Source organism: Durio zibethinus, chromosome 1 (assembly GCF_047325235.1).
Source record: "Durio zibethinus cultivar Kanyao isolate XHJ-2024 chromosome 1, ASM4732523v1, whole genome shotgun sequence".
Taxonomy (NCBI): domain Eukaryota; kingdom Viridiplantae; phylum Streptophyta; class Magnoliopsida; order Malvales; family Malvaceae; genus Durio; species Durio zibethinus.
Window position 1 is genome coordinate 997,881 of NC_143162.1, and position 60,948 is coordinate 1,058,828.

At 30.6% G+C, this 60,948-nt stretch overlaps 5 protein-coding genes and 1 long non-coding RNA gene across 15 annotated transcripts; 2 read left to right on the top strand and 4 right to left on the bottom strand.

Moving 5' to 3' along the window:
* Positions 1-9,853: 9,853 nt before the first annotated feature.
* Positions 9,854-26,022, bottom strand: LOC149520236 (disease resistance protein At4g27190-like). Of its 5 annotated transcripts, XM_089755122.1 has the most exons (9): positions 25,954-26,022; positions 16,735-16,781; positions 16,349-16,445; positions 14,292-16,239; positions 12,797-14,120; positions 11,864-12,637; positions 10,914-11,669; positions 10,589-10,786; positions 9,854-10,476 (listed from the first exon to the last, which is right to left on the bottom strand). In XM_089755122.1, exons 4-8 carry the CDS (start codon positions 16,220-16,222, stop codon positions 10,625-10,627), a joined length of 4,947 nt encoding a protein of 1,648 aa, XP_089611248.1. In that variant the 5' UTR covers positions 16,223-16,239; positions 16,349-16,445; positions 16,735-16,781; positions 25,954-26,022; the 3' UTR covers positions 9,854-10,476; positions 10,589-10,624. The 5 variants fall into 5 exon arrangements, with proteins under 5 accessions (XP_089611248.1, XP_089611277.1, XP_089611222.1 ...); XM_089755151.1 differs by lacking the exon at positions 25,954-26,022 and having other exon boundaries at positions 16,349-16,371; positions 16,735-16,895; XM_089755096.1 differs by lacking the exon at positions 25,954-26,022 and having other exon boundaries at positions 16,735-16,895.
* LOC149520237 (polyubiquitin 11-like) lies at positions 20,042-20,535 on the top strand. The gene has a single exon (XM_089755055.1). It carries the CDS (start codon positions 20,042-20,044, stop codon positions 20,528-20,530), a length of 489 nt encoding a protein of 162 aa, XP_089611181.1. The 3' UTR covers positions 20,531-20,535.
* LOC149520238 (polyubiquitin 11-like) lies at positions 20,650-21,613 on the top strand. The gene has a single exon (XM_089755021.1). The coding sequence runs from the start codon at positions 20,725-20,727 to the stop codon at positions 21,415-21,417; it is 693 nt and encodes a 230-aa protein (XP_089611147.1). The 5' UTR covers positions 20,650-20,724; the 3' UTR covers positions 21,418-21,613.
* LOC149520239 (NAC transcription factor 47-like) lies at positions 22,020-23,031 on the bottom strand. Its single transcript, XM_089761915.1, has 4 exons — positions 22,842-23,031; positions 22,612-22,669; positions 22,372-22,501; positions 22,020-22,226 (listed from the first exon to the last, which is right to left on the bottom strand). The coding sequence occupies exons 1-4, from the start codon at positions 23,029-23,031 to the stop codon at positions 22,020-22,022; spliced, it is 585 nt and encodes a 194-aa protein (XP_089618041.1).
* Positions 26,023-28,092: 2,070 nt separating the features above from the next.
* On the bottom strand, positions 28,093-31,028 carry LOC149520240 (uncharacterized). Its single transcript, XR_016345350.1, has 3 exons — positions 31,012-31,028; positions 29,764-29,902; positions 28,093-29,102 (listed from the first exon to the last, which is right to left on the bottom strand). It is a non-coding gene; the product is annotated as an uncharacterized LOC149520240 (long non-coding RNA).
* Positions 31,029-31,741: 713 nt separating this feature from the next.
* On the bottom strand, positions 31,742-59,874 carry LOC111311512 (insulin-degrading enzyme-like 1, peroxisomal). Of its 6 annotated transcripts, none has more exons than XM_022910944.2 (26): positions 59,641-59,874; positions 59,463-59,538; positions 57,172-57,239; positions 56,456-56,547; positions 56,272-56,345; positions 56,118-56,161; positions 49,723-49,774; positions 48,749-48,871; positions 47,893-48,005; positions 47,011-47,173; positions 44,329-44,421; positions 41,431-41,516; positions 40,380-40,466; positions 40,002-40,105; positions 39,181-39,283; positions 38,919-39,014; positions 38,607-38,796; positions 38,394-38,455; positions 37,788-37,892; positions 35,735-35,936; positions 34,593-34,801; positions 34,303-34,427; positions 33,356-33,407; positions 33,064-33,150; positions 32,287-32,409; positions 31,742-32,175 (listed from the first exon to the last, which is right to left on the bottom strand). In XM_022910944.2, exons 1-26 carry the CDS (start codon positions 59,767-59,769, stop codon positions 31,915-31,917), a joined length of 2,919 nt encoding a protein of 972 aa, XP_022766679.2. In that variant the 5' UTR covers positions 59,770-59,874; the 3' UTR covers positions 31,742-31,914. The 6 variants fall into 6 exon arrangements, with proteins under 6 accessions (XP_022766679.2, XP_022766678.2, XP_089611498.1 ...); XM_022910943.2 differs by having other exon boundaries at positions 39,181-39,286; XM_089755372.1 differs by having other exon boundaries at positions 34,303-34,379; positions 57,154-57,239.
* Between the last annotated feature and the right edge of the window lie 1,074 nt (positions 59,875-60,948).

A 60,948-nucleotide genomic window follows, 5' to 3' on the forward strand; every position in this document is an offset into this window, starting at 1 on the left:
AGGTTGAATTTCAATTGTACAAACAATGTGGCCGAATACAAGGCTTGTGTTATAGGTTTACAAGCAGCAATTGAAAAGAAGATCAAAGTGTTGGATGTGTTTGGAGATTCAACCTTAGTCATCTATCAATTACGAGGAGAATGGGAGATAAAAGATTTTAAATTGATACGGTACCATAAGTACATCTTTGAGTTAGTTAAACAATTCGAAAAAGTTCAATTTAAGTATTTACCTAGAAAGAAAAACTAAATTGCTGATGCACCAGCACTCTAGCCACAATGATTAAAATATATGCAAATACTGAAATCTAACCCATCAAGATGAATGTAAAGGATGAACCAGCACATTGTTCAGGTGTTAAAGAAGAAGTTGATGGGAAACCATGGTATCATGACATTATGCAATATATTAAAAGCCAGCAATACCTAGAACATGTAACAAAAAATGATAAAAGGACTATTAGAAAGTTGGCTATGAGTTTCTTTCTTGATGGAGACGTCCTCTATAAAAAAGGTCCAGATCAAGTACTCTTAAGGTGTGTGAATGCAGTTGAAGCGAAGAGGATTATTGAAGAAGTGCATGATGGAGTTTTTGGGGCACATGTAAATGGTCATATGATGGCTAAACAAATTATGAGGGCTGGATACTATTGGTTGACAATGGAGAGTGACTGTATTGATTATGTCAAAAAATATCGTAAGTGTCAGATCTATGTTGACAAGATCCATACTCTTCCAATAGCATTGCATGTTTTGGCTCCTCCATGACCATTCTCTATGTGGGGCATGGATGTCATTGGTCATATTACTCCAAAGGCTTCGAATAAGCATAGATTAATTTTTGTAATGATCGATTACTTTACCAAGTGGGTAAAAGCCACACATATGCTAGTATGACCCGATCTGCGATTTGTAAATTCATAAAAAGAGAGATAATATGTAGATATGGGCTTTCAAAAACAATTATTTCTGATAATGTAAAAATTTTGAATAGCAAAATGATGAATAAAGTTTACACTCAGTTCAAGATTCATCATTGTAATTCGACACCATATCATCCAAAGATGAATGGGGCAGTGGAGGCTGCAAACAAGAATAGTAAAAGAATCTTGGAGAAAATGACTGATACTTACAAAGATTGGCATGAGAAGTTACATTTTGCTTTGCATACTTATAGAACATCAGTCTGAACATCTACTGGGGTCACCCCATTCTCTTTGGTATATGGAATGGAAACTGTGCTACCGATCGAAATAAAAATTCCCTCGTTGAGAGTCTTGATAGAGGTAGAATTAGAGGAAGCAGAATGGGTTTAAAGCCGCTACAAACAATTGAACCTCATTGAAGAATGATGAGAGCACATGACAAAAAAATTCATCCCCGTCGCTTTAAAGAATGAGACTTAGTACTGAAAAGGATCTTTCCAAATCAACATGACAATCGAGGAAAATGGACACCAAATTGAGAGGGTTCGTACGTGGTGAAAAAAACCTTTTTTGGTGGGGCATTGATTTTGGCAAAAATGGATATAAGTGATTTACTTACTCCGATAAACTCAGATACTGTGAAGAAATATTTTGCTTGAAAGAAAAAAATAAAAAAAGTAAAAAATAAAAAATAATGACTCATCTAAGCTGAAAACTTGAAAAAGGTAGTTGGGATGCGAAGAACAAGCATTATTCCATAATACAGGGGCAAGTATAGTCTGATGAACTTTGAAGGATCAAAGAAGTCATCTAATTTAGTTTTAAAAGAAGAATCTGGGAATATTTTGTTCATGATTATCTTATGATCATTATTTGGGCACCTTTGTTTCAACTCAAATACTTTACCATGCACTTGTTACCAATCTAATAAAATATGCTATCTTTCATTTGGAAATAACACCTATCCATTCCTTTATTCTCATTTTTTGTTCGCTATACGAATAGAAAAAATGTGTGATTGCATTTTATTGGTCTTGGATTTAAAATAATGAAAAGAAAAACAAACATGAAAGATCTTAGCATTACCTTTTAAAAGTTGACAAAGGCAAATGAAAAAGGAAGAGAAAAGCATGACAAGACATTGGTGTTGTAGACTTTTGAAGAAAAGTATTGGTAGGGAAGAATTCAATGGTCAGATGTTAAGAATAAATTGATCATATGGCAATTGTTAAGAATTCTAATAAAGGAAGCAAAAAGCGAGAGATTCTAAGAACCTTTTTACCACAATGAATAATTCTGACTGTATTACATGCATTGCATTAAGAGTACTCAGTACATGCATCCAAGAATAATGAGGACAGAGACTTTCCATTTCCTAACCAAACAAAAGATTTCAAAAGAGAGAAATTTACTTGTTCAAAGATAAAAACTTGATTTGAAGAACATGTGAGATTTTAAAGTTATTGAGCCTCTATTGAAAGGAGCTTTTTCAAGATAAAATTTTAAAGTTGTTGAGCCTCTGCTGAGAGGAGCTTTTTCAAAATGAATTTTTAAAGTTGTTGAGCCTCTGTTGAAAGGAGCTTTTTCAAAAGAAGATTTTAAAGTTGTTGAGCATCTATTGAAAAGAGCTTTTTTAAGAAAATTTTTAAAGTTGTTGAGCCTTTGCTGAGAGGAGCTTTTTCAATATGAGATTTTAAAGTTGTTGAGCCTCTATTGAGATGAGCTTTTTTAAGATGGATTTTAAAGTTGTTGAACCTCTGCTGAGAAGAGCTTTGTCAAGAGAATTTTTAAAGTTGTTGAGCCTCTGCTGAGAGGAGCCTTTTTCAGATTTTAAATTTTCAAAAATTGTCGAGCCTTAAGTGAAATGAGCATTTTCGATTTGACAAAAAGACTTTTTGAATAGTTTATGCTCAAAAAAAAGAGAAAAAAAAAGAAAAAAAATCCATTTGGATCCTGGTTAAAATTATTGTCTTTGTCTTTGCCCTATTACTGACTATCAGCAATGTGCAAAGAGGAGCAGCTGTGGACATCAAATTTGTCCAGTCACAAAAAATAAATAAATAAAATAATAATAATATTATTAAATACAATAATAAAAATTAAACAAAAATACAAAATACAATAAAAAATAAAAACAAAACAAAATAGAAAAAACAAAAAAAAAAAACAAAGAAAGACCGGTGGCAGTGGTGCCTGGCGCGGCACCGCTGTCCACCTTACCCCACCCCTTTGATCACCCATATCACTGCCCCCTTACTTTACTACCCATACCCTATTTACTACCCTCACTGTCAAATCAAATAAAAATAATAAAAAGGGCATGGGGCTCGTGCTTGCACCCCATGCCAAGCCCTGTGCCATGCACGGTCAAAGCTCTATAGATAGAGCTCCTAGCCAAACCCTAGAATGGGGGGAAACAAAAAAGAGGGGAGGGGACCCTGCTAAAAAAAAAACTTTTTTGTAAAAAAAAAAAACAACAACAACAAAAGCCATAATCCCCTGGAACAGGGAACCTAGTGCCAAGAGTCAGTTTAAAAAAAAAAAAAGTTAGAATACCAAAAAAAAAAGTTTTACCGAAGCTTTGAGAGCAATCTAAGGAATTTGGGACACTTTCAGGTGAACCCAAGCTCAGATTTATACTCAGGAGGCAAAGGGAAACATTTTGGTGTTTTTGGGCAGTTTTCGACGATCGATCGACAACTACCGACGATGGGCGGAGTGATGGTGACAGCAGCTTGACCGGTAGCAAATTGGCTAGAGAGTGGAGCTCTGAAGAGTGTAAAGAGAGAATGGATGAGAAAATGAGAGAAAATTTTTTATTTTTATTTTTATAAGAAGTTGAAAGCTAAAACGACGTCGTTTCATTAAACGTCCAAAACGACATCGTTTCATTAAACGCCCAAAACGACATCGTTTTAACCCCTGAGGATACGCGCATCAACCCTGACCCGACCCGGGGTTCGCGCACCCGACCCCCGACCCGTGTCTTCTTCAGCCCTTGACCGGTCCGTCTGAACCACTGAAACCGAATCGGACCTCCCCGAACCACTAACGCCAGACCAAATCGCTAGACCAAACCCGCGTTGATCGGACAATTGCCCAGTCTGATTCAGGTAAAAGAAAGTTTTTTTTTTATTTTTTTTATTTTTTATATATTATTTTATTGATATTTATGCATATTAAAATATTTATATTTGTTAGATTAGATGATAAAATTTTTAATTTTGTTAATTTTTTAAAATAAACTTTAAAAATAAATTAAATAATAATACAAAACTAATAAAAAATGTAGGAAAAAAAAATTCTTATCCGACGATGAGATTTAAAGGTATTCCGAGTAGTGATACCTACGAAATCTCTAGGTGAAAAGATTTTTTTAAAAAATACTACCAGTGTATTGGAGTATTTATAAAAAAACTTTCAATAAAATAAAAAATTTTCCTTTTTATTTTGGTTATAAAATGATAATAATAAAATTAACTAATAATTAAGAATAAGTAATAAAAAATGATAGAAAAGAAAATTTTATCCAATGATAGGATTCTAAAAGTATTCCGGGTAGTGATGCTTTACGAAATCCCTAAGTGAAAAGATTTTTTTAAATATTACTAGTATATTGAAATATTTATAGAAAATCTTTAATATAATAAAATTTCTTTTTCTTCAAAATTTCAATTGAAAATAAAAAAAAATCAAATAAAACAATTAATAAAATTACCAAAAAAAAGAATAAAATATGTGTATTAACATGGTAATATTCTGCATTGCATACACGGTATAATTTTTTACGAAAAGTAAATTTGAGCTTTCAAGGATGGAATTCTAAGGTATTTCAAGAAGTGATACCTAAGAAATCTCTAGGTGAAAAAAAGTTCTTTTGATGTTACCAACGTACTGGAACGTTTTAAGAATTATTTCGATAAAAAAAGTTCTAATTTATTTTTCTCAAATAAAATTTGAACAATAAAAATAAAAATAAATAAATAAATCAAGAAAATTATTTTTCAAATACCGAAAATGATACTTTTTTTATCAAAATCAAACGATAATACATAGTTAATTGGTACCGTTTTAATAGGCGTTGTGGGGGTGCTAATCCTTCCCCACACGTAATCGACTCCCGAACCTAGACTATTACGTAGACCCTAAAATTATCTTTTTAATAAATTTTAATTAATTTTAAGATTTCATTAAAAGGATATGTTTTAATAGGTGGTCAATCACACCTAGCTAAAAAAGATTAGTGGTAACTCCATTTTTTATTTTTTTATTTTCGTTTTCAAATTCGTCAGGCGGACACAAAATCGCTACGACAATTTTTAAAAGACTCAACATAGAATTATAACCAAAGAATTTGATAATGTTAGAAAAAAATATTGTTTGCATTGATTGCTTAATTGATTGGTTATAACAATAATGTTAGGTTAGCTCTTTTAAAATTTTGTTTATGGTTAGACAGAGATGAATGCATCATAAAAATGAATATTTATGTTTAACTGGGCCCAAAAAGATGCAACCCCGGTGTTATTGAAAAATAATTATATTTTTATCATAATATAATAGTTTGACCACTATTTATGATATTTAAATATTTATTATTAATTTTAAATTTAAAGATAAATTATTTTGAATTTGAATTATATTAAATTTAAATTAATTCAAATGGGAATCAAGTCAAATTTAAATTGTTGATGATTTAATCAAATCAAGTCATTGAATTTGAATTCAGATAGAAGGATTTAATTCATACCGAACCAGATTTTGACACTTTTAAAGCTGCCTAATTAATATTTTGCTAGTAATCTCTTTGCTACTTAATTTTCAACTTTTTGAAAGCGCCTTTGGACTTTGTAGCTTTTTATCTTTATGAATTCCTTACCCTTATACTATTTGTGGCATGTTTTGCACATTATCGATAAAGTTTTTAAAACTTCATTGCTTAGCTATATATATATATATATATATATATATATATTACTCGATCCCTCCGCCCCAAAATAATTATTTTTTATTTTTATTTTTTCAAATCAATTCAACTTTAACCTTCATTTATTCATATATTATATTAAATTAAAATTTTTAAAAATATATTTTAAAAAATTTAAAACTTATAAATTTTATTTTAAAATTTTTAATTTTTTAATTTAATTAAAAATAACTATCAAAATTGAGTTAATTTGATAAAAAAAATCAATAAAAGAATAATTTTGAAACAGAATAAATATTATATATATATATATATTTGCTTTTTATGGACCTTTTTGGTTTTCCTTTCAAGGTCGTGTATATCTCTCTATATCTCACACCACTTATTAGAAATTATTTTCATTTTAATGAACGAACATAATATTTTCCAAATATCCCTGATTTACGTGGATAAAGAAATTTGGCCAATAATAATGGGTTTTTCAATGATGAAAAATGTCATTATTTTGGACCCCAATATGAGAATCGATGAGCAATAATTTGATTTCATTTTTCGCGCATAGCAATAATTTGATTTTGCATGTGTCTCGTTCATATTATCTTTGATACTTTTCAACTTTTTAAAAGCACGTTTGTCCTTTGTTTACTAGGCTTTTTATCTTTAAAAAAGATTCTCATATCTTTTTTCCATGTCATGATTGGTATATTTTGAATATTATTGATGCAGTTTTTCTAACTTTATTGCCTTGCTATATTAGAAATTATTTTCATTTTAATGAACGAACATAATATTTTCCAAATATCCCTGATTTATGTGAATAAAGAAATTTGACCAATAATAATGGGTTTTTCAATAATGAAAATTATCATTATTTTGGACCCCAACATGAGAATCGACAAGCAATAATATGATTTCATTTTTGGCGCATAGCAATAATTTGATTTGTATTTTCAAACAGAAAAAGATTCAAAACAAACGAAACAAAAGCTTTGTAGTTAAAAATAAGCTTTTTACTCTCTGTGTTCCTGGATATTTTTTTGCTGCTGTGTTTGTTGCAAAGCTGCGATTCTGGTGGCCTCTCTTGTCTTCTAGCAACAAGAACTCAAGGACTCTTAACGTGAATTTGGCACTGAAACCCTCAACTTGTGCACCAAGTCCTGCATCTCAAATGTGCCCAATCTTTCTTAGCTTGATTTCCACAATCTTGGCAATTCATGCTTCCTTGTCACATAAACGTAAAACCTGCTCAAAAGGAAGACGATATATCGAGAGGTTAAGCCATCAAGTTCTTCGACTAGGACCCGCTTCAAACGACTAGTTGTTTACGTTTTGCTGTTGTTGGTCATAATACTGTGGCCATATCTCAAACCCGTTGTTGTAGATCTCCTCGTTTCTGTAAAAATACATGTTCCTGAAGATGAAAACACTCAGTTTTTTATTGACAAAGAAAATGATGATGCGATAATGGTGTACAGAAAAGTCAAAAAAAAAAAAAAAAAAGAAGAGAGGAAAGAAATAAAATGATGAATTTTCATGTTCTAATCTTCAAACTTTTGGCTCACAATTAAATCAAACAATTTTGCCAGAAAATTTAGGAAGTGCTTTTTTTCCAAGTTCTACATTGAACTGATTTGATGATTTTCTTTGAAATTTAGTGTAGCCAATAAATTCTTATTGGTTTAATCAATCTCAAACAATGTTGGTAAGGGGTGAGGTTTTCGCTTGAGAATATAAACAGCAGTTCTTTAATTCAAATATTTTGGTTTTCTTGTGTTAAAACAAAGCGAGGTATAAAAGATGAATGAAGTGTTGATGCGGTATTTGTTGGTTTAACCCAGCCGTTAAGGGAATTAAGTTTAGAATTATATTTATTAAGAAATAAAAATTTTAAATTACTCTTGTTTGAGAAAAAAAAAAAACCATGAAAAATGGACCCAACAAGCTCGCTCCATTAATAGCCTATTCAATAACGGATAGATACCCCCACCATCCACCAGCTTCAATTATTTTTCTCGATCGGTCGTTGAAAAATGAACCCAACATGCTTGCTCCATTAATAGCCTATTTAATTAATGATAGATACCACCACCCACCAGCTTCAATTATTTTTCTGGATCAGTTGTTGAAAAACGGACCCAACGTGCTTGCTCCATTAATAGCCTATTTAATTAATGATAAATACCACTATCCACCAGCTTCAATTATTTTTCTGGATCAGTAGTTGAAAAACGGACCCAATAATAAAATCTTATAATTTAAATATTGAAAACTTTCTTTGTTTTTTAGAAAACTTTTCTTCTTTTGAGTATTAAAGAAAACCTACTTAGTTTCCTAAAAGAGATTTATCGTCAAATTTATTGTTTTTTTAATAAAAAAAAATCCTAAAATTGTTTATTGTCTAATTATTCAATTTCTAATTTTTATTTTCTTTTCCTAATTTTTCAAATTTTATTTCTTTTCTGTTTTTTACTTGAAAATAAATCTAGTCATTGATATTCAAATCTAATTTTGAAATGTTCATCGTTAAGGTTAAAGTTAAAAAGGTCTTTTCATGTAAAAATTTCTGAGAAAATTTCATCACTGGAAAGATTATCATTTAATTAATATTTATTAAATGCATATGATTCCAATAAATGTACAAAGAGAATTAAATTTACAAACAGATTGATAACGTTCTATAGCTAGAGGAGCTAATCTTTGCGCAATTTCTTGGCTTGTTGGGCATTCAGTGGCAACTTTCATATCTCCAAGCTTCTTGTTCCACCGGATAGTTAGTTTAGGCTCATTCAAGAAAATCTGGATAGTTTAGCAAGATCCCATGCATGAAAAAAAAACGTTGCTTACCCTTCAATTGCTTTGCTCAAGAAATCACCATAAATTGTTGATTTGTAATGATTGAAAGTATGAAAAGAAAACCCGGATATGTTAAGATTCATTTGCATAATTATAAGAAAAATTAATGAATTAATATGGGAACAGATTTTTTTATTTTTTTATTTTTGAACTAAATGATTAGATACGAAGAAAAAAAATTTGATGGTACAATTTATATACAGACAATGAAGCTATCATGCAATGATTTTTCATAATATCAAATGTAAAACATCCGTTTTTTACCTATAGTAAAAAGTAAAAAAAAAAAAAAAAAGAAAGAAGCATAGATCAGCCCAGAAATAGTTTTCTTGAAATTTTAGAATTATTTTTCATTTTTAAAGTCCTAAAATTTCAGATTGAAAAAAAAAAAAAAAACAAGTTGAAGAATTATTTTAGAGTTCGAAAACAAGTTAACAACTGCTACGTACAGAATAATATCGATTTTACACAATAATTCCTAGTATTTGGTTACTTTTATTTTTCTCAAGGCCTCTTATAACCGTTACTTTCTAGGAAAACGTTCAATCAGTTTTCTTCTTATTATGGTTCAAAAATTGATATTGTTGAACCTTCATAGATACGGAGTTGGTAGAGTAAATTGCATAGTTAATCTGTTATATATCTTTTCAATATCATATCTAGCATATTTTTATTTATGGCTTAAAAAATAAATTGTAAATTTTATCTTTAAATTTATTTCAAATCCATCAATCTATTAATATAACATTAGAATTTAAATAAAATTTATTAGTTATTAACATAACATTAGAATTTAAATAAAATTTATTAGTTATTAACATAACATTAGAATTTAAATAAAATATATTAAGTGTGTATGTGTATGTTCGTCAAAGCATCACATACGATAAATTTCTTTCAAACTAATGATATATTGACTTATGATTAGTTTAGTGCCAATTTTTCGTAGCTGAAAAAGCAAAGATAAGGAGTAATAATGAAATTTATTTATAAATTGTGGAACAGAAATCATTTAATCATAAATAACAAATTAAAACAAGAAAAAATATTTGACACCGCAAATCATTGATGAACAAACTCATCAATACAAAACCAATTTTGTTTTTGTTTTAAGACGGTGACAAATGGGGTAAAACAAAAATACCATATCGAAAAAGCACAATTTTCTCATTCAAATAGTCAAGGACACCGTATATAGGAAACCTGCCATGTGAGCAAAATAAAAAAATAAAAACTAATTACTGGCTGTCTTCGACCTTTCTTTTTTTTGGATAAAATCTAACGTTATTCATCCAAAGAAATCAGGAGTCTTGATACAAAACATGCTTGCCACCACGAAGGAGCAGCGAAACCAAAGTTCCGGAACAACAGAAAATAATTGAAAAGTGCAGAACATTAGTCCTTTCTTTCCATATATATAAAATTATTTATAGAGACGAACTGATCAGGCAAGCTTTAGGACAACGGCAGCCATAGAATTCGCCTTGAGATTAGCAGTTGCCTATTCAAATTCAGCATTTCGTTACCAACTGCTCTGTTTGTCTGAGACAATCCCAAAATAAAAGACTTCACCTTATGAGAAAAAGGACAGGAGAACATTTATGATCTCTCTGCATACTGGAGCAAAACTACATAATTAACAATTTTGTAGCAGAGGTTGAAGAATTGTTCCAGGAGCTAGTTCTCGGTAGAGTAGCTAATCAGCCAAAAATTGCCATCCAAGCAATGACTGAGTACTGTTTGTGCCTAATCTCCTCCCAAGCACTAGCAACTGTAAAAGTGCCAAAAGAAGTAGTGGACTTCAACCTAACTATCCAAAAAAATCCAACTTAACAATTCAAAAATCTGATCAACAAATAAAAGAAGAAATAAATAAGACCTACCTTATGATACGAAGGCAAGATTTTTGTACTTTGTTGTCAGATATTTTCTCCTGGTTCTTCCATGTGTGGAGGTAGCACGTTTGGCAGATACCAACGATACCAATATGTGTCTTTGCCGGTAGACCTGTTTGCTCGATCCTCTATTCCTTGAATTGTAGTTGCAGTTTTGACCGTATCTTTCTCAACAACTTGGGATGTCTTTCCAACCAATTAATTAAAAAGTCACAATATATGAGATATGCTACTAATCTCTATGAAAAATTGCCTAAAGACGTGAAAATAATTTAATTTTTTTGAACATAGGGGAAATAGTGTTGAGTGATACCTGTGTTTCGGCGTGAATAAAAAGATTTGAATCAACTGTAAAAGCAGTAGTTATCTTGGGACATTCTTCTATCGTCAAAGACCGCAAAGATTGGAATATAAAATGATAACCCTCGGGGATGCAGCTCAAGAGGCTTGGCAATTTCCCAAGGAATAAAGCTTCTAATTGAGGGATGAACACCCTTTTCCCATCTCTGGTGCTCGCTCTATCTTCATGTTCAAACAAATGCTCCAATTCCAAGGCCTCTTCAACTATGAGATATCTGATTTTTGAAAGATAACCAACAGAACTAGCAGGGAATAGGCGTTTCAAGTTTTTGCACTTTCCAATTTGCAACCTGGTCAAATTGGGGAAACATACTTGGACATGAACTTGTGACGATGAAATTTGATCCGCGGCAACGATTTGTTCCAATGCTTCGCATCCCCATATCTTTAGATATTTCAAGTGCAACAAACTCTCAGCAATCGTTGGTGAAAAAACATGTCTCAGGCTCTTGCAATGAATCACTTTCAATGTAATAAGATTCTGAAGGGTTACATTTTGGACAGGATCCTTCCATATAATGCATAATTCAGGTAGAGTTTCCAATCGCAATACCCTTAAACTTGAAAGATTATATCCACCTTCAGTCTGAAATACCCTCTCATGATATTTAGCAGCCAAAATATCCAAATTTGGTGACTTTTGTCTCAATTCATGGACAATGGTGTCATGCTGCTGGTTCTTATGTCTCACATTAAAGAGGCAAAACTCCTGTGAACACAGAAATAACCCAATCTTATAAACCTTTAATAGGGCTAATACTGCAGAATTTTGTTTTGAAACCTGTCTGATAATTCTAAATCTATGATAAAAATGATAAAACTTCTGATGTGTGTGACTATGCTTTGGCTATATATTATTATCAGCAATAAAGAAAAACAAAAAAAAGGGCGCTCATTGGATACCTTTTGGGCATGCATAGAACATGCTGAATCTGAATGAACAAGAAAACTTGTAGTTGTCTTGGAACATTCTTTTACTTCCAAATATTCCAATGTTGGGAACACAAAATGATAATACTCTGGGATGAACCTTGTGAGGCCAGGTAGACTTTTAAGGAATAATCGTTTCAGTTGAGGAAGAACCAACTCTTTCTCATCTTTGAGGTCTGTTTCATCTTCATGTCCGAATATTTGCTCTAATTTGGAAGCTCCTTCTACTTTGAACTCTTCGAGATTAAGAAGACAATGAGCAACACTGATTGGGAACAGACATTTCAATTTGTTGCAACCTATGATCCATATTTTTCTTAAACTAGGGAAGCTTATTGTAGGTTGAAGTTGAGCATCAGATGAGGATGTTGAACTTTGGTCCCGATCAATTATCTGCTCTAATGCCTCACACCCCTTTACACATAGGAAGCTCAAATGTGACAAATGTTGGGCAAGCATTGGTGGGAAGACGTATCTCAAGCTCTTGCAGTCAATCAACATCAGTTGTGTGAGATTTTGAAGAGTTTCTACTTGAGTTGGACCTTTCCATATAACCTGTAACTCGGGTAAGTCCTCCAAGTGTAGTGTTTCTAGACTGAGAAGGAGGTAACCACCTTGAAGCTGAAATATCTCTTGACAATTCCCAATTGTCAAATATTCTGAATCTGATGATGACCTCTGTCTCAACTGGGGTCCTACTCTGGTGTACAATTGGCTATTATTCCCAACCTTAAAGAGGCGTAGCTCCTGTCAAAACATGCTCTTATTTGATTATATTGTGAATGTTTAACATAAATACATAATCCTACTTTTTTTTTTCTAAGAGTAAAGTACTATACTAGAATTCTAGATCTCTTCCTAATAATTAAGATGCATAAAATCATCGGCGAAGAGAGAGGGAAGTACCTTTATTTGAGCCAAAGTCCTAGCTGGCAGTTGAGCAGTAAAATGAGTCAGTTGGGGACATCTGTACATTTTCAACTCTACCAAAGATGGCAATTTGACAAAACAATTTTCCGGACAGAAACTCTTCAAATTCATTAAATTTTGAAGCACTAATGATTGCAACTGTAAGAGCAAAATATCCTTTTCATCCTTCTCTTTTGCGGTGCTGAAAATTTGTTCTAATTGAGAGGAATCAATTATGCAAAGGCTTTTCAACTGTGGAAGACCTTCAGCCATTGACATCGGGAAGACATGTTCCAATCTAGAACAATCAATTATCCTAATAGTTGTCAAATTTGGCAAGCACAAAGGACGCAAAAAGGAGTTAGGTGATATTTCTTCACCATCTTCTTCGTAGTCAGCGATGATTCGCTTCAATTCAGGGCAATGGAGTATCTCAAGTTCTTCAAGCTGAATCAAACCTTGAGCAAGGGGAGGCGAGAATAAAGATGTCAATTTGTCACAATGTTGTACTCTTACAACCTTTAGACTTTGGAGACTTACATGATGAGTCTGTCCTTTCCATATGCACCATAATTCTGGTAAGAACTCTAATTCCAAGTACGTTAACATTGAGAGCAATTGTGGCTGATCATGTTCTCGCTTGAAATGAAGAAGCTTACCCATTTCAAATACTACTTGCATCTGACGACAATCTTTAATTGTTACCTTTCTTAGATTTCGTACCCCTGGATCTGCAGAGATCATGTCCATACAATTTCTTATTGTCAACTCTTTTAATTTTTGCAGGAACTCTTTCGGAGGCAGACCATTGCATAACTGCTTCAAAGAAACCATTTTAGTCATGGTCAATTTCTCCAAATTAGAGAATGCAGAGGTTGGCGATTGGTGCTGAGTAGTATCGATCAGACATTCAATATCCTTGCAATCTTGAAGTTCAAGAAAAGACAATTTCTGGAGGCCTCGTCGATCCAAGTCTGGAACAAGATTTTTATAACCTGTTATGCTATCCAAGGAAAGATCTTCCACATTGAGAAGCAACTTTTTAAATGCGTCCAGTGGGGATTCCTTTATTTTCAAGGTTTTAGAGGTGGGACAGTGATCATGTTGCCATTTATTTACCATTATCGCGTACCTCTCCAAGTTTGGGAACACGAAATATTTTGAAAGGCATTTAGAACGAACGCACAAGGTAAGTGCCTTTAAATGGGGCAACAGATTTAGCTCTGAAAGGCTTGCATTGCTTCCCTCTCCACTTTTTTCATCGGTTGTCCATTGTTCAAAGCTAGGATAATCAATGTATAGCTCTTCCAGGGACAACAATCTAGAAAAACACAAAAATATCAAAGCAATCAGATCAATATAGGACCTACATTAAATTACAAATGAAAGGATGAAACGATCAAGGAATGCTTATGTTGGTTTCATCAGAAAGGTATACCAAATTTTTCCTCTGAAGAAATGGAAAACAAACATTTGAACAATACATACGTACCTTGGGAGCAAGTTGATGGGAATCCTCTGAAGCATTCCGCATGCTGATAGATCCAGCAATCTTAGGCCACTCAATTCCCTTAGCTCAATTGGTAACTCGTAGATATGAGAACTGCGAAGGTCTAGAATCTCAAGTTTCTTCAATTTCGCCAATGATGAAACATTCTCCAGTTTGCACTTTTCCAAGCGCAGAGTTCGAAGATTTGTCAAGCCTTGAAGTCCTTCAAGTGACAACAGAACACTTTCAAGGGTTAAGACTTTGAGGGCTTTCATTCCTTCGAAAAATGCACCTGAAACTTTGGTTGAACCATCTCCACCCACAAACAGGGTTTCAAGCTTTGGGCATTCCAGTCCATCGGGAATCCTCTCTATTTTGTTGTTCATCAAGGAGATTGCTGTGAAACATTCAAAACTTTCTCTCCTAGGCCATTCCTTCCATCCAAGGCCTGCATTTACCATGAATACTTTGTCTCCTCTAGATGTTATCCGGTGAGCAAAATCACGAACCACGTCATGCATTTTCACACATTTATCTTTACGACTATCCAACAACAAACCTGAGTTTTTAAGGTCTTCTAGCTTGGCACGCATCTCCGTCCTTGCATCGTCAATTGAACTAGCATCATGGAACAATCCTTGCCCGACGCCAAATCTGGTCAAATCTTCAATGCTGATATCATAATCTTCGGGAAAAAGCGAACACAGTAAGAAACATGTTTGGATCTTTTCTCCCGTTAAACAATCATAACTAATCTTGAGACGCGCATAGATGGCTTCATAGCTATTATCAGAATGTTGGCTTTCTTTTAGCTGTTTATGGGCTACTATCCATGCATCAAGAGTTTTATGTTTTAGGGCCCTTGCTATGGTTACAATTGCAAGCGGCAAACCCCTGCATTCCCTGGCAACTTCCATTGCTACATCACGCAAGCGGATACCTTCAGAATCATTTTTTAGATCTGCATTTTTTTGGAACAAATCCCATGCTTCATCCTCTCCTAAAACTTCCAGATCAATCACCGGATGGCAACTCATATAAGAGCATACTTGTCGAAGACGCGTTGTCAAAAGGATTTTACAACCCATGTGATCTTCACCGATGGGAATTCCAATATCATTCAAGTTGATGCTAGTCCAAACATCATCAAGAACTATGAGAATTCTCTCCACATTTTTCAGTCTCAGCCACAACTGTCGTGCTTTTCCTTGTTCGCTTTTCTTATCAAACTCTAAACTCAAGAGATCTGCTATTTCATCTTGAATTTTGTCAATGTTTACATTTTGAGACACGGTAGTCATCACAACTTCATCGAAAAGCTTCAATTCTTCAGCTTTCTTTCCGACTTCTTTGACCAATGTGGTTTTACCCACCCCTCCCATCCCAAGCACTCCAATCATATTCACAGAATCAATCTTCAGCGCCTCCCAGATCTGATTCAAAACAGATGTCGAAGATTCTGAAGGCACAAAATCCTTAGATGGGAGGAAGTTGGGCAGAGTAGCACGATGGCCAATGCGATTGGGATAAAATTTTGAACTCTCTACAAGTTTAGCAATCCCAGGCGTCTTCTTTGCTATTTTCTTACCAAGCCTGTAACGACAGTTCCAATTTGGACACCAAGTGAGACATGGCTTGTTTTCTTGTATTTCATTTTCCAGGCTTTCTACTTCTTCTATAACTTTATCCGCCTCTTCTAGCCACTTCTTCACGTCCCGCTCAATTTCTAGAGTTTGCCTTCTGGCCTCCTCAATATCATTTTGCAGCCGAGTTTGTGCCGATGACAATAATTGTTTCTGTTCATTAAATTCTTCCACAATGTTTTGAAAACAAAACACGTAACGAAGATTACTTAATGCTGGCCTCACCACGTATCGCTCCACCAGGTTTTCCACGACACCAGAAGCGACGGTTGTAGCAAATTCAGCAGCCATTAATTCTTCAAAATGATCTGAGTTGAAGATCAATTCTATTAAGTAAAATTATTGAGAGTGCGAGAGAGAAAGAGACACGAATAGAAGAAGAGATATTGCATATGTGAGAAGCTCGACATCAAGTACCTGACTTTTGGGGGGGAATTGCCCTTGCGAAATATGAAGCACGACGAAAAAGAATTCAGTCGAATAAACCACACAATAGCTACAGTAACTAAAACAGCTGCATAAAATTAAGACAACATTAAGCTGACAAAACTATCAATTGTTTGAGCAAATAAACGGAATGTTTTTAATTTTTTTAGTTTGAAAAACCAAAGTGTTTTATATTAAGAAATAAAACAGAAATAATATTAACATTGTTGATCAGGTAATTTAGTAGAATATAGATTGAAAAAAGTTTTCAAAAGAAAAGAAGTTAATAAATATATAAAGCTAAGGACAGAAGTTATAGATTGTAGTTCATGATAAGGTGGAAAAAATAGAAGCACTTTTCTCTAAATAGGCTTTACCTCAAGCGGGCTTCCAAGCTAGCTATAGATTAAGCGGCTGATGATCACTGGATTTAAGAGAAGATCACCATCAGAAAATCAAAGAAAGAACTGCTCTGCTGCTTTCTACCTTCTTTTTTTTTTTTTTAGTCCGAGTGTTTTTCTGTGAGGAAATTTAGCACACCATCAAAATGCGGTCGAACGGTTGGGTTTGTAGTCGGAGTTGAGAAAACAAATCACCAATAGAGGAGGAATTTTGAGTGCACGCTCCAATGACGAGAGTGTGGAAAATGTAAGCAATTGATCAATGGATTGGATGACATGTGTGGACAAAATAATAAAGTTAGTGCCATAATTGAGGTGGAGAATGTCGCTTTAGTGAAAAATTCACTTCTAAAATTCAAGCGAATGGGGTGGCAAACTAATTACTAATCTAATTACTGTTGGTATAGGTGGCAATTGGCGGGTTTGAATCAGGTAATTTGGAATCACATTATCTTAAATTCGAATGATTTAGATTTAAATCATTTTAAATTCAGATATTTTCAGATTTAGATCATATCATTTATTATCATGTCAAAATAAAAAAAAATTATTTTTAAATTTTTAAAAAACATACAAATAAAAAATATAAAAATTTTAGAAAAATTCAAAAAAAATAAATATTTTTGTTAAATAAAAAAGTTAAAATTTGAAGGAAAAAAAAAAAAAAAAAGAAAGGGATTGGGAAGACGGTGAAAGAGGGAAGGGGGGAGGCTTTAGCATTGCCAATATCGTGGTTGATAAGTCTGATTGGTGCTGATTCGACATGTCTGGAGCAGATTAATCCCATTTCACCCCGAATTGACCAATCGAATGTGGCGACGCCTCCTCCCATCCCTTTAACCCCCCCCCCTCCCCTGTCACCTCATTCTCTTCTCTCTCCTCTTTCCGTCCATCTCCCTTCTCTATTCTTTTCCTTCTTTCTTTTTTTTTTTTTTAATTTTGAATTATAAAACCATATTTTGTATTTGGAATTTTTGTTTTTCAATTTTTTCTATTTATAGTGATGTAATATTTTGTTAGCCTGCATGATTTTATTAAATATTTATATTACGTAGTAATTTAACTAATAATGTTAATTTAAAATATTAAAATATATGATAGAATCAAAATTGGAGTATTTAATTAAAATTTAAAAAAAATTAAATTGATATAAAATATATAGTATAAAAATTTAGATATCTAATTAAAAGTTTTTTTAAATATTAAACTGATATAAAATATATAGTATAAGGGTTAAATCAATACTTAACCCTTAAAAATTTTAGAAATGAATTTTAAGATTATTATTTTGTACAACAAAGTAATATTTAAACTTTATAAGAATGAATATCATTATTTGTTTATTTATTTGTTATAAAAATTTACTAATTTTATAAAAAAAACCTTAATAGTCAACCATCGAATTTCACTTGTCAAGTTTAAAAACTCTATAACTAATTACACTGTATGAATAATTTTCTCTGAATTAATGTATATGTTTTCAAAAAAGAGACTGAATTTATCCTACTAAATTTATTTTATACACAGTAATTTCCATGCATTTGCAGCGTTAATGTTACAGATGTAATCATCTGCTAATCAATTTCATACAAGTTCTCAAAGCTTATAAAGATGTGGCTCATCTTGTTGAAGCAAAAAGTAATTAGAAAAAAATAACAATATATAGAAGGAAACTTTGTATGCTTACATATATGTTATACTATCAGTTATCAATACTTACTCTTATTTGAACTGAAATTTTATGTATATGTAAATTTGTTTACCAAATATATTGAGAATTTTTGACTCAATCATTAATTAATAGTTCAGGGTGTTGATCAGTCAAGACTCGCACAATCAATATTATATGAGTATTAACTCAAGTGAAATTCATCTTGAAAATATTCTTAAAGGTTGTAATTTTAAGAGTAGTTAAGTATTTCATATTTTTCTTAGTTCAATTAAATAAAAAAATTTTAAAATTTAATTCAATTATTTCTTAAAATTAGTTTTTAAAAATGATATTAATAGATTTAATGTTTAAATTAAAAAATATGCAATCCATTTTTACATCCTCATTCAAAGGCATCCTTTATATGAAAAATAAATATAAGTTGAGAAGAGTATATTAAGAATTTTAAAAAATAATAAAATATGTAATAGAATTTGTAATAATGTAAATAGAGGTTGAAAACTTAAGGGTAGAGTAAGAAATTCAAAAAAATTAATAAAATATGTAATGAAATTTTTAATAATGAAATGTAAATAAAAAATTTTAAAAGTTACTGAAAAATAAAAATATAATATTTATTGTATTTGCTCATATGTTATGTAAGTTAGTCATATTTTTTAAGATTACTGAGTTCAACAAAATTTATGCTCGTAATGTGTTAAAATATATAACAATTGAAGATTAAGAATAGATTAATTTTTTTAAGAACTTGCCTAATTTTAGTCGTATGAATGCATAGTTTTAAGCTTTTGCCATTTTATTTCCTCTATTTTATTTACAAAAAAAAAAAAAAAGACTCACTACGCGCAACGGTACACACGGAGTTGAAATTTACGTGGCAGTAATTCATTGGTTATCTTATGGGCAATATCGTCATTAAGTTGGCAAATTCCATCTACAAATGAGGCGGAGATCTCCAAACCCTAGCCTCCTTGTCTTTCGTCCAGCGAACAATTTTAATTTCAACGCTTCCAAGCTTTTTCCAAATTCTCTTTCAAGTTAATAATGATTGTTTCGATTTCAATTTTTAATTTTAATTACTTTGAATTTTGATTGATCTTTCCGTAGCAATCAACATTTTGATCGTCTTTATTTATTAAGAATTACCTTTTATATTTTTTAATTAATTGAATCTTGTTTGTTAATCGTATTATCTTGAATCTGTTGCCTGGAAGGAGGATAGCTTAATTATTGGTGAAAGCTTTCAATAGATCGTCTTTGTTTTTCGAAATTCAGTTGTAAAAATGTAATTTTTTTTACTTGTCGCTACGGGTTCTTTGAAATTCTTAATTTTAATTGCTATATTATTTGTCGCTATGGCTTTTGATCTACACTCGGTTTTTTTTCATGATTTTGAATTTTCTTTTTTTTTTTTTATTTTTAATTTCGAAAGGGGCTTGTTTTGGTTGTCATGCTGATTTTATTTTTGTGTTTTATGTATCTACTAATCTATCGTTGGTCCATGAGTAATGATTTTTGTGTTACCACTTTGATTTTTCTGCTAATCTTTTAAAACTTTTGAGATCCTAATCCGTTGTTGATCCTTTGGTTGTTGGTCCCTTGATTTAATAGATGCAAATCTTTGTGAAAACCCTCACTGGCAAGACCATCACCCTTGAGGTGGAGAGTTCTGACACCATTGACAATGTGAAGGCTAAGATCCAGGACAAGGAAGGGATCCCACCAGATCAGCAAAGGCTTATCTTTACTGGCAAACAACTTGAAGATGGTCGCACGCTAGCTGACTACAACATCCAGAAGGAGTCCACCCTCCACTTGGTTCTTCGTCTTCGTGGTGGCATGCAAATTTTCGTCAAGACTCTCACTGGAAAGACAATTACCTTGGAGGTTGAGAGCTCAGATACCATTGATAATGTCAAGGCTAAGAACCAAGACAAGGAAGGAATCCCCCCAGACCAGCAGAGGCTTATCTTTGCTGGAAAGCAGCTTGAAGATGGTCGTACGCTGGCAGACTATAACATCCAGAAGGAGTCTAACCTCCACCTCGTGCGTCGTCTTCGAGGTGGCATGCAAATCTTTGTCAAAACCCTTACTGGCTAGACAATTACCCTTGAGGTTGAGAGTTCTGACACCATTGACAATGTGAAGGCAAAGATCCAAGACAAGGAAGGGATTCCACCAGATCAGCAAATGCTTATTTTTGCTGGAAAGCAGCTTGAAATAGCCACTCCCTATCTGATTACAACATTCAGAAGGAGTCCACCCTCCACCTGGTACTTCGTCTCCGAGGTGGCATGCAAATATTTGTTAAGACTCTCATTGGAAAGACAATTACCTTGGAGGTTGAGAGCTCAGATACCATTGATAATGTGAAAGCCAAAATTCAGGACAAAGAGGGTATCCCACCAGACCAGCAGAGATTGATGTTTGCAGGAAAACAGCTTGAAGATGGAAGGACTCTTGCCGATTATAATATCCAGAAGGAGTCAACTCTCCATTTGGTTCTCCGCCTTCGTGGTGGTATGCAGATCTTTGTGAAGACTCTGACTGGAAAGACTATAACTTTGGAGGTTGAAAGTTCAGACACCATCGACAATGTGAAGGCAAAGATCCAAGACAAGGAGGGTATCCCCCCAGACCAGCAAAGGCTCATCTTTGCTGACAAGCAGCTTGAAGATGGGAGGACATTGGCTGACTATAATATCCAAAAGGAGTCAACTCTTCATTTGGTGTTGCGACTGCGTGGTGGCATGAAGATCTTTGTGAAGACCTTAACTGGAAAGACAATCACTACTTTGGACGTTGAAAGTTCAGACACCATTGATAACGTGAAGGCAAAGATTCAGGACAAGGAAGGGATCCCACCAGACCAACAGAGGTTGATTTTTGCTGGAAAGCAGCTTGAGGATGGGAGGACTCTTGCAGATTATAACATCCAGAAGGATTCTACACTGCATCTTGTCCTTCGCCTTCGTGGTGGTTTCTAAGTTTTAAAGCTTAGAATCTGGTTAAGCAATTAAAGTGATTGGTTGTTGGCCATTTGGCTTTAAATAACATCAGAAACTCATTTGGATTAGATATTTGGTTTATCGTTTATGACTGTGTTGTGGTATTGAACCTTTTGCGGGTATGTTAGATCTATAATATATTTCCTGTTATAAATGTCTTATTATATTTTGGTTTGTAGGTTTATGGATCTTTATCAATGAGCTCTGCTGCAGCTGCTTTGTACTTGTCATTATTACATATTTAATATGCTTCTGGTGTGTGATACCTTCATATCTTATACTGCTTCTGGTTTGCCAATAACTGCGGTAAGTTTCAAGAGTGGGAGGTATGGTAGAAGGACTGTGAATGTTACATTGCAGAGATGATATGAACTTTTTTGGTTGTTGTATGGTAAGAGAGATGATATAATTTCTATTAGCTAATGATAAAGAAATTAAAAAATATTCCATTCGAATAAGTAAATACTAATATGACATGTATATTTTCTATAAATCTATGTACATTTTAAATGGGCTTGAAGAGGTTTTTTTTTCACATATACACCATAAATCAATTATTTATTTCTCTTTGCTGAACAGTCCTATATAGACAATAAATCAACTTCCTCCAAATCATCAAGGCAACCATTGGTTTTTTGATAAGGAAAAGGGTTATTAGCTGTGAGTTGAAAATAATCCTCAAACAAATCATGGCCCCGATCCACTGTTGGATTCAAAGTTTCATTCTCTTCCTCCTCCATATTCTTATCTTTCTTCTTGTATATCCTACACAAAACCCATTCATCAAGCTGCAACAAAAATAACTATATTAGAATAAAAACCCAACAGATTAATCCCTGAATTCTGTAGTTAACCTTCAATATTTTCATCAATAATCTTTCTCAAGGAAATCTTTTAAGAATTATAAAGGGAAAGATGGTCAAGGTAGTCTACCTGGAAACCATTCCCAGCAGCACTTTCCTGGCTTGTAGGTGAAGTCTTGTTGTGAATACTATAGTCATGCATTCTCCAATCCGTACTTCTTACTTGTTGATTCTCCTTTTCAAAGAAAGCATAGAACTCCCTGTATCCAATAGGGTCATTTTCATTAGTCTAAAGTGATAGTTTTTTTTGCAATTCTTCTTCCAAAATCCTTCAGGAGTAGCACGATTCAGCCTATATCCTTTGGGGTACTTTCGATCTCTACAAGCGAAAAAATACCACTCCGTTTCTGTAAGTGGCTTGTACATCCCTAACAAAACAATAGTAGCAGTAAGTCTTTCCTTAAGGCTTAAGCTCACACATGTAAAATTTAATTACATTGCTATATATTTATATTAAAATAAACTCAATTAAAAATTTTAAATTAAATCATGAATGGGAAAAAAGAAGAAATTAAATGAAGTCAAAGTGCTAGTAATTACCAGTGAGTTGTTGAGGATTATGTTGGTAGATATTAACTTGTTGAATGGTATTAGGGAAAATGGGTTGATTCATAACCTTTTTCTTCAAGAATTGTTCAATCAACTCTTCATCGCTGGGAAAGAATCGAACTCCAACAGGAAAAGAGTTTGAGGTATTCTTCAATATTGTTTTCACCTTCTTCTTGGCCATCCGTTTGCGTTATGGTTAGCTTGTTACGTTGATCATTTTGCTCCATTTCTTCAAATTAAGACTGAGAGAGGATTTTGTTTCCATTAATATATATAAACATAAGTACATGCACGCATGCATACAAATAAATATTATTGATTACGCAATTGAATTAGTTGTACATGCGAACATTAATTAAAGATATAAGCACGTCTTTACTAATTCAAAAATATAAAATGAAATTAAATTTTTAAAAAATTTTTGATTTGGAAAAATAAGGAGAAATTTGAATCATATTTTTTAAAAATTAAAAATCATACATCAATTACTGAATTTAATGTTTGGATGCAAAAAATTAAATTGACATAAAATAATCATTATTAATTTAGATGATTAATTACTTTTTATATGAAATATATATTAGCTACTAATGTGCGAGGATTCGGGAAGATTTCCGTTTAAAAACAATGTTTAGTTTCTTATAATTTATAAAGAAAAGATTCTCTACAAACCCAAGTACTTGACCCGAGAACAATAGTATTATTTATATACTTATGCAAGATGCATGCTAAATATCTCATGGTAATATTTTACAAGCATGTATATATATATATATATATTAATTATATCTCAAATAATCTTATAAATGTTACATTTCTCCCATTTAAATGTAAAATGTATCAATTATCCTTAATTTTTGTGTAATATTTTTTTTTATACATGATTTTTAAAATTCAAGTTTTAGATTTGTAATATTTTTAAAATATTTCAAATTTATTTAGTTCATTAATCATCGTTAAAATTAATAGAATATGCTAAGATAATATTTGTATGGTGTCAATTTCAATTCAAAAAATCAAACAAGTCAATCTTTTTTATCATAATAGATGTTGAGATGATAAATTTCATTAGAATTTAATGACGTTGATAGAATATTAGGTGACTTTGGAATATTTTAAAATTTAAATTTAAAAAATCATCAATAAAAATAAAAAGTTACACAAAAACCATATATATCTAATTCTATTTACTTCTCATTTTAAAAATAAAGATGTTGTAAACATTGATTACATAATTAAACACTTGTGGCCTTATATTATTTCCCAAAGCAAATGTTAATCTAGTCATGTCTACAATAACTTTAGTACTATTATAGAATTAACTACAGGTATAAGCTCCTGCTTTATACAAAATTTGCATGCATGTAAAATGAAGGAAGATATTTTAACTTTTGCATGCAAAATAATTCGTGTCAAATGTCATCATGTTGCTAAATGAAAAAAAGAGGAATATAATTAATTAAAAATTCGAGTGAGAGATGATGTATCAACTAATCACAAAATTAAAATCAAACAGGAAATTGATAAGCATGCGAACTTGCGATACTGATATAGCCAAGGTAAAAATTAGAATCATCATCCTTTTGGCTTTGCCATCTTCATGTGTAAAGAACCATTTGATAAATTTTTTCTGCCTTTAATGAAAACCAAGAGAAAAGAGAGCAGGAAATGCCATTATTGCTTGGATGATCGTTATTGACAAGCTTCCTACCAGACAGACCCAACTCTTGAGAAGGTCTATCTGTCAACTCCAATTGTGTGTTTTTGGTTTTGTGATCATAGTGCAGTGTGATCTAAAGATTATCTCTTTATCACTTGAGATCTTATTGAGCAGGTTTGGCAACAAGTCCATCATCTTATGTGGCATTAATCTACAGGGAAGCTGGTAATTGGTCACTGAATTTTGGGACACTGTAGTCATCACATCTTCATCGAAAAGCTTCAATTCTTCAGTTTTCTTTCCGATTTCTTTGACCAATGTGGTTTTACCCACCCCTCCCATCCCAAGCACTCCGATCATATTCACAGAATCATTCTTCGGTCCTCCCATATCCGATTCAAAACAGATGTCGACAATTCTGAAGGCACGAAATCCTTAGATGGGAGGAAGTTGGGCAGAGTAGCACGATGGCCAATGCGATTGGGCTCAAATTTTGAACTCTTTACAAGTTCAACAATCCCAAGCTTCGTCTTTGCTATTTTCTTACCAAGCCTGTAACGACAGTTCCAATTTGGACACCAAATGAGACATGGCTTTTTTTTCTTGTATTTCATTTTCCAGGTTTTCTACTTCTTCCATAAATTTATCTACCTCTTCTAGCCACTTCTTCACGCCCCGCTCAATTTCTAGAGTTTGCCTTCTGGCCTCCTCAACATCATTTTGCAGCCGAGTTTGTGCCGATGACAATAATTGTTTCTGTTCATTAAATTCTTCCACAATGTTTTGAAAACAAAACACGTAACGAAGATTACTTAATGCTGGCCTCACCACGTATCTCTCCACCAGGTTTTCCACGACACCAGTATCGACGGATGTAGCAAATTCAGCAGCCATTAATTCTTCAAAATGATCTGAGTTCTATTAAGTAAAATTATTGAGAGTGCGAGAGAGAAAGAGACACGAATAGAAGAAGAGATATTGCATATGTGAGAAGCTCGACATCAAGTACCTGACTTTTGGGGGGGGAATTGCTTTTGCGAAATATGAAGCACGACGAAAAAGAATTCAGTCGATTAAACCACACAATAGCTACAGTAACAAAAACAGCTGCATAAAATTAAGACAACATGAAGCTGACAAAACTATTAATTGTTTGAACAAATCAACGGAAATGTTTTTAATTGTTTTAGTTTGAAAAACCAAAATGTTTTATATTAAGAAATAAAACAGAATTATTAGTAACATTATTGATCAGGTAATTTAGTAAAATATAGATTGAGAAAAGTTTTCAATAGAGAAGAAGTTAATAAATTTATAAAGCTAAGGAAAGAGTTATAGATTTTAGTTCATGACAAGGTAGAAAAAATAGAAGCACTTTTCTCTAAATGGTCTTACCTCAAGCGGCCTTCTAAGCTAGCTATAGATTAAGCGACTGATGATCACTGGATTTAAGAGAAGATCACCATCAGAAAATCAATGGAAGAACTGCTCTGCTGCTTTCTACCTTTTTTTGTCTGCCTGGTGTTATTGGATTGAGCGTTTTGCTGCTCAATGGTATTGAACTTTTGGGTTATACTCGGAATTGAGAAACAAATCAACAATAGATGTGGAAGTTTACATGCACATTCCAATGAGAAGAGTGGAAATGTAAGCAATTGATCATTGGATTGGATGACGTGTGGACAAAAGCAAAAATTTGGTGCCATAATTGATGTGGAGACTTTCGCTCAAGTGAAAATTTATTTCTAAAAATTCAAGCAAGTGTAGAGGCAAACTAATTACTAATTTACTCATTACTGGTAGAAGTGACAATAGGCAGGTTTGAATTGGCTAATTTTGAAATCGTATTATTTTAAGTTTGGTTGAATTGGCTAATTTTGGAATCTTATTATTTTAAGTTTGGTTGCTTTGGATTTAGATTATTTTAAATTCAGATCTTTTCAAATCATTTATGATTTTTTTTTTTTTGGTTTGAAAAAAATATAAAATTGAATTAATCAGGTCATTTCTTTAAATTTAGGAAAAATGTAATTATTTTAATATGCTTTTGAAGTTTTAATCGAAAGTGGTAGTTTGAAATTTTTATGCTAAATGTGTCCATATGTCATACAGGTTCAAGTTTTGAGCCTTGATTGTTATGATTAGAAAATCTTCATAGCGTTTAAGTTTTAAGCCTTGATTTTTGTGATTAGAAATCTTCATAGCACTGTTTGTTTACTTATTAATCAAATCGTGGGAGTTGGTTTCCAAGGGGACATCGTAAATATAAAATTATGACGAATTCTATTCCGAGATCTTAGGTTCCAAGCAAAATAAGGGTGAATATATAAGATTTACAGAATGGAGCAGAGATTTTCTTTAATTTCTTTGAATAGTTCAGATCCAATGACTTTTTGTATGTACTGAGAAAGAACAAAGAATTAGAGTAAATTTGGTAAAAATATAACAATTAAAAAATATTTTGTAAAATAGATTGTTAGAGTTGTTTTTTTATAATTCAAAAAGAATCTTGAAAATAACATGATAAAGAAAAAAAAAAAAGGGTCAGATGTTGTATTATTTTTAGTAGAACATACCATGATAAAAGAAAAAAATTGAATTATTTAGCATTATTTTTAGTAGAAAATGTCATTATAAAAAATAAATAAAATAAAATAAAATTTTCATATTTTAATTTTATGATTATTTTTTCCTACCACATCATTTTTAAAATTACTTTTTAAATTATAAAACAGTTTCTAATAAAATTTTCTATATATGGAATATTATTTTATCATTCCAAAATTTAAAGTATAATAATATAAAGTTAGCGCAAAATAGAAATTACGTAAAGAGTAATTAAGACAAGAAAAATATAAGTATTATTTATTCTTGAATTTTTTAATACTATAACTAGTTTTGATTTTTCCGATTGCCATTGCAAGTATATGAATTTTTTTGTTATGGAATTACTAATATAAGAAAAATTATAATCATATTCCAATATTACAAAAAAATAAATAAATGAATTACATCAAATAGAGAAAACCAACTAAATAACAAACCAATAATATAATGTTTGACTAAATCCATATATGATAAGACTTGAATATGAAAGTTTAAGGTTTTCAAATTTCCTCTTTGTCACTAAACCAATGTCTCATTGCTAGTATACAAACAACTTTTTTAGCAATAAAAATACAGAAAATTTGTTACTTAAACTAATAAAAAATAGATTGATGAATAATTTGATTGCATATAATGAAGAAATTCATTTGATACATAAACAATGATTTTGAAAATATTATAATTGTAAAATGATATCTTTATATTAAAGATTTTTTTTTGAATTATTATTCTATAAGTAGATGGTAGAATTTCTAAACTTCACAAGTTAACTGATTGTTATATATTTATTTAACAATTGATTAATTTATTATTTCTAAATATATTTTAATATATACACGATAATTATCAAATCTTACTTGTAAAATTTAAAACTCTACTATCATGTAAGGTAATTATCCCTTTTTTTTTTGTCATTTGTACTTAATTTTTGTAATCAAATTGTTATTTATTAAAAATTTTTGTATTATCCTCCAATAAGCAGAATAGCAGCATTGTATACCTGAAGATTTTCTGATGTGCAAGGCTGAGCAGGAAACTGGAAACAGCTTCTATCACTGTTTCCAATTTCCTGGCACTTGTCCTCCAGACTTTGAATTTTATCAAGGCTTTCTGAAATTACGGAACAAAGAAATTGTAATTCCTGACGATTCAAATGAATCATAGTAGCAACTCCTTTTCTTCTTACCAAAGCCATAGCCCTTAAGTTACTGGAAAACTTATTTTACTAGCCTTTTGAATAAAACAACCATATGTATGTGTCACGAATCGAGACTTAAGCTCCGAATTCGTGTGGCTTTGAGACCCGAACATTCACCTTTCCGGCGTTTCAGATCAACCTTCCTGTCACGGTTCACACCCTTGTAAGGTATTGTCCGCTCTGGCCCTCCTGACCTCACGGTTTTGTCTTACAAAAGATGCATCATAAGGAAGAGATGGTATGAACCCTTTTATATCCTAGTGACCCTCCTATTATGTTCGATATGGGATTCATAACTCTTCCTTAGGTCCGTGATATTCTCTCCCATCCAACCTTGTGACGCCCTCGTCACGGAAGTTGGCCACCCTGCTTACCTCCCTCGAGGCACTTGGCGTGGATCAAACGGTTTAGGGCTGGCTCTGATACCATTTGTCACGGGTCGAGACTTAAGCTCCGAACCCGCGCGGCTCCGAGACCCAGGCATCCACTCATCGGACGTCTCAGATCAGTCTTTCTGCCACGGTTCACACTCTTGTGAGATATTGTCTGCTCTGGTCTCTCTGGCCTCACGATTTTATCCTACAAAAGACGCCTCACAAGGAAGAGGTGGTGTGAACCCTTTTATATCCCAATGACCCTCCTATTATGTTTGATGTGGAATTTAAGACTCTTCCTTAAGTCCATGACACGGGGTTGGCTGAATATTTGTCTTCATAGAATTTAAGGAGTTCTTGCCTTGTATCTAATCCTTTCGCTTTTGGTCTAACATCCAACGTATCCCAGTTCCCTGTACATGAATGAGTTACTGACAATTATAGATATTCAGAATACCGATAGGCACTAGTGTCATTTCCTTTTTAAAATTTCAAAACACAAAAGAAAAGGATGACTGGCAAACTGTGGTAAAGATAAGAAAAATCTGACATATCCAAGAAAATAAAAGAACAAAAGATAAAATCACCGAAGTAATTATCCAAGAGAGAAACAGAGATATCATCAGTATCTCAAAACTAACATCTATTCGAGTGTCCCATCCTTGCATATTGAAGGAACATCAAAAACAAGAGGGCACTTGAAAACGAAGTTTAGTAAATAAGCACTGAAATCAAATCCATCCAAGAAATCCAGAAAAGAGTAAGAAAATCTTAGCATTTGACTAAAAGGAGAACAAGTATCTCAGAAGCAAAGATATTCAGACAAAGGTCTTGGAAAAATTCAAAATTGTAGAAGTGCTAAATTATTCGTCATCAGATTCATATATGTTTTTGTATTGCAGACATTCAGTTTTTCAATAATTTATCTCCGATGTCACTAGGTTAATTGACTATGAATTAGAATGCATCGCCTATAGCATGCTTAGTCAATGAATTCAACTGTAGAGAAGATGGAGGACAAGAAGGGTTGCAGGCGAAGGAGGGAGGGAAGATCAAATAAGAAAAGGTTTTAACCTGCACTGAATTTATGAAATGGATGACTTTCCAAGCTTAGATGTTTCTGAAGCTGCATAGAAGGAAAAGTTCAAATGAAAAAGCAGTTCGGAATACATCTAGAAACGTCACCGTTGAAAGATATTACATGATAAGCAACCTGAAATGAAACAAAAAAGTAGTAAGTGCAAATTAAGACCACATAAAAGTTTTGAATCTATTTTTAGCATTATCAATGCCCATAATCCAGCAACAAAATTTCTTACTTAATTAAAAGCAATAAAACCAAGAATTTTCATTTATTTTCAAGAAACACAAAGATTGGAAAGTTTCTAAAAGTGTGCTTATTTTTCTAACAATTATCAATTCTTAACCAATTTTTTGGTAAAAAAAAAAATCAGAGTGAGGGGAGGCTTCCCCATTCCAAGGCCAGGGTAGACTGTAGGCCTCTTAAAGGACTTGCATTGGATTTACAGATTGTCCAACAGTGGGATTTGAACCTAGGCACCTAGGCCTTACAAGCAAAATATTCAAAACTTAGCAACTCAACCAACCCCATCAGCATCCTTAACCAATTGCAATGGTATAAATCAACCACTTCAAATGACTAGAATGTATTGAGAGTGACAAACAATTGCTCAAATATGAACTGTGACTCACTGTATTTCACATATATCTTTCACTTACAAAGGAAAACATCTCTAAAGTACGCTTTAGCAATGAAACCACGACCTCCATGCATACTATCTAACCCCTCAAGTGGACATAAGGAAACAATGAAGATGAATAATCCTTAATGACAGGTATATTCAATCATCCGCATGTATCAATGTCAAAGGATGAAAGAACTCTTGCCGTTGTAGGATCAATTCACCACTTTGAGGAACCAATCACATTAAAGTTAGAAACTTGTTTCTCTGTGGAGGCCAGCGTACTGAATGAGAAATCTAAGCATGACTAGCACAGTTGGAAAATGGAATTTTCAACAGTGATTTGCGAACGGTCAAAAGGTTTTGGGCTTTGCTTTTGATAACTAAAGCAAAAGTGATAAGCATGAAACACCCATGAAAAGCATCGCTGAGAGTCGAATCACAAAACAATGAAGTTGCAATTGGTGGATGGAGGACAGATTCCAGGTTTCACTTCTTCCAAAAAAAGTAATAACGAATAAAGGAAAAAAAAACATTTATGGCATTCAAATTAGTCAGAGATGAGACTTTGCAATCTTTCAGTAGGACGAAAAGCGATTCATCCATAAGTAAACAATACCTGGTTCATTCTCCAAGCATCAGACAGCAAGTTTTTCTGTATCTCTAGAGAGAGAGAGAGAGCTGTATTGATTAATTATATTTTAAAAGAGAGGAAATCCCTGTATTAGAGAAAACCAAGAACCAAAGAGCTAACCAGAGTCAACAGCTTTCATTTCCCTAGTGGTAGCATCAGATGACATCAATGGTTTGATGAAGAATTGTGCAAACCTGAAGAGCAAATGACAGGAAAACACCCAAACTCACATACGCTACAAGAACATTGATGAAAATAACAGCTAAAGAGAAATTGCACAAACAGCACCTACCGGTCCAGAGCCTGTGACTTTCAAAAACTAATTCTTATAATAATATTTTATTTGAAAATATGAATTTGTAAGAATAGATTTCGTTTAAATTTATTACATAATTTTTAGAATGAAATGCTCGAATTATATAAATTAATAATTAATCATCATTCAACATATCTATATGTTGGGTTTTGTACAAACTCAATGTCTTAAAAGCCAAACAAATACACTTTAATTTTGTAAATTTACTGAGTGAAGACGAATCCAATATATTTGGCCCATTGATGAGAGAACATTACGTAAAATTAAATTAAGGAAATTAAAATTTAATGGAATTGTACACTATCATTTTTACAAGCCTAATTACATCTATTTTATTATTGAAAAAGAATCTTTTAAAAAAGGGGAAAAAAAATACGTAAATGGACAACACAGAAAATAAGAGTGAATACATCCAAAAACTGGATAAAGCTCTATTTAATGTGGCGTTTTAAACATTAATCTTCCAAATAGATAAAGCTTGTCAAAGATTCAATATTATTTCTCTTCAATGAGTTACTAACTGACGAGAAGAGGGTTGGATGGCTCCAAATCCATGTCTTCCCCTCTTCTTCTTAATTTACTTGCAGCTTCATATGGCCAAAGCTTCCTTTAAATGAACCGTAATGAGGTTGTGATCTTCTAAAACTCAGGATGTCATGGATGCGAACGGACTGCAATTGAAGTGGTTCACTTTTCTCTGATTTGTATTCGGATAGATGTTTCTTCCCGTAGATTCGCACACTTAGCGTCTTCTTTTGGGGTGAACCAACTTTTATATATTCATCGAAAAAATCTATGAATTCTTGTTGTGTAAGCTGTCTTAATATTTCAACCTGTAGCTCAAAATACAAATATAGATAATAAGACACAAGCTATAACTATCAAAAGAGTGACTTATCTTAAATATCGAAATTAAAAAAATTAAAAAAAAAAGAGTTACTTACCTCTCCTTCTTTCCTATCAAACCTGAGGATGTCGCTGAAGATCTCCCCCCAGTAATAATTAGATTCTTCCCGTAAGTTTTTGTGCCTCTCCATATTCTTGTCAATCAATGCATTCACATTATTCTATACAAACAAGTTCAATAGTTATTGATTAATTTAAAACCATCAAAATTTTTAGAGAAACTGCGATGCATTAATCAAGGATTCATTTACTTGCAATTTGTTTTCTTTTTTTTTTTTCTTTTTTTTTTTTTTTGCTTTAATGAACAGATAACAGTGTATGACTTCTACGAACAAACAAAAGAAAAATATGATTTTCCTTCATAGTTATGCAAAGATTTTATATGAATTGATTTTACTTTTTAAATATTAACTTAGTTTATCTCCCAATTATAAATATACCATAATTTAAGAGGAGAAACATTAAGAAATATAATAAGAACAAATGATCAAAGGTGATCACAAAATCAAAATAAGAACACATTCATATGTAATTTGGCATAAATTATACTTCTAATCATCTATATTCAGATATTTTCATAGTTATTACTTCAAAAAATTAACTAGATATTGACATGACGTAAGACTTTTAATATATCCGAAAACAAAATGAAAACTTTTCTTTTCTGATTAGAGATATATTATTAGCTTTAAACTTATATGATGTGGGTTAAATTGTACCTTAGACCTTTGTTATGCTGGCTAAAAACATAGCACATTAATAATATTAGTAAAAAGAGAAATAATCATAATGTGCAAATGAATTACCCATCTTACCTTAAATTCATCGTTGGACATTTCATAAATTTTATTCTCAAACATCTTGAGGAATGCCTCAACTCTCAAATCAATATCTCTTGGACTCTGTTAAAAATGCTCAAACCCTTTAGAAGATGATATGTTAGGCAATTAAGTTAATTCATCTGATATATTATTTAATTAATAAAATTGAATTCTATAATAATTTTAAATTTCATTTACAGTGGATGAGGTAATTTTTTCAATTTTCATTGTGAACTCAGAATCATTTGCATAAAAATTAGAATTGAAAAGGAAGCACATTGCATACCTTCGTTGTCGACTGAATGAGAAATTGCAGTCCAAGAATTCCTAAATTATTGCTGATTATAATGGGAGAAAATTAGTAAAACAAAAGATTTAGTTCCTTGCTTTTCAAATTGTATACTCATAGCTAAAATAACAAAAAAACTCTAAATTTTATATTTTATGTATATAAATATTTATATTTTTATTATAATCAAATAAAGTTTTGACCTTTAATTTACATCAAAATATATCTTTAACTTTTAATTTCTATTCAAATAAATCATTAATTTTTTATTTATATATAAATAAACTCTTAATATAAATCAATCATTTCTTTTGAAATACGGATTTATATGGATATAATTAAAAAAATATTCATTTATTTGAGTATAATAAAAATATGTTGCTTATTTAAGAAAAGTAAAATAATTCAAGAAAATTTTTTTTAATATTTTAACTTATATTCATATATTTTTTAAATATTATAAAATTATACACATTTTTTCTCACTTTAGGTGCAGATAACTCTATTACTTTTTATTGTAAATTAACCTTTTATCTTTTTAACATTTTCTTTTCGATAATAATGACTATTGAACAGCACGTAAAAAAATACTCCCTTCTTAAAATGTTTGATATGTATTTATTTTCACAGAGTTTAAGAAAAAAATTTTAACTTTAATGTATTTAGTATTAAAATTTATTTTTTTATAAAATTAAAATTTTATGATTTTTAATGTCAAAAAATAAAAGAAAACACACAAAATAATTTTAAATTATAAGAAAGAAAGAATTTTAGATGTTCAAAAAAAAAAATAGAACAAATTTTAGAGACATCCTAAAAAGAAAGATGAACAAAGAAAATTAAATAGAGGAAATATATACTTTTGATATAGTGAAACAAAATTTATCAAATCAATAGGGAGTATCTAACATTCATGTATATAATAAGAAGTTTTTTTCTTATACCTTAAATAGAAGTTATTAATGTACCCAAGTTGCTCCACTGATCTAAGCTGATGATAGGCCGCTTCCTTTGCAATATGCTGAAAAAGCAGAATTTTTACGTTCAACACAAAATCATCTCGATGAACCTATAACATTCAAATATTATTCACATTAGAATTGCATGAAAAAAAATCATAGAAAAATCTAACCTTATCTTAGATGTAAATGCATTTCAAAAGAGCATCACCCCAAAGTTGCATGACAAACTCAAACATTTTAGTTCTCAAAAAAACACATATATAATTAATTACCTGAATATAATGGAGTAGGGCGGAATTCTGATTACTTGGGTTTAGGCACTCCTCTGAGTATAAATAACTAATGCCTCTTTCCAGTTTAACAACTTCATTCGTGAGATGTAAGGATGGAAACCATGGCTGGCATTTAGGGTTTGAACCCTTAAAGAATATGTCTTCAGCAATTTCAATTATTGAAGTCGCTTCCTCACGTTCCATGTTTCCTAATTAAAAAGAAAAAATAACATGTAAAAAAACAACATAAATTAATGTGATTATATCCATTTGATCAATGCTTTTACAACTTTTTTTAATTGTTTTTTTTTAACATTTTGAAAAAAACGCTATAAGCAAAAAAAGGTAAAAAGTAATACGATAGTTAATTTTAAATGGTTGGTTTATATAACAGTACAATTAATCATGCATTATTTCGTCTAAAAAAAATACATTTTTTCAGTAAAAATCTTCAATTTTTTTCCTTTTTTGCTTTTGTATCCAAACAATGTTTTTTTTTTTTCAGTTACAAAAAGAAAAATAGTTAAATGTCAACCAAATGAAGACTTGGTGTAGTAACATCTCTCAATTAAACCAAATGTCAACCATATTTCAGCTTATGTATCAGATAGCTAGAGTTTGAGAGATAAGAGATTATCTTGACTTGAGTTTCAGCTTTTTCTTTTTTTTTTTTTTTTGAAAGTTGAAGAGATTTATTAATAGCAATGCGTATGCAAATTTTTAGCCTTTTACTGTTACACTTTGAGTTGTAATTTATATATAAATATATATATTTTTAATTCTTTCTGATAAAGAGGGTGCAGTTAATTTTTAGTTATGCCTTTACCTTGCTGTATTGTACCTTCATTTTTCTAGCAAAATCAGCCTTTCTGAGAATATATTCTCAAATATAAATAACTTCAGCTAGCCCATTATTAGTTATACCAAAATCTTAAAATTAAATTTCTGTATTCTTGGAATATTTTTCAAATCCAGATTTCTGTTTCTAATTCCAGTTTTTAATAAATGACTGCTTTAATTGGCTGAAAAAATAATAAGTCATGAAGTTGCTTGTAAAATTTAATTAATTTTACAGTGGTATTGGATTCCTCTATATATATATATTGATTTTTTTTTTTATGCAAAGAAAACATAGAACGAACCTGCTATGAAACACTCCAAAAAGGTGCTTGAGAACATCATGGGAATAAATTTGACAAGGTCTTCTACTTTCAAAAGGGGTAAAACTTCAAGTTTGTCCTTCCAAGGCCATAGCATACCGTTCAATATTAATGAGGTGCAGTACTTAGCCAGCTCAAAGGGTTCTTGAAATTGTAAGTTGTAAATGTCTTTTGTTATCATTTCCTGATGATAAAGAGCAAAAAATGAAATTGTGGCAAAAAGAATTTAAAAGAGAGAGAGAGAGAGAGAGAGAGAGAAATATAAAACAAAAGGTTATTAATTTAACACATGGAAGGAATATACTTGACTTAATTAATATAACTCTTATATTAGATGTTTTATTAGATAGTAAGCCAATAAGTTTCCATTTTTCTTAACTTTCCCTTCCAAGGTGGAGACAAGTATAGAATTTTTTTATTAGAAATTGAATTTCATTAATATAAGCTAGAATTTGGGTTACAAAAAACATTAGAAACACAAACCCAATGGAAATTCCCAACCATGCTGGCTCCAGCTAAATTTTTTTTTTTCCTAAGCCAATGAAGTTTCTTGAAAGTTTAAAGAATCAAGGAGAGAGACAAAAAATCTCTCACTTGTCCAAAATGCATCCAAAACAGAGGAGCCCCAACAACAAAATACTGAGTAATCCCCAAAAAACCAAACTTCCTAAACTAAAAAGAATAAAAGATACTACAAGATAAAGCTAGAATCCAATCAACTGATACAACTCTAACAGATAAGCTCATATAATGAAATCAGAAAAAAATATTAGCAGGTTACCACTTTATCTTGATGAAAAAAAATCAGCACTCAATGGAAAAGGATTACATCTCACCACCTTGCCAAAACCAAATCAGCTCAAGACATACCTGACTTTGCTAATATATCTGTCAGACCATTAGCTTCTCTAATTATCAGCAAAGCCAAACCAAAATCATAGAAACTCCATTTTGGAATTCCATTACACCGTTGCATTAAAAAACGACAATAATGAGGCTGAAAGTTTGAAAATCCCGTAGCCAATGACAATTCATTAAAATGTTTTTCAGTTCTTTGTTAAGCTACACTTTATAAAGCCATTAGGAGGTCCATATGACAAACAAGCAAACACCAATCCCACAATCATGTATAAACTTATTTCCTCAAGCCACATCTTCCTTTGCCAAAGAGCCAACCATGGCATTAGCTTCTGAAAATATATTCTGATATAATCAATCGCCAGCCTTATTATCAACTTCCAATTCATCCATCCCCTCCACATCATTCTTTGCCAAAGAATCAACCATGCTGTCTGCTTATCCAAATACATTCTCATATAAGCAATGACACCCTTCCCATTAACAACCCGAATCACCCAAAAAAAAAGAACATTTCACAAGTAATGAAAACTGGCAGAAGCTATGATTAGCAAACAACACATACACAACACACCTCCCTGATTTATACTTATGAACATAGCAACATGGGTACCCAGATTCTTCCAAGTTGCTGCGACTTTCTTACCCCTCAAATGCTGCCTCCATGCCACCACATTCTCTCTCTCTCTCTCTCTCTCTCTCTCTCTCTCTCTCTCTCTCTCTCTCTCTCTCTCTCTCTCTCCCGAATAGATTTTATAAAGAACAAAATAATAGTTTTGTTACAAGTATGTCGAGCATCTTAAGAACATACACCTAGCAAATAAGAAAAAAATCAAACCAACCGTAACCTTAAAATTAAAAATTCCTTGCTCCACTGAATATCAATAATAAAAGAATAATACAAAGACTTCATCATGGGGAACAAATCAAACAAAACTTCCAAGTAAACAAGAGAACCATTCCCATTTAGCCACCAAGAATTCAAAACAGATTTTCTTGAATAATCATAAAAATAACATAACAAATTGACCACCTCCATCAAGCTCATCTTAAACCCGTCCAAAATTCCACATTTTGTTTTAATTATATAGTAGTTCTGACTATTGATATTGATGATAGATAGTATTAATTGATTATGAAAAAGATTGAGAAATAGTAAGTTAATGGCAAGCATTACCTTGATTATAGAGAACCTATCAGGTTTCACTTCAAAATTTGCGATCTTATCAATTACAATTTCCAGCAAAATGTTCACCTTGTCATTATAACCACAAAGTGTCACCTATAGAAGAAAAGCATGCTAAGTTAGGAACACAACTTATTTAATAAAGAATATAAGGAATGAGGCAGGCAGATTCTACAACCCCTGGTTATAATTTTATATATTTATGTACGTACATGTAGCAGGTATGAAATGATTATATCGCATAAATATTCTATCAATTTCTTTATTTAATCTTATTAATCTTGCTTTTTCAAAACCTTGCATATATATCAGCATAATGCCTTTTTTTTTTCAAATTATGTTATATGAACTATTCACTTTATCTTAAATGTTTGACATTTTTTGAACATATTATTCATGAAGGTATAACACTTTGATCCCCAAAATTAATATAAAAAATTTATAAAAAAAATAGTGTATCCGTGTTTGATACCATATCATGATTTCATGTAATATTGGGTTTAAAAGATTTCCTAAAAATAAATCGAGGCTCTACCAATTACCAATAGCCACTCCTATACATATTGATGCCAAATAAAAAATGAGAGGAGCATTTACCTGAAAACCTCTGTATGAGCGCCACATATAACAATCAAGGCCAGCAACTTGAGCGTAGTAAGCTGAAGGAAAGAAGATAAAACACGGCTTTTGTCAAGAACGTGGGCAGCGGAGCTTTTGAGTTTTGAGTAAAGCGCAAGAAAAAAAGGGAGGAACGGAGCAGAAAATTAATTGCGATTAACAAAGAATTAACTGCTAAGACAATTAATTTACTGTGTTCATTCAAGTAATCCCTCAACAATCGTACAAAAATGTCTGCAAGAACTTCAGCTTCAGGAGAGATTCTAGCATGGGGACAGTTGAATTCTATTTTAACAAATGCCTTAGGTAAGGAGAACATTGTATCAGGCTTGTACCACAGTTTTGAATAGGATGACTTTCTTAACAAAACTGGAAACTTGACCTGCTTGATCAAATCCAAAACTTAACTCATTATATCAAAGTAACTACTAATTAGAGTTGGAACTTGGGATCGATTGATAAAGACAATCACAGCAAACTTGATTGAAAGATTCATCAACTTACCTTTTCTCGTGCATCCTTAAGAGACAAATTTTTGGTTATGAACATATTAGCTGCTGGTAGCTGCAAATTATCAATTGGAGCTGCTGACATCCATTTCTGCAATCAAAGCAAAAGTTCCATCAGGTACCTTTTTTCTCTTGCTGAAATCAAATTAGTTGCCACTTACCATAGCCTTATAAACTAGAGACTAGAGAGTATATCAAACAAATGGACTTCTATAAAATTGTTATATAACAGTACAATGGGAAAGATCAACGGCAACCTCAATCATCGAAGTTGTGATCCTCTCAACAGAATAAGCAGTACCATACCACGGCTCAACCTTATCCGTCTCCCCTTCAAATTTCTTTGACTCCCAAAAGATTCTGCTAAAATAAAAGGGCACTTACTAGAGATAAAAGACTAACATATTTATATCTAAGACCTTTTCTTCGGATGAAGAAAAAAAATGAGGGAAGGAAAACGAAAAGAAATAACAGAAAGAATGGTTTTTTCTTCTAAATTGTTTGGTATGAAGCAAAATAATAATAAAAAATGCTGATTGAATTATAAATAATCAAATTACTATTTTATACAAAGTGATTTATACTTTATAACAAAGTTATGGGTTAACAGATTTCTCCGGTTACATTTAAGTAATAAATTAGTAAAATATTAATTAGGGTGACGAACAAGTGGGTTCAAGTTTGGTTATTTTGAATTTGAACTTTTTCTATTTTGAGCAATTTCAAATTCAAATTTTTTTGGATTTGAGTTTGCTTGGATTCAAATTATATTCAATTTTGGATTAGTTCTTGCTTTTTTATATTTTATGTTTTTCAATTGACATTGGGTTTGATAAAGGATTTTTTTTTGTTTCAGTTCATTTTAGGTTCAAACAATTTTAGATTTGATAGATTATTTTGGATTCAGAGCATTTTAGATTCAAGTTTTCTTGAGTTTGATCTTTAACTTTTTTGGTAAATCGGTAATTTGGCCAAATCAAATTAAGGTTTTTTTTTTTTTTTTTGCAGGTTTTAGGTTTAAGTTCATTTTGTAACTTTTGATTAATTAAAACTTAAAAACTTATATTCAAAAGCATACCGAACATTCTCTGGCGAGAACTCTCTTAGAATCATTTGCACAAGGTTAGCATTGAAATTTGAAGGCAACGATGAGCCAACCAACCAATCTTTGGAAGGATATTCCTGAGAATAGTATTTCAAAGGAATCAAACTAGCTTGTCATAAAAAATAAAAAATAAAAAACTAGCAGAGCGTTTCCAACACAAGATCCTCAATACGATAGCTCTATGCTTATTAGAACCAATCACTTTAGATTCTCCAGAAATATTCTACAACAAACACTACCTATGGACCCTAGGATAGACTGAAGTATAGAAGTTTTAGAAGAAAATTGTATCAAAATTCCTTACAGTAAAACCAATTACTATAAAATAAGGGAATATATAAAAGGAATTACCTGCATTCTTGACGCGATTTCCTTAACATAATCAATAGGTCGGATTTTGTCTTGATGGTGAAAGTTTACCTCACAAATAGTTGAAAACTTCATACAAAAATAAAAATGTCTTACACAACTCTTCGACAAATAGAACTAGCAAGATAGAGTTCTTCCAACATCTCCAGCTTCATTGTTGTTCAAATTCAAGCATAGCTAGCTATGAAGACAGAATTAATAAACATTAAATTAAGCTTTAGGTCGAATTCTCAATATTGAAATCCGTCAATTTTTCTAACAAATGCATGAAGCGCCTAGCTCAAAGTTGATCATAACATCTCACATTGCAAAAAAGTATTTTTCAAACAATTTCAATGCATACTTTTTTTTTTGGTTAAAAATATTGTTCAACAGTTATTATAAGAACAATTTGAATGCATAATTTTCTTATTAAAGCTTTTTAATAAGAAAAAATTTTGAGTACTTTAATACATTTTATACTAAAATTTTAAATTTTACATAATATATTGAGGTTTAGTGGATTTTAATGTCAAAAAGTAAAAAAAAAAAAGAAAAAGTTAATATGAGTGCTAAGTATGAAATTAAAAGAAAAAATTTAGGGTGAATTTTTTTCAATAGAAAAGGAAACTCATTCACACAATAATATATCTGGATGAGATCACAAAATTCGATGTTGAGAAGCATTAAATGATGGTATTTAAGTACATAATTCACCTAATGCTTTTCTACATTTAATCTAATCATATATGGTGAAACTTAAACATAAGATTTCAATGTAAATATCACATTTATAATTAATTCTTTCATGAGAGACTTTATCCATTAGCATACGTACAAACCAGCATGATTCTACTTTTTTGTTGGAAGGCAACTTAAACAAATATCCAACAGCGAATAGCAAGAATTCAGGGCATATCACAATGATAAGAAAAGTGAAAACCATGATGGATAGCTAGATCATCATTAAAATTGTCAATACTATACCTCAATTCAGCCTATTTACAGCTACAATTTATTTTTACGTTCTTAGTGCTCATACATAGTAACATACCTCCTCAAATACCTTTTTGCAAATACCAGACTCCCTCAAAAATTTGATGTATTTAAAGAGCAACCCTATAATCTCCTGCATATGCTCTGAAAATTCAATCAGGGAAAGCTATATCAATGATGAAACCAAAGAAATCTATGTTAAAAGACATACATAATGGATTCTTACATTAACCATGTAATATAATATAATATGATATGATATGATATTATCTTGTTTCTAAGGAAGGATCTCTTCTTGTTTTCCTTAAAACCTCCTTTCGAACCTTGCACCCTCCACCTGTTTGATTTTTTTCCCCAAAAATTAGCCTCTTGTCTCCTTTGCCCGCAACATCCTCACTGTTAGTGTGATATTATCTCACATTAAATAAATATCTAATTTTTTTATAGTTTTATATTCAAATTAAGCCCCTCCACTTACAGCCAATTAGTTTTAAGTTGGAAGCTTAACATGATATCAGAGCCATGATTTCCTTCTATTGCCCTTTTTAAATCCGTCACATGATAAGCTTCTTCGATCTCTCTCTACACATGATGAGGGCCTGTTAGTGTGGTATTATCATACGTCAAATAAATATCTAATTTCCTGTAGTCTTACATTAAAGTTGGATCCCTCCACTTATAGCTAATTAGTTTTAAGTTTGATGCTTAATACTCACACCTGCAAACCCATATCCTTTCACTTTACAGTCCCTAACTGCTTAGCAAAATACATCCTTCAGAACCTAGCACCCTCCTCTTGCTTTATAAAATTCTCCAAAGAATCGTATTTTGTCTCTATTACTCGCTATAGGCTCACACCTATGCGCCTCTTCCCTTTCATTTTCCATTCTTTACCTGCTTGACCATTATTTAGTATTCTACCACTTTTGATGTTGAGAGCTGAGTATAGGAGGGCTGATTTTGGTCCAACTTTCTCCAATCAAGATATGTGTTAACTTGGAGGTGCTATCTAAGAAGGAAACATGGATAAGTTTGGACAACAGTTTGTAAGCCAGAGAGAGCAGCAACATCAACAATCCAATGCAAATTGCCATGGTGAAGGTATACTAGCACCTTTTCATTTCACAAAACTTCCCTAATTCTTGGTTCACTACTCATTTTTTGGAAATTGTTCAAGTGGTACGGTGACATTAGCAATGTGTACATTCCTACTAAAAGAAATATTCGAAGGCAAAGATATGGGTTTGTCAGTTTTAGGAATGTGAAGGATATTGAGCAGTTACTTGTAGTGTTGAATGGTATATGGATTGGTAATTTTAAACTTGGATTTTTCAAAGCAAAAGGAATATCTAGTGGCTCAAAACTAGTTCAATATGCAAGGACTGCCAAGATTAGAGAACATGGTAGTAGGTCTGAAGCTCCTTTCAACAATTGTAAATCTTAAGCAAAGGCAATTAAAGGTATTTGGCAAGAAAATGTAATGGATTCTAGCTGCCATAAAGGGAGTTTATTGAAACCTAGAATATAGAAATTAGATGATTTTTGCATGATTGTGGGGGATAAAGTTAACAAGAGCGCATTTTCTATTTCTTATAGAGCTACATATAATCATCTACAAGTTTTTTTAGACAAATGGTCTTTAGTTATCAAAATCAATCTAGAAAAGATACTAAAAGCCTATGGCTTAGAGAATTCACTGGGGAGCACGCAGAACAGTGAAAAGGAGCTGTCACATGAGAATCACTCAGTATAGTTGGCTAGCCATGACCAGGCTAAGGAGTTAGAGGATGAACCAGTACAAGCTTGTCCTTCGATGGTGATAAAACATTCTTTAAGTGAGGCGGGGTCTTCAAATATTCTTAATACTGATTCAATGAAAGTAAATAATTAGAGCCTTGACCTTATGGTGAATAGTGGAGGATTTATCTGCTGTAAATATACTGAAAGTAGCTATGATGATTGTGATGTGGTTCCAAATTCTTGTGAATTAGCAGGAGAGTCGAACAATATTGGTGGTTGTCTAAAAATAGTCGAATTTGGTAATGGTGAGGTGGTAATCAAGGACAAGCAGTTAGTAGAAGATTGGTTGAGCTCAAATTCCATGAATTTAGGTGAGGAAGTAGAAAAGGAGAAAAATGAGGTGTCAATCCAAAATGTTGAGGGTGATTTCAAAAAGAAACATGAAGAGTATAATGTTGATGGTGATAATATTGTAGACCATGTTGAACACTCAAGTAGGAAGAAACTAAATGTCACAAAATCAAGAAAGAGAAATGAAAAAAACTACAAATGGAGTAGGAAGAAAATTTCAAAGATCCCCTTACGCATTCATGACCCCCTAGTGATTCATGAAGAAGATAATAATATTTCAGATAATAATATTAGACAGGTAAATTCTTCACTCAGAGATAAGGCTATCAAAACTTGAGAGATTAACAAACGTCTTGGGCTTTCGTTTCACGGAGATGAAGAAATTATTTTTTGAAAAGCTAATGGAATGAAAGGACCTAGATGATGATACAAGCAGTTAGTGTTCGATTGATGCCTCATGCTAGGTTTGTCTCTTATGATGGTGTGGTTGATTCTTTCATTGGCTGGCTGCTACTTGCTTTCTATCTATTCAATGTTTAGTATCTCATATTCTACTCCAATACTCAAGTGTGGTGGGCTTCTCATAGTTGGTTTTAGTTAGGATTTCGTGTTTGTGTATCTTAATCACTTTTAGTCTTCCTTGAAAGCTAGGTGGGTGTTTCTTTTTTGCTTTAATTTTAGGTGATCTTTATTGCTCAATTTCGTTTGCATTGGCACTTGGGTTTTTATCTTTGCTAGTCTTGACTAGCTTTGTAACCTTATGGTTTTGAAATAAATTTTGGCTTAACAAAAAAAAAAATTTAATATGATATAATATAATATGACCAGGATCCTTAGTACAAATCAAATAAATATATATACTAACCATGACCATCTTCAGTAAGATCAACTGTTACTGTAAAGAAAGAGAACTCTAATGTGATCTCATCTTCAAAAGCCGACAATCCCGTAGCCCATCCTGCGAAATTTTTGTACATACACATAATTTAGTGACATGTTTATTCAACGATGTCATTAATAAGATAATTTTATTTCGAAGTTTTTTGTTATACCAAATATATAAAGAGACTTTCTCACCTATGATAATTGACACCTTTTTCAGGGCCTTCTATTCATAGAATAAAAAAAATGATAGAAACTATTAAAAAACATTTGGTTCAAGGAATCTAGTATTTTGGAAGGGAATGTAATTCTCCTTTAAATATTTTATTTGACTGATTCCAAAGGATATTACATTTATGTGTTTGGAGTTGCCATTAGACCTACTTATGGGTCGAGTTGTCCGCCTGAACTCGAAAGTCTATCTGAAATTTAAATGAGTTTGAACATGAATATTAAACCCGTTAAAAAGATCTGGACAAATAAATGAGACCTAATAAAAAAAATAAAGTCAGGCTTAGGTTTCACCATTTAAGGCATAAGCCCGACATAGCGCGACCTGAAAATTAAAAAAATATTTTTATTATGATGGGATAAGGTCTATTTGTTTTATTTTTTATAATGGACAAGTCTCATTTATTTTATTACTTATAATAGGATAAAGCTTAATTTTTTCTTCATGCAAAACATTAAAACAATGATTCAATTTTAAATTACATTCAAAAAAATTAAATTGTATCTAAATCCAAATGACTCATAAATTCAATTAAAATTAATTAAATTAGTTAAATTAATAATTTACAAAAAAATGAAAAAAATTTACTTTTCTTAATTTTAAATACTAGTACTTTGGACAGATTTTGACTTTATTATTATATTTAAGAAAGGGCTTGGACAAATTGTGCTTGCTTAAAATGCTAAATACCGCATTAAGTCCGACCCGACCCATGAACAGTCCTAGCTGCTATGTTTTAGTAAGTGAATGTAAAATTATCTAATCACATCTTTTACTATATTGCCTTTAGTTATATTATTAGTTGAAGTTTGTATATGTATTTTCTTAAGCTGCGTAGAGCATAATTACTATTCTAACTTTAATTATTCTTATGCAAAGTAAATATAAGAATCGAAATTTGCCATAAGATCAACATAAGGTTGAAAGGTGTGGTAAATTATTTTTGGTTTTATTGCACGTATAATATGTAAATTATTTATTTATTTATTTAACATATAAATTATGAAAATATATTATAATTATTTTCATAACATATTTTTATAATAGACAATTTTTCATATAAAAACGTGATTTACATACAAATAGTAAAATTTTGAAAAATAATTATTTTCATAACAGATTATGTTTTTTATTTCAAAAATGCAGTTTATGTTGATTCTACTCAAGTCCTAAGAATAACATTTTTTTGTCTTTATCTCATAATATATTTTGATACAAATTATGTTTTTAAGATAAAAAAACGTAGTTTAGTTGAAACTATAAAATTTTTAAAATAAAATTTCTCATAATATCTTTTCGCTATCAAAAAGTCTTTGTTGAAACTATAAAACTTGTGTATAGGATTGGATCTCGGTTAATCATTTAATTTCTTTGATATTGAAGAGTCAAATAAATCTTAAAAACCATTTCTTTGGGGCAAAATATGGACAAAATTTAGATTCCAGAAGAAATGCTAAAAAACTTTAGGAAGATGAGAGTTTTAGATTCTCCTATTCTTCCCTCTTTGATATTGTTGGGAATTCAACAATTCTGCACTCCATGAACAACACCCTAAACCAAAGGAATTGGATTATGAGAAGTAAAATTTTAGAAGAGAAAATTAGATTTTGCTAACCAAACACCCCTAAGATGATTTTTTAGGCATTAGCTACAGTTTAATGAATTCATACATCAAATACCCATACATCAAAATATTCCCACTAATATGGTTAATTTCGTTTTGGTACCAGTGATACCAACTGGTATGTTTTAGTTACAAAAAAAAAAGTATACTTAAGGGTGGTTTTTAGTACCAGACTTCATATCAAGTAATACTAGTTATTTTCATTGGTTTTAACTGATTTTAGTGAATTTTGGTGGATTAACTTATTTTAGTCTGTACGTAATTGTGAAACATGTTTTACAATTTTTAACTTATCTTTTGTTATTTGATTATGCTTAACCTAACAAAAATTTAAAAAAAATCGACAAAATAACCTTTGAGTTTCTCTAAAGTATAATAATCCTGAAGCCAAAGTTAATTTCTTTTTCAAGTATTTGTTTTTATCTTAATAAATTTTTACATGAAAAAAGAAAAATATTCATTTCAATATCATATAATCAAATTAAGTATTTAAAAAATCACGATTTATGAAAATATTATATAGATTATTAGCAGCAATATTATGTATAAGTTTATATATATTTATAAATATATTTGTATTAAATCAAAAAATTCAAAATAATATACCAAAACAACTTAAATATCTTTTGATCATACAACGCCTAAAATACTTATATGTTTAGAAAGAAAACATTTGATAGGATTCTAACATGACTCATCTCAAGTCTTAGCAAAGGTATGCTAAAAAATGTTAAACATACTTAAGCATACTGTCTTTTTGTTTTTGTTTTTGTTTTTTTCTCTTTTTTGAATGGACGCAGCAAACTTACCTCGTGTTTTCAAGATGTAATACACGGATCCTTCTCCTTTATGGCCAATGACATGGCCCAGATACTTGCATGGCCCTTCCTTGTAATGATGCCTGCTTGTGGTTATTGGCCATTCAATTATCAATTTGTGCCTTTCTGCTATTGGAACAAGCTTGACAAGAATCTGAAATCAAATTAAAAGCGAAAAGCAGCACGAAATTATTTAACTTTTCAACCAATAATATTATTAAGGTGCTTTCATTTAAGATAATTTCTACAATTTAATGTCAGTTATTTTCTGTGTAAATTTCGTATATGGTTCTCAGCCTTTTATTTTGTTTCAATATTAGTTTCTAATTTTTTTTAGTTTCACTTTAATTCCCATTTTTTAAATTATTCCATTTGAATTCCGAATTTTTCAAAATGATTTCATTTTGATTATTTTATGAAGCTATTCCGTTAAAATTGGTGTCATATCCATTCATATTAATCATTTTAACTAAATAATCTTAAAAAAGAATCAAAACAAAAGGTTGAAAAGTTATGGATCCAAAAGGAATAATTTATCATATACACACGGCACATCACAACATTGATCTCTTGGCATTTTATGTTAATATTTTTTCTCAACTATTAACATAATAATATAATGAAAAAAATCACAATGGAATAATTTAAAATGTCATGAATGCAAATAAAACAATTCGAAAATTAAAAACTAAAATAAAACTAGAATAAAATGGTTAATGGATCATGTATGAAATTTACCTGTTATTTTGTTAAATTTAAAATCAGAAGATTTTAAAAATAAAAAAAATTATAAATAAATATTTATTGACATTGGTTACGATCATTATGATTATAGAAATTATTGTTAGTGCAACATGCTGATTTTCATTTTACCATTCGATGTTCTGACATGATGGGCAAACCGGTAATGTGGAAACCATGTTGGTTGGAGTTTCGAATGTCTTGGAACTTGTTCTCCACGGAGCTTTGTATTTTATCAAGGCTTTCTACAAATTCATAACAAAGAATTAATCTTATTGAAAATTTAAGCAATCAACCATTTAAACTATAAGTCCTTTTTGAGAAAAAAATTATTATAAGTCTTTCTGAGTATTGTGGTAAGAGAATAGCAAAATAAAACTCTATATGGCAATTTAGACTTTAGTGGCTGATCTTTTCTTACTTCGTTTTACTTTGAGACAAAAACAAAATTAAAAAAAATGCATTTGGATGAGAAAATAATAGTTTTTGGGGAGATTAAAACAATAAACATTTAACTTTTTATAGATAATAAAATGAATTTTAGCGAGAAAGAAAAAAGCAATGTAATAAAATGCATGGCTTTACTTCTATATGATATTTTTAAATTTGGTTGTGAGGGACAACTCAATAGTTAAAATTTGAGATTTCATATAAATGGCATTGAGTTTGAATATCTAAAATATATGAAATCTCAAATGGTTGGGATGAGATTATGAGATGTGAAAATCGGCTTCTTACAGTAGCCTAATATCACATATACTAAACAAGAAACAGTTATATATGAAACATTATTTATTTTTATTGAATGCTCATTTTTAATTAAGTATATATATATATATTATATTCTTAATTTTACCATACAACTATTCAAAATGCAAGAAACAAATTTTACTCTATATGATTGATGCTTTTACTTTTTTTTTTCTATTTTTTCTTTTTTTTGCATGGAAACATTTAAAACCATGTTTGAAAACAAAACGCTTCTAACCTTTTGTATATGCAACCAAATGCATAAGGTTGGCAGAATAATTTTCTTCATAGAACTTTAAGAGCTCATGTCTTATATCCAGTCCTTTTGCTTTTGGTCTAACTTCCAACGTATGCCAATTCCCTACACATTAGCAAATAGCAAGTTAAGTACATATCAATTATATATTAAAGTTGCTCTTGAAATATAAGTATTCGCATAACCTTTAACTCATAAGAATTTTTTGTAAAATAAATTTGTGAGATTTAATGAGTTGAAGTGGATAATAGCTCACAAATTGATATGAATCATGACATACAACATATGCACACAATATATATATATATATATATATATATATATATATATAACAAAGAGAAATGGGAGGAGAGGGCTAGTGGAGATAAAAGTAAAAAAGTAAAAATTAGAGATGTCAATTTTGTCAATATCTAATAAAAATTTTAATTTTTTATTTCGAATGAGGATGGAGATGAAAATGGGTGTTACATTATGAGTATGGAATGAGTATGGGGATGGGAATAGAGATAGATATGATTTTAAATTTTTATTAGATATGAGATGGAGATGGATAATATAACGCTCACCTTATACCTTTATCTTATATATATTTAGTATATAGATTTTTTATTAAATAATATAAATTATTATTTTAGATTAATTAAAATTAATATAGTTTTATTTAAAAATATATATATTAATAAAAAAATTACCTAGTTATATAAGATAAAAATAATAAAAGCTAAAAAAAATTTTTAGTTTTTTGTTTTTTTTTTAAAACTATGGGTATGAAGATTACTCATATATATTAAATATCCGTGAAAATAAAAATAAAGATAAATTTAAAATACTCATTAAATATGAATATAAAGATGAATATAAAATAAAAATCTAGAAATAGAGATGAAAAATGCTTTATCCTATTCATATCTTACCTATTGATATCTCTAGTAAAGATAAAGTTGCATAGATTTTACCTGTTCCAAATTTATGATTAGGATGACTTTCCGTACTAAAATGCTTCTGAAGCTGCTTAGAGAAAAAGAAGTTATTCAAAAATTATGAATAAATTTATATGAAAAATTATAAATATGCGACAATATAAAAATAAATTGTGAAATTAAAGAACTTCATCGATTGCCTATAAAAAAAAAAAAAAAAACTCAAAGTCAACTGCATTTCATTATGACCACTGCTTTTGGAAGTAAAAAATTGTAAAAATTGCCTTTAAATTAAAGGTGATCCTTTTTTTTTTTTGGGACAATTAAAAAGATTGATCGTTTGATAAGCCAAAAAAGGGGGTTTTTTTTTTATAAATTATTTAAATGAAATATGAAAGGATAACAGTGCTTTGAATATGATTCGTTCCAATTTTACTCTCTATTTTAAATTAAATGTCCACATTAAAGTTGAAATGCAATTTAAGGGAAAAAAAATCAGTTATAGTGGGTTTTATATATGATAAATTACAAAATAAAATTCTATGGTTTGAACGGAAATTTACTTCAAATAGTTTAAATTTAATACATTATTGCTTTGTGCATTTTTCAATTAGTTTAATACTAACACCGTTAACTCATTTTTCATTTTGTTCAACTGGTGCCCTTTTTTTCCCTTATTCCTTGAAATCATTTTTTTTCACCAATCTCCTACACTCGTGTCTAATTATTAGTCATCATTCAACAAAGTCCTACACCAACCATGTGCTTTCTTTTCTTTTTTCTTTTTAATCCTTTAAGTTGTTTTCCTCTTTCAATATGTCTTAATTCCTTAACTAAACCCATTTTCCCCATCACTCCAAATGTCAAAATATATTCCAATTCTGTGATATAGTTTCATAGATGATGCAATGGCATGGGTTTCTCACTTTTGTGTTGGAATATTTTTAAAAAGTGAAAGAAGTTTCACAGTGAATACAATGACATGGATTTCTCACCTTTGTGTTGGCATTTTTTTTTTAAATAAAGCGAAAGAAGTTTCAACTGACAAATAGTTCAATGACATGAGTTTCTCACTTTTGTGTTGAAATATTTTTAAAATAAAATAAAAAAGGAGAAATTTACAACCACTAGTTTTGCTTTAAAAGCATTTAAACCTTTTTAAAAGGTCATCTTTTGACTTCTATGGAGGTTTAGAACATATGTCCTTAATAAGTTCAAAAAACAAAAAACAAAAAAAGGATAATTGGTTCGTTAATTACCACCACTTTTGAAAAGACTTATTTCTTGGATGCAGATCGTTCCAAAACACATCAAACCATCTTCAATACAGTCCTCTCTTTTATTAAAAAAAATAAAAAGTTTAAGTCACTTATGCAATTTTTTACTACAAAAGCCTTGTGTAAGAAAGATATTTTCATTTGTCAACATCAAAAGTGTTTAGTGACTTCGATTTTATTAGCGCAAATTAGTGTCAAACATATATTTTATTATATCTTAAAACTATTCGATTTACCACTTTATATACCGATATTGATGAGCAAAATAAGCCTATTAAGGTTTAATCCCAATGTTTGCAAATTCTTCTTTTTCAAATTTTCTTAAGTTTTGTCCTCCTTAATAGAGAAAAATGAATCTAACAATGTGTTTGGATAGATATTAATTAAAAAAAAGGAAGGTAAAGTTTTTTTAAATATTTTTTTTTTGTTTGGGTAATTAAAATTAAGAAAAGAAAGAGAAAAAAATCCTAACAACCAATCATTGATTAAAAAGTAAATATAAAAATGTTATTTACATTTAAAAAATTTTCACCCCTTTCCTTTCCTTAGCTTTTCATCCAATTTAGGATAATTGAAAAATGAAAGGTGCTCAATTTCTTCCTTTCCTTTATTTCAATTTAAATAATATTGAAACAAGAAAAAAGTTTCCCATTTTTCTCTTTTCTTTCCTTTCCCTCTTCTGCCTTCAATCTAAATATGGTATAGAAGAAAATAGCATTCGCAATATGCTTTGAAACCATTTCTCTCTTCCTTAATTTGGTTCTTACACCCATTAAAAACAACAAATTTCTCTTTGAACCCTAATCTTTGGTCATACAAATCTCAAGACTCAAACTTTCTACCTCAATTCAATAACCTAAGTTCCATGTTCACTTACGAATTCTTCTACTTGTTAATCTTGTGAAAATTTTCTTTTCCTTTTTTACGAGTGCTTTGTTTTGTTTTAGAGCTTCATTTTAATTTATTGCATGGTACTATGAACCAAAATTTATTAGCTTTTGTACTTCATCGATACTCTATTTTGTCTAGCACCCTGTTAGCTCGCCACCCCGACACGGTTGGATCTTAATAAGAATTTTCAAGCCCCGACCTAGTTAGGTCTAAGTCATTATTTAATTATAAAAATATTTTTATTTAATTTTAAAATATATTTAAAAATATTAATATAATAATATAAAAATATTTATATATTATTTTAATAATTTTTGCAATAGTAGTAGGCCTAAATGGATGGGCCCAAGTGGACCAAACTTGAGAACAAACTTAGCATTTAGAGGACCCAATGACCCCATCCAACGCATATACACCTAATTTTCACATTAGCAATGTTTATCCAATACTAGAGAAAGTATTGTACATGATAGTTAAGTGTCAAAATTTAAATTTTAAAAATAAATTTATTTTGCCTTTTTTATATGAAAATTTTTAATTTATTCGGTTCATAAGAAATTAAGAGCATCTCTTTTTGTCTTCTTAAAAATTAAAAAAAAATATGTTCACAAAGCAACCTTAAACTTTTAATATGTTAGTGTTCTTTTTAATGAAATAATTCACTCATTTAATTATAGTTTCCATAAATAAAGTAACTGCTAAAACACAAAACTATAAAACAGCGGGATAAAAGAAAAACATAAAATCAAGGGATTTAGGTAAACCTTTTTAAGTAGAGTTCTTAAAGAAAACGGGTTAAATGAAAACTCAATCAAATTGAGAATTAAAATTGATATATTGATATAATTTATTGGATAAATTATGTATAAAAACATACATTAGAGGTGCCCATTGGTTAAGTCAAGCCTACTTGGTCTTCCTTTTGAGAAGCCAAGTTCCAGTGCAACTTGATCAATTCATTTGTATTATCATTTTATTATTAAAAATGATAAAATATTATTTAATATTATAAAACATACTTTAAAATTAAATTAAAATATATTATTTACTAATAAATAATTTAATTGAAACGGTTTGAAATTGGTTTAGGTTGGCATGTCTACGAGAAATTTGCCTTACTAATGAAAGATGAGCCTTATTTTCTATGATGTTAAGTTTATATTGAATTTTATGATATTCGACTTACAAATAAATGACAATAAAGATGTTGGGATTTGCCTTGCATCTCATAATCCCACATCGAAAGTTAATGAGTTTTGAATTTGTCCAGTATCCCACATCAGGAGTTTAGTAAAAGTATAAGGGATTTCACCCTTATAAGGTATTTTGTTTTTAGTTTGGTAATCCCAGAGAGTTAGACACCAAGAGAATAGCTAAGTGAGTAGGCTATTAAAATGATGTAATTGAGTTTTGGGTTAAGTTTTGAGTAAAGAGTTTTAGGAGACTTTTCTCATTTTAAAAGTCTCACAATTGTAAAGATTTATTTGATAGTGGATTAGGTTTTGAATAGGTCATTTTGAGTTGGGCCAAACCAAATATATTTGTGTTCTTATTCTTGATTTGAGCTTGCTATTTTATGTGTGGGTTCTACGTGTGGGTGTTGATTTTCCCAATAAGTGGTATCAGAGCGAGGTTCGAGGTTTAAGGTTCGTGGACCTAAGAGATCGTGAAGCAGTGTTTGAAGATGTCTGAAGAAGGTATGTCTAGTATGCCTATGCCTAAGTTTGAGATTTTGTTATTTGATAGAAAGAGTAATTTTATGTTATGGTAAAATACGGTTCAAGATCTGTTAGTACAACAAGGATTGGATCAGGCATTGTTCAACTCCTAGTCCTAGGGTTACAGAGTAAGGATTCACATCATAGGTTCATATTAAGTAAGAACAGTCAAGCAAAGCAAGAGAGGCGCGGTGTTATTATGTTAATAAAAAATGGCTCGGTGGTATGTTAACAAATTGGCCCACTACAGAAACAAGGCTTCGTAAGTTCAGGGACCTGAGAACAGAACAAAAGATGGGGAGACTCAATCGTCTTCTGAAAAGAGATGCAGCTATGTTGAAGAGACAATTATCTCGCTTTCAAACATATCTGGGCGGGATTAAATATATCACGGGATTGCCTGGTATTGTAATCATCGTTGATCAGCAAGAAGAATATACGGCTCTTCGAGAATGTATCACTTCAAAATTTCCAACAATTTGTTTAATCAATACAAATTGTGATCCCGTTCTCGCAGATCTTTCGATTCCAGTAAATGATGACGCTATAGCTTTAATTCGATTAATTCTTAACAAATTAGTAGAGAATAGTAAGCTTGAGGGAATATCTAACGCTAATTGAAATATGATTCAAAATAAAGCTGTTAGTACTATTAGATTGGTGCTAGCTCCAGAGGTAAAATACAATGTGTTGACTGAGAGTACTCCGAAGAGTTTATGGGATAAGCTTGAAGGTATTTATGCTTTGAGGTCATTGACTAATAAATTATGTTTGAAGATGGATCTGTATTCTCTGAAGATGGAAGAAGGTATGAGTCTTCATAATCACCTGAATGAGTGTAATAGATTGGTTTCTCAATTACTAGCGATTTCTATTGATAAGTTAAAAGATGAAGAGAAGGCTTTAATTTTGCTGTCATCTTTGCTCAAGTCTTACATGCCTTTAGTTCAGATTGTGTTGGTGGGCAGTTTACTTTGAAGTTGGATGATGTGACTGCCCTGTTGCGTGAGAATAGAAGATTTATGAGAGCTCAAAACTCATCACCTGGGGGTAGTACACTAACTGTAGAGGGTTTTGATCGATGGAGGACTCAAAAGAGAATTGATGGATCAAGAGGAAAATCCAAGTCAAGAGACAGAGATTACAGTGATAAAGAATGTTATTATTGTAGTGAAAAATGACATATCCAAGTGCACTACAGGAAGTTGAGAAGGGATACGGTTGCTTTTAAAAGGGCGAATGATGAGAAAAAATCATATGAAGAAAAGAGTAATACTGCTACTGTCGTGTCTGATGATGATGATGTTGTTTTGACAATTTGTGTTGATGAGACTCAGACTTTGAAAAGTGATGAAGGTTAGGTTTTAGATTTAGCTGCTACAGTTCATGTTTGCAATGATAAAAGTTGTTTTGTGGAGTTGGATGAGAATAAAAAGTATGGGGATATTGTGGTTGCTAACAAAGAAAGGTGCAGATTCAAGGCATTGAGAATGTTCGCTTTAGATCTCACAATAGTGTTATTAGGACACTTCGTCATGTAAGGTATGTACCGAGTTATAGCTACAATTTAATTGCTTTGAGTGAGTTAGCTTCTCGGGGATACACATATTATGGTAGTAATGATTGATTGAATGTGTATAAGAATGATAGTGTGATTCTACAAGGGAATAAGGTCAAAAATCATTTGTACATACTTGATGAACGCTCAATTGTTGGGACCCCTATGATGAAAGAAAAGAAGAAAGGTAAACGTGTTAGCTTTGCAGATACTGTTGAAGTGTTTGAAGATTCAAGTCAATGAAAGATTTGTTGGGATTTCCCTTGAATTTCATAATCCCACATCGAAAGTTAGTGAGTTTTGAATTTGTCCAATATCCCACATCGGGAGTTTAGTAAAAGTATAAGGGGTTTCACCCTTATAAATAAGGTATTTTGTTTTTAGTTTGATAAATCCCAAAGAGTTAGACACCAAGAGAATAGCTAAATGAGTAGGCTATTAAAAGGGTGTAATTGAATTTTAGATTAAGTTTTGAGTAAGGAGTTTTAGGAGATTTTTTTCATTCTAAAAATCTTAGCTAAGTGAGTAGGTTATTAAAATGGTGTAATTGAATTTTGGGTTAAATTTTGAGTAAGGAGTTTTATGAGACTTTTCTCATTCTAAAAATCTGACAATTGTAAAGATTTATTTGATAGTGGATTAGGTTTTGAATATGTCATTTTGAATTGGGTCGAACCAAATATATTTGTGTTCTTATTCTTAATTTGAACTTACTATTTTGTGTGTGGGTTCTGCGTGTGGGTGTTGATTTTCCCAACAAAAGAGAGATTTTTATTATGTTTAAAATTTCAAAACATTCCAAATTTAACCAAAGTAAGATTTATTTTATCACCAACTTCAACAAATCTAGACAATGGAATCTAAGACACTATAAACGAACAAAAAGAAAATCAGTGTAGCATTAATTTTGAATTATTATATTGACATTCAGCATTTATTCTTTAATTGATGGCAACAAATGATTCAAGAACAAAGTAAAATTGATACCTGATACACTCTCCACCAGTCAGACAATAACTCATTTTGGTATACTAGAGAGAGAGAGAGAGAGAGAGAGAGAGAGAGAGATGAGTTATGGTCCAAAATACTAGCTAGAAAGCATTGTATTAAACCAAAAATGAAGAGCAAAAGAGATGATCACCAGAATCAATAGTTTTAATTACCCTCATGGTAGCTTCAGCTGGCATCAATGGTTTGATGAAGATCTGGGAAAACCTGATTAATATTTTACCAAAAAGAAAACGCTGAATAGTATAATAAATGAACATTTGATGAAAATAACACCTATGAAAACTAAAAAAAAAAAAAACAACAACAACACATACCGTTCCAAAGCTTCTTCAAAACAGTCATTGTTGGTGTCAAAATAATAGCTGGTCCGATCATTATACACGGAGCTATCTGTGTACCCTCCATTCTAAATAACAGAAAAAATAAACTAAGTTTAAATCTAAGAAGAGTATTGTAAGTTAATCTATTTCAATTTTTTTGTACAAGTTAGAATTTGGACCATTAACATAAAATAAATAGTAAGAGTCATGTTCTTATACCTTCATTTTATTCCCATTGTTTAATCCTATAGACTAAAGACACAATGGAAGAGAATTAGGTTACGTTTTGTTATGACTTTTATTACTTGCATTTTACTTTCCAAAAAAAAATGTATTTAGATATGACTTATTTGAACGAAAAACATTAATATGTATGTTTGATTGTATATAAAAAGAAAAAATGTAAATGATTTTGTGTAACAAAAAACATGATTTTTTTATATAGACTAATTATGTTATAATTGATATCATGTCTATATTTTTTATGTTTAATATAATTTTTCTTTTTATTTTTTTTTTAACTTTATGATAAAGAGCAAGAAACATAACCAAATGAAAATTATTTATTATCTTTTTTTATGTTTATTAAGATAACCGACGATCATTGACTCATATAGCATAAACTAAGACGGCAAGTACCTCGACAACATTATAATTTGACTACAACAATAACATCTAGAGGACCATCGTACGTTTATGATGAATAGTACCTCGCTGATGTACTTTGAGAAACTATCCTCCGAAGGATATTTTTCACTAGCATATGGCAGCACGTGCACTGCAAATACAACAATAAAGAAAGAAACATATTCAGTAGAAAAGAAAATTATTCAATTGCTCAAATAAAATCATAATACTCCCTCTCATACCAAAAAAAAAAAAAAATTTCAAAATCAAATCAAATTTGACCATGAAAGTATAGCATAAACCTAAGTAATACCCACATAGGTTAAGTTTACTATATTTATTATTTATAGATAAATTTATAATTAACCCATGTTTTACAAAACTTGGGTTTGATCTTGTGTCATGGTCTCTATTTAGCCAATATTAGAGTATAAGATTTGAATCCTCTTCTCCTTAAATAGAACTTCTGGTATGATAAAAAGTAGGTTGTGCTTTTCCAAGCTTTATTATTATTATTATTATTATACAATCTATAATTTATAAAGTAAATATGAATCCTAAGGGCATAGATAATTATTAAATTGTCTTTTTATAAGGTTTTTAAGCGTATTTTAAGGATTAAAAATACAAGAAAAGTACCAAAATTTTCTTTCTTAAGTGTTATTGACTCACATTTCTTACCCAAAACCTATAATCCCTTGTGAAAGATAAGCCTTTAATTTTATGATGTGGGATCCATCAGATTCTCTCCAACCTAATCGTGTAACGCCATCCAAGCTTATCTCGATACTAGTATCTCTCACTAGAGTTTCACATCATGTAAGCTCTTATACTAAGGGAAAGCATCCAATTGATTCGATGTTAAAAATTCAAAAAAACCGAAAACTATTCTGACCTTACAACTTGGGTGTAATTTTAGCTGCTGTTGTCTCAATAAAATTTTCTTCAACTTAAAAAATAAATAAATAAATAAACTGAAAACAACGAACTCGAAGTAGGAATTGACAATAACCAAAACTGAACTAAGTTGATAGGTTTGGTTGATTTCATAGTTTGAACAATTTTTTAATATTTTTCAACAATCTCTTTTAACAATTTCTGATAACTCAAACTTCAAACACAATCACAAATTTTCATTAACAAATTTCAAGTGCATCAATGTATTTATGAATGAATAATGAAACAATTAAAAAAAAAAAGAAGGTCAAGATATTTTCTGGGTTTAGCATTGTATTAATTAGAGATTTAGATGGGTATGTACATATTTTCCATTTGCTTTAAAATTATAAATAAAAATAAATATCTTTATTCTATATTTTATATGAAATAATATATTTTAAATATATGAAGTACTATAATTAATATCGGTTAATTCATTCAGTTTAATTTAAAAGTGTAAACGAATAGAATGGTGAATAGTTCAGGTTCTATTTTTATTTATTTATCAATTTTAACATAAAATCATGAACAACATTTCATGATTAATTAATTAAACAAACATATAAAAAACATAGCAAATTTTGTTCATATTCAGTTCATTTAAATATAAATAACAAAGCCTTTGATAAACAGTTTGTAAACATATAAACATGTTCGATTTATATTCGTTTATTAAGCTTAACAAATAATTACGAAAAATATTTCATAATTTATTAATTAAATAAACAATCATAAATATAACAAAATTCCTTCATATTCAATTTATCTATACTTTAATTTAGTTATCAATTTTAAAAATAGAAAACTTGAACAAATAACCCAACAAGTCACTTAGTTTAATCGAATGAAATCTGAAATCGAATTAATCCACCCTATAAACCAAATGAAATCGATTTCAGTCAGTTTTGTCAATTCGCCTAGACTTATGCTCAACTCTAATCAGATATCACTTATTACGGGACTAGACCTCCAGCCCAAAGACTAGTCTATTCAAGAGATCAGCAGAAGGATCACAACGCTCCCTTCCCTTTAGCAGTAGAAACATAAAACGTCAGTGATTAATGACAAAGATTAAAAAAAAAAATTGTAACTTATAATATGTGTGTCAAACAAAATTTTCTATAAACTTGAGTGATCAATATTGCTGTAATTTACTTGTAATATTTTCTAATAATTTTCTAAAATTTTTAAATCGAAATACAATATTCTCAGTTTTTCGCTTCTTAATTATTTCAGCATAAGAAGGAACCTAATTGTAAAACTTGAAATTCCAGTTGAAAATTCTATTCGAATCTTGAGAGAGGAAAGTAAAATTTATAGAATAGAAGATTACTAATTAACTCCTGTTATCAAACTAGAAAATCATGAATGAAAAATTCATACGGTGACTCAATTTTTATTAGAAGAAAAATGAAGGATATAGATATATACGTACTAAGGAAGTGGGCAAGGCCCTCGATGCCGTCAGGATCGGAGAAGTAGCCGACGCTAACAAGCATACATGCAGCAGACTGAAACATGAAAAGTGAAAATCAGAATTTTTGGGGATAGATTGATAAAATTTGGAGAGAAAAGAAAAGGAGTAAGAAAGGGTGGCATGGAGATCGGCTTGCCTTGTCGGTGTCGGGATCGCTGACCAGGAGAACTTGGAGGGAGTTTCCGAGGACGATCCTCCTGTATTTTCTCTCGTCTGTTCGAGGCTTTACTATAACTACCTCATCGTTTTCTATTCCATTAGCCATATTTTCAGCTCGGTCGAGAGAGAAAGAGCAATTTGTTTTTATCTTTCTGCGGGTTGATTTTCAATACCTTGAGAAGGATAATTTCATCTTTAAGTTGTCACTATTATGAGTTGGAGTTTTTTTTAATTGTGAATATTTTATTATTATTTTTTAAATTATTATTTTTACATATTATAATAAATATGTGATCACCCACAAATCCCATTAATGAAAATTTTAAACTTTGGCCCATGCACGGATGTATAAGAGAGCTTAGGGTCCATGATCTCCCAAAAATTTTAAAAATATTATTATAAAATTTTAAAACTTTTTTTAAATAAATTTATTAGGTTTCTTCAAATTTAAATTTATTATGTTCATATATGTTATTCTTTATTATATATTAGATATATAATAACAAAAATCATTTGTATTTAAATGTTATAATTTTTTAATTTGAGTTTACTTACTATAAATGATTTTTAATTTAAAATTAATAAATTTATCATCATTATATTTGCACAAATATGTATATTTAATTTAATATATATATATATATGAGTATTATGATAATTAAAATCAAATTGATAAATTATTAATTGTAATTTTTTTTTCAACCAAATTTTTTTTATATCTTGCATGCTTTTTTTTTTAATTATTATTTGTCAAAATAATTAACATAATTAGTTTAAGTTTCTTTTTTTTTTATAATTTAAAAATATCATGTAAAACATTAGAAGCTTTTAACTTGTAGTATTAAATTCTCTACTTTATTGTCCTAAAATCTAATTTTTTATTTATAATATAATTTTTATGATTTTTTTACTTTAATGCTTAAAAAATTAAATATAATAAAATAATATATTGATAATATAAAAAATATAATTATTTTATTTTTATTACGAATGTTGTTGGTGATTCATAACTAAAAATTATAGAATCGTTTGCTTAATGTATTTATTTTATTATACATATATTCATATATTAATATGTTTATGATTATAAATTTTGTTATTATATATTACATTCAAAATATCTTTTTTATTATTAATAAATAAAAATATTTAATATTATAAAATATTACTTCAATCTACTCAAAATTAAACCTTAAATCCATCACTGCTTCGACTATGAATAAGATAACTTTCCCGTCGTCCTTGTGCAATAAAGACTAAAGCTATATAAAATTATCTCACACCA

Excerpts from the sequence above, each read along its gene's own strand:
- LOC149520236 (XM_089755122.1), bottom strand. The coding sequence starts at position 16,222 with ATGGCTGCTGAATTTGCTACAACCGTCGCTTCTGGTGTCGTGGAAAAC. Across the intron at positions 14,121-14,291 it reads CCCATCAACTTGCTCCCAAG|ATTGTTGTCCCTGGAAGAGC; the intron begins GTACGTATGTAT and ends GTGTTTTTCTAG. Across the intron at positions 10,787-10,913 it reads TTATTCACGCCGAAACACAG|ACATCCCAAGTTGTTGAGAA; the intron begins GTATCACTCAAC and ends TTGGTTGGAAAG.
- LOC149520237 (XM_089755055.1), top strand. The coding sequence starts at position 20,042 with ATGCAAATCTTTGTGAAAACCCTCACTGGCAAGACCATCACCCTTGAG.
- LOC149520238 (XM_089755021.1), top strand. The coding sequence starts at position 20,725 with ATGCAAATATTTGTTAAGACTCTCATTGGAAAGACAATTACCTTGGAG.
- LOC149520239 (XM_089761915.1), bottom strand. The coding sequence starts at position 23,031 with ATGGCCAAGAAGAAGGTGAAAACAATATTGAAGAATACCTCAAACTCT. Across the intron at positions 22,502-22,611 it reads TTCGCTTGTAGAGATCGAAA|GGAGTTCTATGCTTTCTTTG; the intron begins GTACCCCAAAGG and ends TATTGGATACAG. Across the intron at positions 22,227-22,371 it reads CTGCTGGGAATGGTTTCCAG|CTTGATGAATGGGTTTTGTG; the intron begins GTAGACTACCTT and ends TTTTTGTTGCAG.
- LOC111311512 (XM_089755251.1), bottom strand. The coding sequence starts at position 59,769 with ATGGCTAATGGAATAGAAAACGATGAGGTAGTTATAGTAAAGCCTCGA. Across the intron at positions 38,456-38,606 it reads GGATTACTTGAATGAACACA|CTTACTACGCTCAAGTTGCT; the intron begins GTAAATTAATTG and ends TCTTTCCTTCAG. Across the intron at positions 37,893-38,393 it reads GCTCATACAGAGGTTTTCAG|GTGACACTTTGTGGTTATAA; the intron begins GTAAATGCTCCT and ends TTTCTTCTATAG.